Source organism: Heteronotia binoei, chromosome 4 (assembly GCF_032191835.1).
Source record: "Heteronotia binoei isolate CCM8104 ecotype False Entrance Well chromosome 4, APGP_CSIRO_Hbin_v1, whole genome shotgun sequence".
Taxonomy (NCBI): domain Eukaryota; kingdom Metazoa; phylum Chordata; class Lepidosauria; order Squamata; family Gekkonidae; genus Heteronotia; species Heteronotia binoei.
Window position 1 is genome coordinate 13,603,748 of NC_083226.1, and position 71,820 is coordinate 13,675,567.

A 71,820-nucleotide genomic window follows, 5' to 3' on the forward strand; every position below is an offset into this window, starting at 1 on the left:
GCCCCACCCATCTCACAGGGTGACTGTTGTGGGGGAGGAAAGTAAAGGAGATTGTGAGCCGTTCTGAGACTCTTCGGAGTGGAGGGTGGGATATAAATCCAACATCATCATCATCATCATCATCATCATCATCATCATCATCATCATCATCATCATCATCATCATCATCATCATCATCATCATCATCATCATCATCATCATCATCATCTTCTTCTTCTTCTTCTTCTTCTTCTTCTTCTTCTTCTTCTTCTTCTTCTTCTTCTTCTTCTTCTTCTTCTTCTTCTTCTTCTTCTTCTTCTTCTTCTTCTTCTTCTTCTTCTTCTTCTTCTTCTTCTGTTGTTGTCTCTATGTAACACTTAAAACGTTCCTTTCTGCCTGGTCTCGAGAGTTACGAATAGGGTTGCCAGGTCCAATTCAAGAAATATCTGGGGACTTTGGGGTGGAGCCAGGAGAAAGGTTGTGACAAGCATCATTGAACTCCAAAGGGAGTTCTGGCCATCACATCTAAAGGGACTGCACACCTTTTAAAGGCCTTCCCTCCATTGGAAAGAATGAAGGATAGGGGCACCTTCTTTTGGGGCTCCTAGAATTGGACCACCTGGTCCAAACCTTTTGAAACTTGGAGGGTCTTTTGAGGGGAGGTGTTGGATGCTCTGCTGCAGATGTGGTGCCTCTACCTCGAAAAACAGCCTCCCCTCAGAGCCTCAGATCAATTCTCCATTATTCCCTATGGGAATCGGTCTCCATAGGGATTAATGAGTGAATTACAGCAGACCCCCCCCCCCCACTTTCTGATGACCCTGAAGTGGGGGGAGGGTCTCCAAACTGGGGGATCCCCTGCCCCCACCTGGGGATTGGCAACCCTAGTTACCATGGTTGTTCTTGCCTGATTATGTGCACACCTACGAAAGGGCCTGGGAAAGGGACTGCTTGCTTCCTGCTTTCCTTTGAATCTGTAGTGGTTTGGGTCAGGACTACAAGAGAAGGGCAAAAGCCTGCCAAAGTCAGTTTTCGCAAGGTCCGTCTTGCTGATCTATCATTTCAGCTGCACACATGTGAATGAACATGGCAATTGTTCTGTTTATTCTCTGTTGCATAACTGCTGCTGCACAATAAAAATATTAATTTCTTTTCAAGAAAATATTTTTGTCGTGTATATACGATGCAAATTGTATATATTTACTTATTTTTTTTCCAGAATTTGTTTTATACGAGGGAGGGGCACAGGCTATATAAGGAGTGTTACCTGCTGGTTTAAAATATTTATTAATTTAAAACTGCTTTCTGTGACAATATCATTGTGGCTCATTACCACTGAAGCCTGCATAGCTTCTCACTTTGGGATTTGAGATTTCCTCATATATTTTCAAGGGTTCAAGGCTCTCCTTCCTTGGAGGTTTTGAAGCAGAGGCTAGATGGTCATGTGACAGCAATGAAGATCCTGTGAATTTAGGGGGAGGCATTTGTGAGTTTCCTGCATTGTGCAGGGGGTTGGACTAGATGACCCTGGAGGTCCCTTCCAACTCTGCAATTCTATGATTCTATGTATCAATAAATAGCCATTCTTAGAATGGACCATTTCTGATAATTGAACTGCCGGGGTCTTGATGCATTGTTTATTGCATCCTGTCGATCGCATTGACTGCCTCTGTGGAATCCGCCTTCAGTCCCAACGTGAGGAAGGCAGAAACATTTTGTTAGAAACCTGAACACACGTGAAATTAATAATTTCATCTACAAGATCAATAGGGGATGGCGGCAGAACCGCGTTAATAAACTCAGGCTTTGAGCATATTGCTTCCTGCGGATGTTTTTTCGCCGTTGTTGTTAAGTCAAAACTGCGGATATATTTTAAAGACAAAACGGAACAGTTTCATGAGAGAGGTGGATGGAAGACATAGGAACTGGGAGATAGATCTCCACGCCGGATATTTATGCGTCTCATGGCTCATCTGAACTTGAAGGCTCTCTGAACATTTAGCGAGATTACCTCCCGGCAATCTTTTAAGATTCAAGGACAAACGCCGCTTTTGCTTTCTGTATTGGGGTTGCGTTCGTAAGTTATAGTACTGGACTAATTTTGTAATCGGGGAATTATTTGAAAATATTTATTTGTGGCACTGGTGTGGGAAAGTGGAAAAGGAAAAGCGTGGGGTGCAGGCGACTTTATTCATGAACTGAGCTGCAGGGCTTAAAAAGGAAAATGATTACCTCAGCAGGAAAGCTTCCAGTGAAAGCCCCAAACAGAAATGTCCAGACTGACTTGCTGAGAAACTGCTGGTTCAAATAAACTCTCCGGGATTATTGACAGGGGGTGTGTTAGTTTGTCACAGAAAAGTAAAACAGAAGTCCAACGGTGCCTTAAGCACTACCGACGTTTATTTTGAGATGAGCTTTCGTGAATCACAGCTCACTTTATCAGACAGATATGTGTAGAAAAAACGTGCAAGTCACCCACTTGATCTGGTATTTTGGGGGTTTTTTTTGGGGGGGTAGGGCCGTCAAGCCCCCACATTGGGCTGGCGGGGGAGGGACCTCCCCTGACGTCGCCAGCACGATGACATCACCTGGGAATGACATCATCGCGCCGGCAATGTTGCGCGCCGACCACTCTAGGCGTTTCTGGGAAAACTCTATGGTTTCCCCGGATGCTCTAGCATTTGGGGAGGGAAAACTCTATGGCTGCGGGGGACTTGGCAACCCTAGGGGGTGGGGAGGAATGAGATCTGAGGGTGAAGGAACTGATGATAGTTCTTTTGTCAAGGATGGATCTGGGGCTTTTTTTGGTAGCAGGATCCCCTTTGCATATTAGGCCACACCCCCCCTGATGCAGCCAATCCTCCAAGAGCTTACAGGGCTCTTACAGGGCCTACTGCAAGCTCTTTGGAGGATTGGCTACATCAGGGGTGTGTGGCCTAATATGCAAAGGAGTTCCTGCTACAAAAAAAGCCCCGGATGGATCGTTATTTGCCCAAATTTAGACTCACGGAGACATCAAGACTCTGCAGAGGAGGGGAATCTATTAAAAAGATCCGGCCCAGAAACTAGATGGATCAAAATGGCTTTCTGACAATTCTAGGGGCACTTCTTTTCAGATATGGCTGGTGCTCTTGTCAATGCCCATCGATCTCTAGAATGAAGAAACGAACGGGGTGGTTGACACGATCGCTCCCAAGCACCCTCTCGCAAGTGTTAGAGGCTGAGCCCAGGTGAATGGCTAGAGCGACATTAGAGGAAGACTCCGGTCAAATCCGATAAGATGCAGGCGAAAGCTGAATTCAAAGCATACTCCAGCTGTTATAAGAGCCCTGTGGCGCAGAAAGCTGCAGTACTGCAGTCCTAAGCTCTGCTCACGACCCGAGTTCGATCCCCGGCGGAAGCTGGGTTTTCAGGTAGCCAGCTCGAGGTTGACTCAGCCTTCCATCCTTCCGAGGTTGGTAAAACGAGTACCCAGCTTGCTGGGGGGGGGGGGAGGTGTTGATGACTGGGGAAGGCAATGGCAAACCACCCCGTAAAAAGTCTGCTGTGAAAACGTTGTGAAAGCAACGTCACCCCAAAGTTGGAAAAGACTGGTGCTTGCACAGGGGACCTTTCCTTTCCCTCCGGCTGTTATATCTAGGTTAGACTGCTGTCCTTGAAATCTGCAGTGGCAGTCCGTCCTTGAAATCTTTTTGGAAACTTCAGCTGGTCCGGAACGCTGCAACCAGGATGTTGACTGGAAGAAGTCCTAGGTGCTGGGAAATTTTGTGAGGGAAACTGTTTAACCTTTCCCAGACAGTTCAACAGTTCACAGGGCGACTAGAATGCTTCAAGGGTTGGAACCCTTTCCCTATGAAGAAAGGTTAAAACGCTTGGGGCTCTTTAGCTTGGAGAAACGTCGACTGCGGGGTGACATGATGGAGGTTTACATGGGATAGAGAAGGTAGAGAAAGAAGTCCTTTTCTCCCTTTCTCACAATACAAGAACTCGTGGGCATTCGATGAAATTGCTGAGCAGTCGGGTTAAAACGGATAAAAGGAAGTCCTTCTTCACCCAAAGGGTGATTAACATGTGGAATTCACTGCCACAGGAGGTGGCGGCGGCTACAAGCATAGCCAGCTTCAAGAAGGGATTGGATAAAATATGGAGCAGAGGTCCATCAGTGGCTATTAGACACAGCATATTGTTGGAACTCTCTGTCTGGGGCAGTGATGCTCTGTCTTCTTGGTGCCTGGGGTGGGGGTGGGGGGCGGCACTGTGTGCCACAGAGCGTTGGACTAGATGGGCCATTGGCCTCATCCAACATGGCATCTCTTATGTTCTTATCCTTACTCTATTGTTAACGTGCTCGGGACTCCCATCAGCTCCCCACAGATCCGAAACTGCCGACAGTCGTTTCCAACCTTCTCCTTAACATTCCATCAGCTCTCATCTCATTGGCAGTGAGCCGGAGATCCCTTCCTGAGTCAGCTCAACAACATGAACTGTTAAACATATTTAACCCTCTCATGACTGAACATTGCCTAGACATGCAATAGAAATACTCAGAATTCCAACACTAGGGACCCTACCACCCCGGTCTCATTACTTGAGGGATCTTCCTTGGGATCGGAACCCTTTTTTTTGGGCCAGGCTGTGCCTATTTTGTGGAGGTTTCCTCTGCCAAGCGAGCTATGGGAGCTGTCGGGGCGTGTGTGTGTCTCATTACACATTACACAATCTGTGTGGGTTTTGTCTGCTCCTTTTGCGGCCCTGTAAGGTAGGTGGAGAGGACAGAGGAACGGCATGTGCTTCCTTCCCTGCGTATCGTTGTGTGTTCCTTCACACACAGCCCCACCTACCTCACAAGGTGTTTGTTATGGGGAGGGGAAGGGAAAGGAGATTATAAACAGCTCTGAGTAGGGTTGCCAAGTCCAATTCAAGAAATATCTGGGGGCTTTGGGGGTGGAGCCAGGAGACTTTGGGGGTGGAGCCAGGAGACATTAGGGGTGGAGCCAAGATCAAGGCTGTGACAAGCATCATTGAACTCCAAAGTGAGTTCTGGCCATCACATTGAAAGGGACGACACACCTTTTCAATGCCTTCCTTCCATGGGAAATAATGAAGGATAGGGGCACCTTCTTTTGGGGCTCATAGAATTGGACCCCCTGGTCCAATCTTTTTGAAACGGGGGGTATTTTGGGGAGAGGCACTAGATGCTATGCTAAAAATTTGGTGCCTCTACCCCAAAAAACAGCCCCTCCAGAGCCCCAGATACCCGTGGATCAATTCTCCATGATTTTCTATGGGAATAAAACTCTATAGGGAATAATAGAGTTCCCAGCAGACATTTCCCTCCCCTCCCCCTGCTTTCTGATGACCCTGGAGCGGGGGGGAGGGCCTCCAAACCGGGGGATCCCCTGCCCCCACCTGGGGATTGGCAACCCTAGATCTGAGGTTCCTTCAGGTAGTTAAGGGTGGAGTATAAATCCACTCTCCTTCTTCTCTTGCTCTTGGCCTCCAGTGACACACCCTTGCCTTCAAAGCTTTCCGAGTACCATCAGTCTACCCTTCCCAGTCTCAGACTCCACTCATAACAGGGTACCAAATAACTATGCTGCCTAGGGTTGCCAAGTCCAATTCAAGAAATATCTGGGGACTTTGGGGGTGGAGCCAGGAGACATTGGGGGCGGAGCCAGGAGCAAGGGTGTGATAAGCAGAATTGAACGCCAAGGGAGTTCTGGCCATCACATTTAAAGGGACAGGCTCTTTCTGATGCCCCAAGCGCGGGAACCCGTCCCCACCTGGGGATTGGCAACCCTAGGCCGGCATCGGCCGACCTCGCAGGGCTGTGGAGAGGATGTGAAAACGCCGCGCGTCCCTTTGCCTTGCGCGAGGCTGCGAAAGACAGGGTCGGCTCCCCCCCGCCACCACCACGAGAAAGGGGGCTCCCCTCACCCTCGCCGCTCCCGCCGGCCGTCCAGCTTCGTTGCCGCGGGGAGACAGAGGCGAAAGAACCTCGCGCGCCCCTTTACCGGCTTCCCGCCGGCCGCAAGAGTTCGAAGGGAGAAGAGCCTTGCGGCGGCGGCAGGGAGAGCAAACAATCCGCGTCTCCTTGGCAGCGGAATGCTCTCCTCTCTCCCCCCCCTTTCCTTCCTCGCACCCCAGTAGCTGAGAGGAGGCGGCGCCGGGCTGCCGCTGCCCCTGTAATGGTCAATGGCCTTTCCCTCACCAAGTTGAAGTCTTAGGAGAGGGGGAAAGGAGGTCTTAGGAGAGGGGAAAGGAGGGCACCCCGGCGCCGTTTCCCCCCTCCCCCCGCTTGGGTATTTTTGGGGAGCGGGAGAAGAGGGTGGAAATCCTGGTTTCCCCCGCCAGGGCGGGAGGGTTGGGAAGCCTAATGCTGCCGCTATACTAAGCTTTGAGAATGGGCTGTCTGAATGTTAAACACAGAGACAGGACACATTGACTGTGCCATCCTCAACAGATTTATGCTCTTCTACAACCCGCAGCTTGTCACATTTCGAACAAAGCAAAACAAATGGGGGAATGGCGATTTATGAACTGAAGTAAACATTTGTGCTGTGCCCAAAATGTGAACGTAAGATGAAAATGGCAGATATAAATGTCAGCGTGTGATGCCATTTAATTTGAATCTACGAGTGCACATCAAAACCGAGGAGGGTTTGATCAACTGCGGTGGGAGAATCCGGAGAAATTTGCCATTGGGAATGTTTTGGGAGAAGATTTGAATAGAGTTCTTGCCCGAAAGTTGGGGAGATCACGAGGGAAGACTTCTAAATCATTTCCAGATTCTCCCCTATCATTTAACAGATGCAGAAAAAAAAATCATTTATCCTGATGATGCGGGACTCCATTTTCTCATATTCCAGCCTAGCCTAGTCCTATTTGCACAAAAGCAACCTGCGTGGTTCATGAATAAATGGCAAAAAGTCATGAATTATAGAAGTGTCAGAAAGATGCTTATAATGTGGGACACATAAACAAGCAGTGCATAAACTTAAGCAAATAAGGTAGGATTCCACAGCAGCGTTTTAAACCAGTCCCCAGCAGAGAGTCCGCTACAAAGTGGAGAGATTAACCATAAACCCACTAAGCATTGCAAATACACTTGAAGCAAAAGGTTGCGTAATTGGAGAGCAAGCATAATGTGCGTTGGCCACTCTGAATGCTAAAAGGCTATTGATTGATTGATTCGGAATATTTCTCTGCCGCTTCTTCAGAGTTCTGTGCAAGATGGCTTGAAATTAAAAACTGCAATATTTTTATAAAGCCATTAGACACAAGCAGTTATGTTACCAGGGTGGTCCCCATTGCTTAAGGGCTGAGAAAGAGGTGTGGACATGTAACTTGCCCCGGATTTGTTGTTAACTTTGATACCCAGGGGAATGGAAAGCCAGTTTGGTGTAGTGGTTTAGCGCATGGACTCTTATCTGGGAGAACTGGGTTTGATTCCCCACTCCTCCACTTGCAGCTGCTGGAATGGGCTTCATAAAATCATAGAGTCGGAAGGGACCTCTAGGGTCATCTAGTCCAACCCCCTCCACAATGCAGGAGACTCATAAACACCTCCCCCTAAATTCACAGGATCTTCATTGCTGTCAGGTGGCCATCTAGCCTCTGCTTAAAAACCTCCAAGGAAGGAGAGCCCACCACCTCCCGAGGAAGGCTGTTCCACTGAGGAACCATTCTAATGGTCAGGAAGTTCTTCCTAATGTTGAGCCGGAAACTCTTTTGATTTAATTTCAACCCATTGGTTCTGGTCCTACCTTCCGGGGTCACAGAAAACAATTCCACACCATCCTCTAGATGACAGCCCTTCAAGTACTTGAAGATGGTGATCATATCTCCTCTCAGTCACCTCTTCTCCAGGCTAAACATCCCCAGCTCCTTCAACCTTTCCTCATAGGACTTGGTCTCCAGACCCCTCACCATCTTCGTTGCCCTCCTCTGGACCCGTTCCAGCTTGTCTATATCCTTCTTAAAATGCGGTGCCCAAAACTGAACACAATACTCCAGGCGAGGTCTTACCAGAGCAGAATAAAGCGATACCATCACATCACGTGATCTGGACACTATACTTCTGTTGATACAGCCCAAAATTGCATTTGCCTTTTTAGCCACCTTGGGTCAGCCATAGCTAGGGTTGCCAATCACCAGGTGGGGGCAGGATATCCCCTGGTTTGGAGGCCCTCCCCCTGCTTCAGGGTCATTAGAAAGCTGGGAGAGGGGAGGGAAATGTCTACTGGGAACTCTATTATTCCCTATGGACACTTATTCCCATAGGAAATAATGGAGAATTGATCTGCGGGTATCTGGGGCTCTGGGGGGGGGGAGGATGTTTGAGGTAGAGGCACCAAATTTTCAGTATAGCATTCAGTGCATCTCCTCAAAATGCCCTCCAAGTTTCAAAAATATTGGACCAGGGGGTCCAATTCTATGAGCCCCAAAAGAAGGTGCCCCTATCCTTCATTGTTTCCTATGGAAGGAAGGCATTTTAAAAAGTGTGCGGTCCCTTTAAATGTGATGGCCAGAACTCCCTTGGAGTTCAATTATGCTTGTCGCACCCTTGCTCCTGGCTCCACCCCCAAAGTCTCCTGGCTCCATCCTCAAATCCTATCCATAGTTCTCTCCCAGAGATGTCATTGAAAGGACAGCTGTAAAAAGATCTCTCAGCCCCACCCACATCACAGGATGTCTGTTGTGGGCGATGAAGATAAAGGAGATGAAGTCCTATGAAGCAAGGCTGAAGGAGCTGGGCATACTTAGCCTGGAGAGGAGGCGGCTGAGAGGTGATAGGATCACCATCTTCAAGTACTTGAAGGGCTGCCGTCGAGAGGATGGCGTAGAATTGTTTTCTGTGGCCCCGGAAGGTAGGACCAGAACCAATGGGTTGAAATGAAATCAAAAGAGTTTCCGGCTCAACATCAGGAAAAACTTCCTGACCGTTAAGTGGATCCTCAGAGGAACAGGCTTCCTCGGGAGGTGTCTGTGGGTGGGCTCTCCTTCCTTGGAGGTTTTTAAACGGAGGTTAGATGGCCATCTGACAGCAATGAAGATCCTGTGAATTTCGGGGGTGGTGTTTGTGAGTTTCCTGCATTGTGCAAGGGGTTGGACTGGATGACCCTGGAGGTTCCTTCCAACTCTATGATTCTATGAAACCTGTTCCATCTGTTGCATTCACGGAGGATCCCTATAGAAACTATCTGTTATAATATAGCACAGAATCTTGAGTGGGCATGTATGAAAAAACTCTGTGGACTATTTTCCTCCACTCATAGTTTTTTTTTGATAAATAAACCATCCCACTATACAAGTTCCTCTGTAAACGTTCGATTTATTGTAGCAATATTTTGTGCTTCAGTTTGTCTCTTCCCTAGGCTGCTTCTTTATTATTATTATTATTAATAATAGTAATTTTTAAGGAAAGATGAACCATCATTAGAACATAGAAAAAAAGCATACAAGAAGGGGCCTTATCTTGGAATTTATCATTCCGATACGTGACAAACAATATCCACTCGCATAAGCGCGCTCGCTGGCGAAAACCAGACCCAAAATAAATAAATTAATTTTGACATAACATGGATGCCACAGTCCAAATTTGTCTAAAACATTCCGTTATTGATGTTACCTCAGGGCTGTTTCCCGCCCGCCTCCGATAAGAAGCGACCCGCATTTTTGCTTCTGTAAGTAGATTCGCCACAAATTCTACATCATTATTGTCAATAACCGCCTTCAACCAGGGTAATAAAACTGTCTTCATGTCAAATGGAATTGTGTGGCCAGTTACTTCGCTGATTTGTCTGAGGGTTTCTCTTCGGTTTTTCCATATAAGCAGACATCCGCAGCACACGATAAAAAAAAAAATCAGCGAGGCCCGCCTGACGTCTTTGACAATCATCTTGGATTAGATGCCACTAAAACTGAATTTTGAAAAAACCCCAATTCCTTTCAGATTTGCTGCTTTTTATGAGAAACGGCCCTCTTAAGGTTTAATGATGACAGCAGGGAAACTTTCACGCCTAAGGTGTTCACGGCTTATTGGGGAGCTAGTTCAAAAAATGCTCACTAAATGTAAAGAGGTGAAAGATTGTACAGGAACATTTGATGTATGAGCTCAAGAGTTCTTTCAATGGCTTTTTAAAACTAAACATTTGGCATCTAGCTGGAATTGTTCAACAGTTCATTTAACAGAGGGAAGGAATTCATTTTTTTTTTTGCTACTTTTCCCCTAAAACAAGACTAATGTTTCCCAAGTCAGGTCCCCCCCCGCCCGTGAGTAGAGGAGGATAGGGGGAAGGGGTTTGAGTTGCCTGATAGGGTTGCCAATCTCCAGGTGGGGCAGTAATCAACAATGGGATTACAGTGGAGATAAATTACAAAAAACCAACTGTGATGTGAATAGGCTTCCATACTTTTTAATATAATTACTTCTTGATATACGTACTTTAAAAATATACAACCGTTTCTAGATTGACAAATGTCTTAGATACAAAAATCCGCAATAACAACCATAAAAGACTTTTAAACCAATTTCGACAGAGCCCGTAGCGATTTTAAAGTGGTACAACATGCAAGTAACTAGTTACAACAAACGCGTTTCGTGTTACACTTCATCAGTATTACAAAAGTCCTTGTCTTGTTGTGTTGTATACGATAAAGGAGTAAGCCAGCTTCCTTCACTCAAAGCAAGTGTAAAATTTTCCAATTTATTGCTGGCCAAAACGCTTCCCATACAAGCGCTAAGGCTTCCTGTAGAACCACCTTAAAAACACAAATAACAAAATACTTATAAAGGTTGTTATTGAACTATTACGGTGCATTTTTGGGACCCAGGGATGAAATCATAACGCAGTCTCCAGATTATTCAATTTAACCATTACGGGGAACATATACTCTTAAAACTCACCCATTGTTGCAATGTGCTTACCTATTCATTTGGTCCCAGCCTTCGATTTAATATTGGCATAACGCTCTCAAGTTGTAAGCTAGGCAGCAATGAGGTAATTCTATATAAATTTCTTGAGAAAGCCGTTCTTCATACTGAGCATCAAGGTCAGTATTGTCTACTCAGACTGGCAGCAGCTCTCCAGGGTCTCAGACAGAGGCCTTTCGAATCCCCTACCACGAGATCTTTTCAATGGAGATACCGGGGATCGAACCTGGGGCCTTCTGTCTGCCAAGCAGATGCTCTACCGCCAAGAGATACTGACAATTAGAACTCACCTATATCTTAGGTATAGTACTCATTTTGAGCGTAACAAAATGGCCGCAAAATAATTGCCACAGCTTCCTCCAGCGACAGTGAAGAGTTGGGTTGCCGATTCCCAGGTGGGGCAGAGGATCCCCCAGTTTGGAGGCCTTCCTCCCACTTCAGGGTCATCAGAAAGCAGGGTGGGGGGAGGAGGGAAACGTCTGCTAGGCACTTCATTCTTCCCTATGGAGACATTCCCATAGGCATAGGGTATAATGGGGAATTGATCTGTGGGTATCTGGGGCTCTACGGGAGCTATGTTTTGAGATAGATGCACCACATTTGCAGCATAGCATCCAGCGCGTCTCCCCAAAATACCCTCCAAGTTTCAAAAAGATTGGACCAGGGGGTCCAGTTCTAGGAACCCCAAAAGAAGGTGCCCCTATTTCCTTCATTACTTCCAATGGAGGGAAGGCATTTAAAAGATGTGCAGTCCCTTTAAATGTGACGGCCAGAACTCTCTTTGGAGTTCAATTATGCTTATCACAACCTTGCTAGTGGCTCCACCCCAAAGTCTCCTGGTACCACCCCCAAAGTCCCCAGATATTTCTTGAATTGGACTTGGCAACCCTACTGCCTGATCCAGATTGGGAAACTCACAGATCTGGGAATAGAGCCTGGGGGGAGGACAGGGACCTCAGAGGAAGGCGCGGCGTGTGGGAGTAGGCCAAGTAGGCAGCCGCCTCGGGGGCCACGTGGCCTAGGAGTGCCATGAGGCATCCCCTCTCCCTGTGCCCACTACCGCCCCCTCCCCGCAGCTGCCTGCCTGCTGCCGTTTGCCTCCTCACGCCCATCGCTGCCCCTGCCAGCTGCCATGCCATTCTCTCCCCGCCGTCCCCTCCCCACAGCTGCCGTCCGCCTCCCCTGCCTGCTGCCACCGTCCCCTCCCCCCACGCCAGCTGTCATCCCCTGCCTGCTGCCACCATCCCTCCCCATAGTCGCCGTCCGCCTCCCCACCCCCTGCCTGCTGCCACCGTCGCTTCCCCCCACGCCTGCCGCCATCCCCTGCCTGCTGCCACCATCCCCTCCCCTCACGCCTGCCGCCATCCCCTGCCTACTGCTGCTGTCCCCTCCCCACAGCCGCCGTCCACCTCCCCGCCCCCTGCCTGCTGCCACCGTCCCCTCCCAACAGCTGCCATCTGCTTCTCCGCCCCCTGCCTGCTGCCACCGTCCCCTCCCCAAAGCCGCTGTTTGCCTCCCTGCCCCCCCGCTGCCCGCTGTAGTGCGGTCCCCTCCCTGCCCTCCCTGTGCCCGCAGCCGGCTCGGCAGTTGTGGGGGGGGCAGCGCGTGGCAGTGACATCATCATTACGTCATTTGGGCGTGCACAAAAAAGCCACTAGAAAGGGGCACAGGTAAGAAGATCGGCCTGGGGACGCAGACACCCCTAGCCCCGGGCCTGCTCCGAGGGATACAGTGCCATAGAGTCTGCCCTCCGAAACATCCATTTTCTCCAGAGGAACTGATCTCTGTAGTCTGGAGATGAATACAGAGGCATTTCTGCAGCTCATCAAATGTACTGAAATATATATAAAAAAATTTACAAAGTTGTTCAGTTCTGGCCATCAGGAGACAAAAATGGAAAAACTTGGTAGATATCAGCAGAAGGTTACAAGTAAACATTTACAACATAGTAAAACACCTCCAACACTTTCACTGCCACAGGAGGTGGTGGCAGCTACAAGCATAGATGGCTTCGAGGGGATTGGATAAACATACGGAGTAGAGGTCCATCAGTGGCTATTAGCCACACAGTATAGATGGAACTCTCTGTCTGGGGCAAGTGATGCTCTGTATTCTTGGTGCTTGGGGGGGGGGCAACAGTGGGAGGGCTTCTAGTGTCCTGGCCTCACTGGTGGGCCTCCTGATGGCACCTGGGGTTTTGGGGCCACTGTGTGACAGAGTGTTGGACTGGATGGGCCATTGGCCTGATCCAAGATGGCTTCTTTTATGTTCTTATGTCGGGGGCAGTGATGCTCTGTATTTTTGGTGCTTTGAGGGGGGCAACAGTGGGAGGGCTTCTAGTGTCCTGGCCCTACTGGTGGACCTCCTGATGGCACCTGGGGTTTTTGGGCCACTGTGTGACAGAGTGTTGGACTGGATGGGCCATTGGCCTGATCCAAGATGACTTCTCTTATGTTCTTAAGGGGAAAACTGAACAGAAGAAGTAGTGATGCCAGGCTCTAGGTGGGGCCTGGGGATCCCCTGGAATTGCAGCTCATCTCCAGACTGTAGAGATCCATTCCTCTGCAGAAAATGGATAGTTTGGATGGTTGGAGCCCCACTGAGATCCCTGACCTCCCAAGCTCCATCCAGGAGTTTCCCAACCTTAACCCCCCTGATATCTTGAAGAGACCTGGCAACCACATCAATATCAGGGGACGACAAAGCATCTTGGAACAACATCCACGATATCCGTCACTAGGGGTCGTTTTGTAGAAAAATAGGTGGTGGAGCTCATTAGCATAATTTATTAGCATATGCTACCCCCCACCAGCCAAAAGCAACCCAATGCAAGAAAGGAGAGAGATCCAGCCAGCCCAAGCAGGCCTCGCTCGCCTGGGGCTCTCCTTGGCCACTCCCACCTCCATAGTCAAAAGGCCAGCAAGCCACCTGCTGCCCAAAATCCCATAAGACGTGGAGACAGGGTAGTGCGGGGTTCTCCAGGGATTAATGAGGGCTGCTGGGAGTGGTTGGCTGGCTGCCCACTCTCCTAATCCAGGGATTGTTATGCAGCTGCAGCTATTATTCAATGGACAAGGTCGGGGTGGGGGGGGGAGGAAGAGGGGGAAGCCTCAGAAAGGTTTGGGAGCTGCCCTCCTGTGAGCTCCTGCTGAATTCGAGGCCTGTCCGTCACACAAGGCGAGAAATTAGATGCCATTTGTGGAAATATTTTTCTACAACCAGTCTGACTCCTGCTTCCAAGAAACCTCTTCGATGCCAGGAAGTGGTTTCGATCAAATGCTATCTTCCCCTCTACACAATAGCCCTAAATGCAATTTGGGCTATTTTTTTTTTTAAAAAAAACCCCCAACCCTGTTGGATGTCGATTAAACTGCTCCTTCCGCACCGTGGGCAGCTGAAGGAAAGCAACGGATTTAGGGCCGGGCTTATCTTTTGAGAAGCATCTCGGCTCTGTGGCTTTACTCTTCCCTTTTTCCCCGCAACGTTCAGCTTACTGCTGGGTTGCGACCGGTTCTGTGTCTCCGTCAGGCCTTAAAGTGCTTTTTGCTATTATTATTATGCTTCTGCTCCTTCTAGATTAGATTAGTCCCAATTCCTTTCTGCCGCCCGGCCTGATAAAGCACTGCACAACCGACATACGGAGTGGTTGCCAGACACTTTGTTCAATCAAAGATGATTTTAACATGTTTTCACCTGCTCCAAAATTCTCGCTTTGGCCGCCGGTTAGAGAAGCCACCCACCGGCTTTTGCCACAGCCTGCCCTGTTAATTGGAGATCCTTTTCAGAAGCTTTTTTTCAAATAACCTTTCCACTTTTTGGGGTGTTTCCTGGTAAATCGGAACCAGGGGAGCAAATCCATCAGAAGTTGGATAATTGTGGCCAGGGCTTTTTTCATAGCAGTAACTCCTTTGCATATTAGGTCACACCCCCCTGATGTAGCCAATCCTCCAAGAATTTACAGTAGGCCAAGTCCAATTTAAGAAATATCTGGGGACTTTGGGGGTGGAGCCAGGAGACATTAGGGGTGGAGCCAAGATCAAGGCTGTGACAAGCATAATCGAACTCCAAAGGGAGTTCTGGCCCTCACATTTAAAGGGACGGCACACCTTTTCAATCCCTTCCTTCCATAGGAAATAATGGATAGGGGCACCTTCTTTTGGGGCTCATAGAATTGGACCCCCTGGTCCAATCTTTTTGAAACTTGGGGGGTATTTTGGGGAGAGGCACTAGATGCTATACTGAAAATTTTTGCCTCTATCCCAAAAAACAGGCCCCTTAGAGCCCCAGATACCTGCAGATCAATTCTCTATTATTTTCTATGGGAATAAATCTCTATAGGGAATAACAGAGTTCCCAGCAGACATTTCCTTCCCCTCCCCCCCGCTTTCTGACAACCCTGAAGCAGGGGGAGGGCCTCCAAACCGGGGGATCCCCTGCTCCCACCTGGGGATTGGCAACCCTAGCCCTGGACGAAGAGCCCTGTAAGCTCTTGGAGGATTGGCTACAACAGGGGGTGTGGCCTAATATGCAAAGGCCTGCCTGCTACAAAAAAAGCCCTTGTCATGGTTTATGGTTGCCTACTGGAAGCTCCAGGAGGATTGGCTACATCAGGGGGTGTGGCCTAATATGCAAAGGAGTTCCTGCTACATAAAAAAAGCCCTGATAAGGATACATCTTGGCTTGCTACCTCTGTTAGTCAAGATTTGTGGGCCTCTGGAGAACCAGCATACGTGATTTCACACAGGGCCGCTAAATTAGAAGTGCAGGTGAGGACGGGGCTTCAACCAGCCCCTTCAGCTTCTCCCCAGAGGGAGGCATCGTCTTGAATAAGCACATTCATTTCCACAAGGATTTCTCCACAGAAAAGACAGAACGTTTTTCAAGTCAAGATGTGCTTTAATCTCCGCATAAATGTGGCCCATTTGTTGAAAGTAACGCTTAGTCCATTTAGAAACTTCTTTTAAAAGAACGAGCGTACTTTTTTTTTGTTTTGTTTCCTGTTCAAAGAAAGAGCTTTCAGGTTACCGTCTGCAAATTGCCATTTCCCTCCTTTTATTTTTTATTTTTTATAAATCACAGATTTCTGTCTCTCAAATGGCCCTCACCCCATCTTTATGCCCCTTTACGTCTAAGATTGAAAACATTCTGCTGACAAAGACGTTAAATGTGGGGAGGGTATTGTTTAAGAATCAATAGAGAAGAGCTCAAAAGGATTTTTTTTTTTTAAAAAAAGGACTTTGGCTTTAAATCTCTTAAGATATTGCCTGCTTGACTCCATCGTCCCTACAATTAGCAGATGGGCTTTTGACTTCTTTCATTCCCCCTCACCCCCTTGTCATTAATAATAGTTCCATCTCCATTAAATCAGTCTAGCGGTGACATTCATACTGGCTGCCTGTCTATAAAGATGTCTGATTGGATGAGTGAAGCTTCACCTTTTCCGCCAGTCTGTTCCAGCAACTGCTGGATGGAGGCCTCAGGGAAGAGCCCAAAAATGCAAGGAAAGACTGAGGGAATTTTGTACCTCACAAGAGTGAGAGCCAGCGTGGTACGGTGACGAGGGCTGCTTAGTGTCAAGCATTGTCTATTCTTCTTGATTATAGTTGCCAGATTATAGAAATGTTACTAACCCTGGATTTAGCTTGGGCACATCAAAGTAGTAAACCCCCTTCCTGCTCCTTTCGCTTTTACTAACAAATGCAGGAATGAACTCTTTGAAGATAAAACCTCCTGGGACTAATTCCCATGCCAGCAAGGCTGGAACCCAGGAAGCGCCCGACCGCAGTTGAGATAAGGAAGTCACAGTGAGAAATTTCACACGTGAATATAGAATTGTTTAGAGAATGTAGGATTGTTTATAGAACTTTTGATGCGCCATCTTTAAGTACGCATTTTACTGTTACACTGTATCAGTTCCAATTTTTAGCTCGGCTGAGCCACATGGATTATCAATAAACCAAACTTTGTTTCACAACTCAAGGACTGGTTACTTTGAAATCTAATGCTTGACATTTAGTCCGACTCAAGAAATCTCTGGGGACTTTGGGGGTGGAGTCAGAAGGCTTTCGGGTGGAGCCAGGAGCAAGGGCATGGCAAGCACAATTGAACTCCTAAGGGAGTACTGACCATCACATTCAAAGGGACTGTGTACCTTTTCAATGCCTTCCCTCCACTGGGAATAATGAAGGAGAGGGGCACCTTCTTTTGGGGTTCATAAAATTTGACCCCCTGGTCCAATATTTTTGAAACTTGGGGGGTATTTTGAGGAGAGTCATCAGATGCTATGCTGAAAATATGGTGCCTCTACCTAACCCCCCCCCAAAAAAAACAGCCCCCCAGAGCCCCAGATACCCATAGATCAATTTTCCATTATACCCTATGGGAATCGGTCTCCATAGGGAATAATGGAGTGCCCAGCAGACATTTCCTCCCCTCCTACTTTCTGATAACCCTGAAGTGGGGGGAGGGCCTCCATACTGGCCAGTAAATTCTAAGAGGTTTTGAATTCAGGATAGGCACAGTACTGGCATGTTTGAAACCATACACTTAAGTGTTTTGAGCTAAAATTGCTGCAAAAAAGAAGGGCCTGCTCGACGTTAAAATTAATTACAAAGAAAATAAGAGCAAATGGCCATCTAAAGAACAGCTTACCTAATATATTCATAGAGGGCTACAGGCCAGCAAACTCCAGAAGGCTTGAGCATCTGGTTAAATGAATCAGGTTGAACTGGCTCTAGCTCCTACATGAAAAATGTACACACTTCACGGTCTTGGAGTGATTGAGAGAAAAGATGCGGTAAGAAGAATCATGAACATTGGTCAGTACTAGCGGCTGTCAAGCATAGATATTTCTCAATCATCAGTCTTTTGTTATTAAATCAAAAGTTGCTTTATTGTAAAAACCGCATAGCTTTACCAAGGACAGAAGCCTTGGAAGTAATGACGTGTACAGACCCACATAGTTACATAGCTTCAAACATACAGATCCAATTCGAGTCACGAGTTCAAAGGTTACCACTACATATCTCTTTTATGTTGAATGCAAATAATAGAAACATCTCCCTTTCTCACACTTTCTCTGCAAGTAGATAAGACCTGGCTGTGTGAATCTGGGGGAGAGGCGTATCACACTGTTACCAGCTGTTAACCTAAACATAGGGTTGCCAATCCCCAGGTGGGGGCAGGGGATCCTCCAGTTTGGAGCCCCCCCCCGCTTTAGGGTCATCAGAAAGCGGGGGGAGGGGAGGGGAATGTCTGCTGGGAACTCTTATTATTCCCTATGGAGATTTATTCCCATAGAAAATAATGGAGATTGATCCGCGGGCTCTGGGGGGGCTGTTTTGTGAGGTAAAGGCACCAGATTTTCAGTGTAGCATCCAGTGCCTCTCCCCAAAATACTCCCCAAGTTTCAAAACGATTGGACCATGGGGTCCAATTCTATGAGCCCCAAAAGAAGGTGCCCCTATCCTTCATTATTTCCTATGGAAGGAAGGCATTGAAAAGGTGTGCCGTCCCTTTAAATGTGATGGCCAGAACTCCCTTAGGAGTTCAATTATGCTTGTCACAGCCTTGATCTTGGCTCCAGGCCTAATGTCTCCTGGCTCCACCCCCAAAGTCTCCTGTCTCCACCCCCAAAGTCCCCAGATATTTCTTAAATTGGACTTGGCAACCCTACGTAAACATCCTTATTATTGCCCTTAGGTTGTAAAGTAGGGGGGGGGGCAGGAGAGCTTGGTGTCCTGTTCTTTGCCTGAGGAACTACAATGGCACTCAGAAATATGCATGCTTGACAGTGGCTGTTACACCTGGAAAAAACATAGAAAGGCATTACTCCCGAGGAAGTCTACTGATGAAATGGGCCTCTATCCGGGGGCTCGTAGACTTTTTTTTGCAATATGGCAATGTTAACATTGGACCTCTATTACAACATGAAGTATGCACAATTTACAATATGAAATATATGAATGGATATTTAAATTAGATTTTTATTATAACATGAAGTATGCAAAATTTAAAATGTGGAGCATTAAAATATATGAAGGTTTTAAAATGGTTACTATATTTTATCATCGCAGTCATTGTTTAACTTCCATTGTCTGTCCCCCATCTGGGGACTGGCAGCCCGAATGGTGACTAAGAGTGGTAAATTCTAATCTGGAGAACTGGGGTTGATTCCCCACTCCTCCTATATGCAGCCAGCTGGGTGACCTCGGGCCAGTCTCAGAACTCTCTCAGTCCCGCCTACCTCACGAGGTGCCTGATATGTGGCAAGGAAGGGAAGGAGAAGGTAAGCTTCGAGAAATCTTAAGGTAGAGAAAAGCAGGGTATAAAAACCTGCTATTCTTCTACAGGGCTTTTTTTGTAGCAGGGGCTCCTTTGCATATTAGGCCACACCCCTCTGATGTAGCCAATCCTCCAAGAGCTTACAGGGCTCTAAGTGCAGGGCCCAGAGATAGAATTCTAGCAGGGGCTCCTTTGCATATTAGGCCACACACCCCTGATGGAGCCAATCCTCCAAGAGCTTACAGGGCTCTTAGCGCAGGGCCCAGAGATAGAATTCTAGCAGGGGCTCCTTTGCATATTAGGCCACACCCCTCTGATGGAGCCAATCCTCCAAGAGCTTACAGGGCTCTTAGTGCAGGGCCCAGAGATAGAATTCTAGCAGGGGCTCCTTTGCATATTAGGCCACACCCCTCTGATGTAGCCAATCCTCTAAGCGCTTACAGGGCTCTTCGTCCAGGGCCTACTGTAAGCTCCAGGAGGATTGGCTACATCGGGGGTGGGGTGGCCTAATATGCCAAGGAGTCCCTGTTACAAAAAAAAAAAAGCCCTATGTGAACAAGGGCAGGGGAAGGAGAAAAGCACTTTTCAGAGATCCAGCCATCTTTATTGATTCAGGCAATCTTTAGGCCATCTCTTCTGGGTCCTTCTTGAGGCAGCTTGCAACTCAACCTATAACGTCTCAACATGAAGCCTTACCAAGCCGTTACAAAAGAGACTAGTGACATAAGATATTATAGTCATAAAACACCAAGGCTATGGACATGCTACAGGCTTGGCATGATCTGGGCGCGCCTCTAATCACACTGAGTTTCTTTTGTAACAGGACATTTTGATCAGACATCCCACCCTAAACTGGCTTCACCATGCGCTTGCCCCATGGTCAATTGTTCAGATTTGTGTGGTATCTTTTTAAGAACGTAAGAACATAAGAGAAGCCGTGTTGGATCAGGCCAATGGCCCATCCAGTCCAACACTCTGTGTCACACAGTGGCCACACACACATACATATATACTGTGGCTAATAGCCACTGATGGACCTCTGCTCTGATTTGATCCAGTAGGGCTCTTCTTAGGTTCTTATTTGCGGATGGCATCAGCAAATACTGAGCAAGTGGATACCTGTGAAAAAAAAATTGCCCTTTGGTTATGTCACACTTTCCTCTTTGCTTATTTGTTATAATCCTCTTTTAATGCTAAGGAGAACTTCTAAACATCAATTAGGTTAGCGCAGATCATTTATAGTATCAAGGTTTGTTATGACATGCTGTTCTCTGCATTTCAAAAATGTTTCTTATTAAAGTAAACAAATTCCAATAGTCAACAGAAAATCGTTTCTCATACTATAAAGGGAGTGTTTCCAAATCGTTCCTTCAGGCATCCAGCTTTTATTTCTCAGCTAGCAAATCAGACAGTAATTTTTGCACGCTTTCCCTAGTGTGAATCTAAGTCTCCGGGCCTCTTCTTCCAGTAATTGCAAAGTATTTTGACAACTGGATGATGGACAATTCCACGGCAATCTTATGTGAAGTTAGGGTTGCCAGCCAGAGCCAGATTAACAATTAGGCCATGTAGGCACTGGCCCAGGGGAGAGGAACAGTGGCTCTCCAGATGTTTTTTTGCCTACAACTCCCATCAGCCTCAGCAAAGCATGGCCAATGGCTGGGGCTGATGGGAGTTGTAGGCAAAAAAAATCTGGAGAGCCACTGTTCCCCACCCCTGCACTGGCCTATGGGCCCCCACGACTTTAGGGGGCCTGGGCTGGATCCCGATTCCTCCCCCCCCCCCTTGCTTGCAAACCTCCCAGCCTGCACGAGCAGCCGGCAATGGAGCCACTCTTTGTCCAACCTGCTTGGTGCGTCTGCTGCTGGCATCGTTGCCAAGTTTGCCTCTCTCTGCCTCTCCCCCGCCGCTTTGTCAAAGGGGCTTTTGAGAAGGGGCCTGCAGGCTGCAGCCGGGGCCATGGGCGGTGGGGCGGACACTCAGCCTCTGAGATAATTGGCGAGGGGTCCCCCAAGATTTCGACTGCCTAGGGGCCTCCACAGGGTTTAATCCGGTACTGTTACCAGCTCCGGATTGGGAGATTCCTAGAGATTTGCTGGTTGAGTTTGGGGACGGCAGGATTTGGGGAGGGGAGGGACCTCAGTTGAGTAGGGTCCACCTTCCAAATTTTCCTAGGGAACACATCTCTGTAGTCTGGAGATAGGTTGCAATTCCAGGAGATCGCCAAGCCCCACCTCAATTTTGACATCTAGACTTGCCAAGACTGGAGTGTCAACTAGAAGATTGGAGTTTGGGAAGGGGGTTCAACGGGGATGTGATCCCATAGAGACCACCCTTGGAAGCTGCTCCTTTCTCCGTGGGAACCGATCTCTGAAGTCTGCAGAACAGCTGTAATACTGGGAGAACCGCAGGCCCCACCAGGAAGTTGGCAACCCTAGAAGAGGTATCATTCCATGCAAGTGGGTAGCTTCCAATGGCATCAGACACTTTCAAGGTGCATGCATGAAAATTCCAAATAGAAGACTTATGAAGCTGCTTTCTACTGAATCAGACCCTGGGTCCATCAAAGTCAGTATTGTCTACTCAGACTGACAGCGGCTCTCCAGGGTCTCAAGCTGAGGTTTTTCACACCTACTTCCCTGGACCTTTTTTGGTTGGAGATGCTGGGGATTGAATCTGGGACCTTCTGCTTACCAAGCAGATGCTCTACCACTGAGCCACCATCCCTCCCTACCATATGAAGCTGCCTTACACTGAATCAGACCCTCAGTCCATCAAAGTCAGTATTGTCTACTCAGATTGGCAGCAGCCCTCCAGGGTCTCAGGCTGAGGTTTTTCACACCTACTTGCCTGGACCTTTTTTGGTTGGAGATGCTGGGGATTGAATCTGGGACCTTCTGCTTACCAAGCAGGTGCTCTGCCACTGAGCCACCATCCCTCCCCAACGACAAACTCCAGGAGCACAGAAAATTAACCCCTTAAGGGTTCATTGGTGAACCAAGCTGAGATTAGCCCCCGCTCCAGTTTCTAGGTGCTCTTAGTCCTTTTGTAGACCCCCCAATCTACAAAATTAATTTCCAGTACCAGAAAATGATTTCTGGCTGCCCCATCACGTTTTTTTTTGGTTACTAGATTTTGCTGTGGATAATTGTTGCGACGCTCGAAATAAATAATGAAAGCTCTCCTCATAAAAGTTACATGTCAAGTTATTGCTGCAAAGTTGGCTAGATTTGCGCGAGTTAATTATTCAGCGTGCTTACAAATGTAAACGCCATTTTAAAGTATTAATGATACTGATGTGACCATGTATTGTGGAAAGCCAGAAGACTTTGTTCTCTATATACAAGAACGTTCCGTTGGTAAAAATACATATTTAGGAGGGAAGGGACCGGGCAACAGAAGGATACAACAGAAATACAGATTAGCCAGAAGAATGCATTTTAATGGGCTGTTCCTCTTAGGATGTAATTGGGTTTAATGATGCTGAAATATCGTCTGAAAATCAAATTGTCCTGTACTGCAGAGAAGAAGGCTGGGTGGTTGGGAGTGAGTAAAAGAAAATGAAAATGAGTCCAACTTGGTAGGTTAATGATTCTTTTTCTGTGCTAACCGTTCCTTTTCAAGAGGATGTGATGCGTATTGTCCATGCGACTAGAGGGGAATCTTAGCGCTACGCACTGCTTGTAATGGGAAGGTAATTTGGATTGCCCAATATAACGCAACAAGGCCTTTTTGTCGCTTGATATTTTAGGCGTAACAAAATGGGAGTAGATTAAAGACACAGTAGATACAGTCAGATCACTGAAAAGAAGAAGATATTGAATTTATACCCTGCCCTATACTCTGAATCTCAGAGTCTCAGAGCGGTCACAATCTCCTTTACCTTCCCCTTAGCAGACACCCTGTGAGGTAGGAGGGGCTGAGAGAGCTCTCCCAGAAGCTGCCCTTTCAAGGACAACTCCTACAAGAGCTATGGCTGACCCAAGGCTGTTCCAGCAGCTGAAAGTGGAGGAGTAGGGAATCAAACCCGGTTCTCCCGTATAAGAGTCCGTGCACATGACCACTACACCAAACTGGCTTCCCTTACTTCAGGATCGCTACCCTCAAGGTGGTGGGTGGAGATCTCCCAGAATTGCAGTCGTTCTCCAGAGTACAGAGATCTGTTTCCTTGGAGAAAATGGCTGCTTTGGAAGGCGGACTCTATGGCATTAAAACCCGCTGAGCTGCTTCCCCCTCCCCGAACCCTGTCATGCCCAAGATCCACCCTGAAATTTCTAGGAATTTCCGAACCCTATTGGCAACTCCATTCTTTTTCTTTTTTTGCTGCCAAGCCACAGTTGAGTTATGGTGACACCATGGGGGTTGTGGGGGAGGAAGGGAAAGGAGACTGTAGTCCATTCTGAGACTCTGTCCTTGAAAGGGCAGCTGCTGTGAGAGCCCTCTCAGCCCTGCCCACCTCACAGGGTGTCTGTTGTGGGGGAGGAAGGGAAAGGAGATTGTGAGCCGTTCTGAGACTCTGTCCTTGAAAGGGCAGCTGCTGTGCGAGCCCTCTCAGCCCCACCCACCTCACAGGGTGTCTGTTGTGGGGGAGGAAGGGAAAGGAGACTGTAGGCCTCTCTGAGACTCTGTCCTTGAAAGGGCAGCTGCTGTGAGAGCCCTCTCAGCCCCACCCACCTCACAGGGTGTCTGTTGTGGGGGAGGAAGGGAAAGGAGATTGTAGGCCATTCTGAGACTCTGTCCTTGAAAGGGCAGCTGCTGTGAGAGCCCTCTCAGCCCCACCCACCTCACAGGGTGTCTGTTGTGGGGGAGGAAGGGAAAGGAGATTGTAGGCCGCTCTGAGACTCTGTCCTTGAAAGGGCAGCTGCTGTGCGAGCCCTCTCAGCCCCACCCACCTCACAGGGTGTCTGTTGTGGGGGAGGAAGGGAAAGGAGATTGTAGGCCGCTCTGAGACTCTGTCCTTGAAAGGGCAGCTGCTGTGCGAGCCCTCTCAGCCCCACCCACCTCACAGGGTGTCTGTTGTGGGCAGTGGCAGACTGTGTCTAAAAATATTGGTTGCCAGGAGACAATGGGGGCCCACCCACAACTATAAGGCTATCATTTAATTTTTATAAGAAATAAATAACATTTTCAAAAAATACGTAAGTGGAAAAGAGGTACAATTGAAACTTTTGCAAAATAAATGTGTATATTATATATATATATTAGTGATTACAGTGTACATATATTGTACATTTCACTCGCAGTCTGAAGTAGATATTAAATGTGAATACAGACTGCATTTTCTCCAGGGCAGCTGGAGATCAGTTGTAAAAGCGGGAGATTCCCCAGGCTGTACCTGGAGGCCGGCAACCCTAAATATAATGTAAATTTTAGTTGCATTACAGTTATAATATTGGAACTTCTATTATATCTTCAATCTACTAAAAGGATATTAACATTTTTAACAAATTGTCTAATGTTTAAGGGGGCCATCGGGCAAGCTGACACCCTGGCCAATCCTCTACTGGTTGTGGAGGGAGAAGATACAGGAGATTGTAAGCCACTCTGAGTCTCTGATTCAGAGAGAAGGGCAGGGTATAAATCTGCAGTCTTCTTCTTCTTCGTCGTCGTGAATTTCTAAGTTGTAACAGGAGCCGACCTCCTCAGTATTAGAAGGAGCGATGTTGGCGTGGGGGGGGGGGAGTTTTTCTGTATTTTCCGACTTTTCATCTTAATGAATAGGAACATTGGCATAAGAACAGTTGATCGGCGCTCACCATTGATTCCCTTCATGCAGTTATCATTTTGCTTTGTGGGTTTCCAGTCAGTTGCCGTGGCAACAGGGACAGTGTTACCGATAAAAAAAAGTTTTATCCTTTCAGGTAAGCAATTCAGCAGGGTAGAGGGACTGGAAAAAAAATAAATATATTCCGTACAAAAAAAGAAAAGAAAAAAAAGAGGGGCATCTGAGAGAAAGTATCCACGAGTTGAAAAAAGCATTTATGAGATCCATAAAACTGTGAGGGATTCAAAAGATGATGGTTTCCTGTTCCTTGACAGGTTGATAATGAAAACTAAATGGAACAGAAATTTAAATCCCCTGATTTCCCAAGTTAGGGTCAAGGGTAACTGTCATAACGTAATGTGATAATTGTCTTTCTTTAACTTCCTGCTAAATGTATGATGAATTGAATTGTCAAAGGTTTGATTAATTCTCACTCCTGCTGTCTCTAGCAGTCCTCAGCTGTATTACCTCAAAGCACCGTTTAATTACATTTTTGGCATATATAAATAATGGGTATTAAAGTTCAGGTCACAAAAAAAGGAGAACTATCAACTTTCCTTAATATGTAGCATAAACGCTCGTATGTCACATTTTATTCTGCCGCAAATAACAATCACGAATGAGGTGGGAAGGCAATAATGATGGGCATAAAATGGGACAGAAATCGCTCAAGATTTGTGGGTGGAGTCTGGGGAGGGGGGAGTTTAGAGAGAAGGAACTTAGAATGGAGAAAAAGACCCCAGGAGAAAAAAGTGATGGGGGAAAAGTGGATAAGAATGAATCTGACCAGAAAGAGGTTCACTATCGCGTACCTTTGCTTCCCCCCTTCCTTCCCAGGCAAGTGGGAGAAAAATTGCTTGCATATTTCCCCTTATATCCCCAGAACAAAAAAGGGTAGGAACTTTAAAAAATAAAAATTAGGAATTGAGAAAGGGGGCATGTGACATATTTCTGAGAGGGCACGGCCCCCATATGTCCCACCTGTCACTGAGCAAACAAAACCTGCACTGAGAAACAAACCTTACCTGCATGAGAGCCAGTTTGGTGTAGTGGTTAAGCGAGCGGACTCTTATCTGGGAGAACTGGGTTTGATTCCCCACTCCTCCACTTGCACCTGCTGGAATGGCCTTAGGTCAGCCATAGCTCTCACAGAGCTGTCCTTGAAAGGGCAGCTTCTGGAAGAGTTCTCTCAGTCACACCCACCTCACAGGGTATGTGGGGGAGGAAGATAAAGGAGATTATGAGCCAAACTGAGACTCTGAGATTCAGAGTGGAGGGCGGGTTATAAATCCATTATCACCTTCGATGCTCCCCATTGGTAGAACCAATTGCCTGAGAAGGTCAGAGTCTGAGTTCTACAAGGCCTGCAAGACAATATTATTTCAGTTAGCTTTCAACTGAAATTGCCGAGATATTAGCTCTAAAGGATGCCAAGAATACTGAAGGACATGTGCAACTAAATGGTAATTAGCAATAAATTGTTTAAATTCAGGGGTGGCCAACGGTAGCTCTCCAGATGTTTTTTGCCTACAACTCCCATCAGCCCCAGCCAGCATGGCTGATGGCTGGGGCTGGTGGGAGTTGTAGGCAAAAAACATCTGGAGAGCTACCATTGGCCACCCCTGGTTTATATTGTTTTAACTTTTTAAATTTAATGTTTAATTTAACTGTTTTATGGTGACTTTACGTTGTATTGTGAGCCACCCTGAGCCTGCTTTGGCAGGGAGGACGGGATACAAATAAATTAAATCATCATCATCTTCTTCTTCTTTCTCCTCACATTCTATGCAGCAGTTGCAGAACTGTGACTTACTTTCTTTCTTTCTTTCTTTCTTTCTTTCTTTCTTTCTTTCTTTCTTTCTTTCTTTCTTTCTTTCTTTCTTTCTTTCTTTCTTTCTTTCTTTCTTTCTTTCTTTCTTTCTTTCTTTCTTTCTTTCTTTCTTTCTTTCTTTCTATCAGAGCTGTGCAGTCCTTTGGGGCCCTGTGTCTCTAGTGCACCTCTATCCACAATGTGCCTTTCACAGCTTTTCTCCATTACCAATTTCTTCTCCGTTTTCCTCCTTGTGTATTTGGAGCGACTTGACAGAGATCTTTGTTGCTCTCTTTGCAACTTATGCAGGCCAGTAACACTTCCATTACAACAAGGGATGTATCCGTTAAAACTCATTAAGGGAACAATCAAAGAGAGAGTGTTTGAGCCCAGTAAAAAAAAGAGATTCAATCATTAGAAACCAATAATTAGACCAAGTTTAAGTTTAATGGCTTAATTAAAAGTGCTTGGCTGTGTCACCGTTTTCAGTAGGCTCAGAGACAGAACGGCTAAGATACGAAAGAAGAAAGTTCAGATGCAAAGTCCTCGGGGAAATGGGTTCTTCTTCGACTTGGGCATTTCGCTTCAAGAGCTGAATCTCAAAGGGTGGCCTGTAGATAGATAGTTGAATCAATGCGTGGATGGATTATTAGCCTTATTAATTTTTTACAATTTGGTTTTATTGTGTTTGATGATAAATGTTGTAAATTGCCCCGAGCGCCTTCAATCAAAAGGCAGCCGGCAAACAGATATCTCTGTTTACTTTAAATATGCTCATTTCCCCATCAGCATTATTCCGCATTACCAAGGATGGGCAGAAGGCAAAGAGAGGTGGTGAGTTAACAAGAACAGAAGAAGAAGAAGATATTGGATGTAGGGCCTACTGTATATCCTGCCCTATACTCTGAATCTCAGAGAGATCATAATTTCCTTTGCCTCCCCCCGCCCCACAAGAGACACCCTGTGAGGTAGGTGGGGCTGAGAGAGCTCCCCCAGAAGCTGCCTTTTCAAGGACAACTCTGCGAGAGCTATCGCTGAGCCAAGGCCATTCCAGCAGCTGCAAGTGGAGGAGTGGGGAATCAAACCAAGATCTCCCAGATAAAGAGTCCGCTCACTTAACCACTACACTAAACTGTTTTCTTCTGGATCATCTGGAGCAATTTTCTGTTCACACAGTGGCCAACCAACTGTCTTTAGCAAACTCACAAGCAGGAAGACTGATAGTCAATATTGACTGACAGGGCTTTTTTTGTAGCAGGAACTCCTTTGCATATTAAGCCACATCTCCCTGATGTAGCCAATCTTCCAGGAGCTTACAGTAGGCCCTACAATAAGAGCCCTGTAAGCTCTTGAAGGATTGGCTACATAAGAGGGGTGTGGCCTAATATGCAAATGAATTCCTGCTACAGAAAAAGCCCTGAGGCAGTGTACTGTTTCAGTATAAGACTGATAGTGTAATTCAGTATAAGGCAGTTTCATTTAGGAAGAGGCAGTGGCTCAGTGGTAGAGCATCTGCTTGTCACGCAAAAGGTCCCAGGTTCAATCCCCGGCATCTCCAGTTAGAAGAATCCGGTAGCAGGTGATGGGGAAGACCTCTGCCCGAGGCCCCAGAAAGCTGCTTTCAGTCTGAGTAGACAATACTGGATGGACCGAGGGTATGGGTCAGAATGAGGCAGGTTGATGCGTTCTGAAGGATATGAAATGCTATACAAAAGCCATGTGTTATTAACCTCTGCTGATGAGGGGGTATCACATGTCAGGTGGAATTCGTTTTGTGCCTTTTTCATTCTGATGCTATTTTCAGGGTATCAAACATGAGGCCTGGGGGACAAATCAGCCCCCAGAAGCAACTGGCTGTCATCTGCTTCCTTCTCCCACTCTCTTGCTTCCTTCTGCATCACTTCTTGCTTTGCCAGGCTTGCTCAATTGCACAGGAGCTCCAGAACAAAGCCTCTGCTTTCTCCACTGGCTGAGGCTCCTCCCTTGGGGAGGAAGTGGGGGAGGGAGAACTTGCTTTGCCAGGCTCTCTCAGTTGCACAGCAGGGCTACTGGGCCAAGCCTCTCCCCCTTTTATTGGCTGAGTCTCCTCCCCCTCCCGGTCCCCTGGGGAAGAAAGGAAAGAGTCAGAGCTTAGAATAATAGAATCATAGAGTTGGAAGGGATCCCCAGGGTCCTCTAGTCCAACCCCCTGCACAATGCAGGAACTTCACAAATACCTCTCCCTAAATTCACAGAATCTTCATTGCTGTCAGATGGCCATCTAGCCTCTGTTTAAAAACCTCCAAGAAAGGAGAGCCCACCACCTCCCGAAGGAGCCTGTTCCACTGAGGAACCGCTCTAACGGTCAGGAAGATCTTCCTAACGTTGAGCTGGAAACTCTTTTGATTTAATTTCAACCCATCGGTTCTGGTTCTACCTTCTAGGGCCACAGAAAACAATTCTGCACCATCCTCTATATGACAGCCCTTCAAGTACTGGAAGATGGTGATCATATTACCTCTCAGCCGCCTCCTCTCCAGGCTAAACATCCTCAGCTCCTTCAACCTTTCCTCATAGGACTTGGTCTCCAGATCCCTCACCATCTTCATCGCCCTCCTCTGGACCCGTTCCAGCTTCTCTATATCCTTCTTAAAATGCGGTGCCCAAAACTGAACACAATACTCCAAGTGAGGTCTTCCTTTGTCCGGTTCTCTGGATCGCACAGGAGAGATACAAAGAAAAGCTCCTTTAAGAGCGAGTGCTAATGTTTTAAGTATTTTTTTTAAAAAAATCTTTAATTGTTTTAGTCTTGCATGCTTTATAAGAGCCCCGTGGCACAGAGTGTTAAAGCCGCAGTACTGCAGTCCTAAGCTCTGTTTACGACCTGAGTTCGATCCCCAGAGGCAGCTGGGTTTTCAGGTAGCCGGCTGAAGGTTGACTCAGCCTTCCATCCTTCCGAGGTCGGTAAAAGGAGTACCCAGCTTGCTGAGGGGGGCAGTGTAGATGACTGGGGAAGGCAATGGCAAACCACCCAGTAAAAAGACTGCCGTGCAAACGTTGTGAAAGCAACGTCACCCCAGAGTGGGAAACGACTGGTGTTGGCACAGGGGACCTTTCCTTTCCTTTCCTTGCTGGGGGGAAAGCGTAGATGACTGGGGAAGGCAATGGCAAACCACCCCGTCAAAAGTCTGCCGTGAAAACGTCGTGAAAGCAACGTCACCCCAGAGTCGGAAACGACTGGTGCTTGCACAGGGGACCGTTCCTTTCCTTTTCCTGTGTGCTTTATAAAGTTTATATCTCTGCTACCTGGCATTACATTTCATGACACACATGGTCTCATTTACGTCAGATCTGGCCCACATAACAAATGAATTTGATGCCACCGCTGTCTTACATGTACCTGCAATGTATCCTCCTTCTCTTCCCTCATTCACCTCTGCACTTTGCTTTGCCGTGATCAAGCCTCCCTCCGTAAGTGATACATTTAGTAATAACACCCTAATACACTGAATCATAGAGTGAGGAATGAGAAAAAAGAAGAGAGAGAGCCGGCGGCTATCGATCACGGGGCCCGTTTGCTGTCTCTTCCATCATTAGGAAACAGATTTCCTTTTTGCAGAAGCTCCGTGCCTTTCGGTAATAAAGCAACACTCTCGGAAGCTTGCGCGGATGAAAATGAGCAAGCACAGCGGTTATAACAGAAAAATCACGATCAATAGAACGAAACCCTCGTGAAAAACAGCGAAGCGGCAGATAAAACTAGAACGAGCCAAACGGCAGTTGAGGATGTAATTGTAAAGGGGATTAAAATGATGCAGGAGGGTAAAAACACCGAATGTTTTCTGGAACGAAGTGGCTTCCCAAAGTTTTCTGACCGTTAGCTAGGGTTGCCAAGTCCAATTCAAGAAATATCTGGGGACTTTGGGGGTGGAGCCAGGAGACTTTGGGGGTGGAGCCAGGAGACGTTAGGGGTGGAGCCAAGATCAAGGCTGTGACAAGCTTCATTGAACTCCAAAGGGAGTTCTGGCCATCACATTTAAAGGGACCGCACACCTTTTCAATGCCTTCCTTCCATAGGAAATAATGAAGGATAGGGGCACCTTCTTTTGAGGCTCATAGAATTGGACCCCCTGGTCCAATCTTTTTGAAACTTGGGGGGTATTTTGGGGAGAGGCACTAGATGCTATACTGAAAATTTGGTGCCTCTACCCCAAAAAACAGCCTTCCCCCCCAGAGCCTCAGATACCCGCAGATCAATTCTCCATGATTTTCTATGGGAATAAATCTCCATAGGGAATAACAGAGTTCCCAGCAGACATTTCCCTCCCCTCCCCACCACTTTCTGACGACCCTGAAGCGGGGGGAGGGTCTCCAAACCAGGGGATCCCCTGCCCTCACCTGGGGATTGGCAACCCTACGGTTAGCGGTGCGGGGGATCTCCTGGGGCGAGTTGTGGGCCAGAACTGAAAAAAGCTCTGTTCCACATAGCTGCCATCCTCACGCATGCAGAATATGCCCATTTCTTTTCTTTTGTAAATAGCTAATCTCAGATCAGGAGGGAAGGCAGCATGGTATATAGACTGATCTCATCGGATACCAGAAGCTAAGCGACATCGGTGGTTGGATGGGAGACCATCAAAGAAGGTTCTGGTGAGGCAGGCAATGGCAAACCCTTGGTGGGAGACCACCAAGGAAGCCTCTGCAGGGGAAGGCACTGGCAAAACCACCTCTGCTTCTTGCTTGGCACAAAAGCCCCTTGCTGGGTCACCATAAGTCTTGGATGGGAGACCACCAAGGAAGACTCTGCAGAGGAAGGCATTGGAAACCACCCCTGCTTCTCACCTTGAAAGCCCCTTGCTGGGGTCACCATAAATCTTCGGAGGAGAGCACCAAGGAAGACCCTGCAGAGGAATGCACTGGCCAGCCACCTCTGCTTCTCCCTTGCCTTGAAAGCCCCTTGCTGGGGTCACCATAAGCCTTGGATGGGAGACCACCAAGGAAGACCCTGCAGAGGAACGCATTGGCCAACCATCTCTGCTTCTCACTTGCCTTGAGAGCCCCTTGGCTGGGGTCACCATAAGCCTTGGATGGGAGACCACCAAGGAAGACCCTGCAGAGGAACGCATTGGCCAACCATCTCTGCTTCTCACTTGCCTTGAAAGCCCCTTGGCTGGGGTCACCATAAGCCTTGGATGGGAGACCACCAAGGAAGACCCTGCAGAGGAATGCATTGGCCAACCATCTCTGCTTCTCACTTGCCTTGAAAGCCCCTTGCTGGGGTCACCATAAGCCTTGGATGGGAGACCACCAAGGAAGACCCTGCAGAGGAACGCATTGGCCAACCATCTCTGCTTCTCACTTGCCTTGAAAGCCCCTTGATGGGGTCACCATAAGCCTTGGATGGGAGACCACCAAGGAAGACCCTGAAGAGGAACGCATTGGCCAACCATCTCTGCTTCTCCCTTGCCTTGAAAGCCCCTTGGCTGGGGTCACCATAAGCTTTGGATGGGAGACCACCAAGGAAGACCCTGCAGAGGAACGCACTGGCCAACCATCTCTGCTTCTCCCTTGCCTTGAAAGCCCCTTGGCTGGGGTCACCATAAGCCTTGGATGGGAGACCACCAAGGAAGACCCTGCAGAGGAACGCATTGGCCAACCATCTCTGCTTCTCACTTACCTTGAAAGCCCCTTGATGGGGTCATCGTAAGTCTGGGATGGGAGACCACCAAGGGAGACCCTGCAGAGGAACGCACTGGCCAACCATCTCTGCTTCTCCCTTGCCTTGAAAGCCCCTTGGCTGGGGTCACCATAAGCTTTGGATGGGAGACCACCAAGGAAGACCCTGCAGAGGAACGCACTGGCCAACCATCTCTGCTTCTCCCTTGCCTTGAAAGCCCCTTGGCTGGGGTCACCATAAGCCTTGGATGGGAGACCACCAAGGAAGACCCTGCAGAGGAACGCATTGGCCAACCATCTCTGCTTCTCACTTGCCTTGAAAGCCCCTTGATGGGGTCATCGTAAGTCTGGGATGGGAGACCACCAAGGGAGACCCTGCAGAGGAAGGCATTAGAACACCACCTCTGCTTCTCCCTTGCCTTGAAAGCCCCTTGAGGTAAGTCAGGTGAGACTTGACGGCATTCTACACCCACAATCTCAGTTCACAGGGCAGGAGTTAGCCCTTTTAGTACAGAGATACTGACAATTGGAATATTGCGTGTGCATGTTGTGTGCTACTAAGTTGCTTCCAATTTATGGTGACCCTATGCATGAATGACCTCCAAAATATCCTTTCATTAACAAACGTGCTTAGCTCTTGCAAAGTGAGAGCCATGGCTTCCATTTCATAGAATCATAGAATCCCAGAGTTGGAAGGCACCTCCAGGGTCATCTAGTCCAACCCCCTGCACAATGCAGGAAACTCACAAACATCTCCCCCTAAATTCACAGGATCTCCATTGCTGTCAGATGGCCATCTCGCCTCTTTTTAAAAACCTCCAAGGAAGGAGAGCCCACCACCTCCTGAGGAAGCCTGTTCCACTGAGGAATCGCTCTAATGGTCAGGAAGTTCTTCCACATGTTGAGCCCGAAACTCTTGATTTAATTTCAACCCATTGTTCTGGTCCTACCTCCTGGGGCCACAGAAAACAATTCCACACCATCCTCTTTATGACAGCCCTTCAAGTACTTAGAGATGGTGATCATATCACCTCTCAGCCGCCGCCTCTCCAGGCTAAACATGCCCAGCTCATTCAGCCTTTGCTCATAGCACTTGATCTCCAGACCCCTCACCATCTTCGTCCTCCTCTGGAACCGTTCCAGCTTGTCTATATCCTTCTTAAAATGTGGTGCCCAAAACTGAACACAATACTCCAGGTGAGGTCTTACCAGAGCAGAGTGAAGCGATACTATCACATCACGTGATCTGGACGCTATACTTAGAATCATAGAGTCATAGAGTTGGAAGGGACGTCTAAGGTCATCTAGTCCAACCCCCTGCACAATGCAGGAAACTCACAAACACCTCCCCCTAAATTCACAGGATCTTCATTGCTGTCACATGACCATCTAGCCTCTGTTTAAAACCTCCAAGGAAGGAGAGCCCACCACCTCCCAATGAAGCCCGTTCCACTGAGGAATCAGAATCATAGAGTTGGAAGGGATCTCCAGGGTCATCTAGTCCAACCCCCTGCACAATGCAGGAAACTCACAAATACCTCCCCCTAAATTCACAGGATCCTCATTGCTGCCAGATGGCCATCTTGCCTCTGTTGTAAAATCTCCAAGGAAGGAGAGCCCAGGAAACTCACAAATACCTCCCCCTAAATTCACAGGATCTTCATTGCTGTCAGATGGCCATCTAGCCTCTGTTTAAAAACCTCCAAGGAAGGAGAGCCCACCACCTCCCGAGGAAGCCTGTTCCACTGAGGAACTGCTCTAAACTCACAAACACCTCCCCCTAAATTCACAGGATCTTCATTGCTGTCAGATGGCCATCTAGCCTCTGCTTCAAAACCTCCAAGGAGGGAGAGCCCACCACCTCCCGGGGAAGCCCGTTCCACTGAGGAATCAGAATCATAGAGTTGGAAGGGACGTCTAAGGTCATCTAGTCCAACCCCCTGCACAATGCAGGAAACTCACAAACACCTCCCCCTAAATTCGCAGGATCTCCATTGCTGTCAGATGGCCATCTCGCCTCTGTTGAAAAACCTCCAAAGAAGGAGAGCCCACCACCTCCCGAGAAAGCCAAGCCCAGGTTAGCCTGATCTTGTCAGATCTCAGAAGCTAACCAGGGTAGGGCCTGACTAGTATTTGAACGGGAGACCTCCAAGGAATACCAGGGTCAGGACGCAGAGGCGGACGATTGCAAACCACCTCTGAAATGTCTCTTGCCTTGAAAAAACCCTCAAGACCGATTTCCGACTAGCCTCACACTGGCTCTCAGTCACTCGCTCTCATTCCGTCCGATTTGGCACAAGGCCGCGGCTCGCTCTGCCTCTTTCGTGCAGCAAGCAAGATCCTCTAAAAACCGGTTTCTGCTTGCTGCGCGAAAGAAGCGAAGCTAGTTGCAGCCCCGGGGCAGATGGTGTGAAATCCGACGGAAGCCCCGCAGAGAAGAGGAGAGTGAGCTCAGGGTAAGGCTAATGGGAAATCAGTCCAAGTTTAGCTCGCCACTCCAGTGGAGCATAATGCTAAAAGAGTTAGAACTCCCGGCTGCCAGACGATCTTAGGATCTCCTGGCTATACTACACACGCTGCCATATGATATTCCATCTCATGTTGGGTCTTCCTCTTTTCAACTTTATTGTTATTTTCAGTTTGGTCATTTTAGCTTCTAGGGAGAGGTCAGGCTTGATCTAGAACCCACTGATTTGTCTTTTGGGCAGTCCGTGGAGTCTGTAGAACTCTCCTCCGACACCACATTTCAAAGGAATCAGCTCTCTTCCTGTCAGTTTCCTTCACTGTCCAACTTTCACATTCATACATAGTAAGGGGGAATATTATCGTTTGAGCTGTCTTAATCTTGGTTGCCAGCGGGCCTCAGATTCCGCAGGAGTGCAGCTCCTGAACCTTTCTGAGGGTTCCCCCTCCTCCTCCCCACCTTCCATGTCCATTGAATAGCAGGTGCAGCTGCATAGCAATTCCTGGATTAGGAGAGCGGGCAGCCAGCCAGCCCCCAGGGGCTTTGCCACGCCCCCAGCAGCCTTCATCAACCCCTGGAGAAGCCCGCACTACCCTTTCTCCACTTCTTATGGGATTTTCAAGTTTCAAGTTTATTTACGTTTATATCCCGCCCTTCCCACCGAGGTGGCTCAGGGCGGCTCACAACACATAAAAATCTAACATAATTTGAGTTTAAAACATCTAACACAGTTAAAACAATAAAATAATAAAACATATAGCGGCGGTCCTTCACCCCCGACTCCATTTTGCTTAACCTTTGGAAAAATGAGGAAATGCCTAAGCATAAACATGAATTGGCTTCAATGCTTATTTTAGCTGCAAAATTATTAATAGCTCACCATTGGAAAGCCCCTGTCTTGCCTTCTAAACGTAATTGGTTTCTAAAAATTTGGGACCTAGTAGTAATGGATAAGCTGGCTACTACCATAAAAAATTCTGAAGCATCCGATAAAGGTCTAGATAAAAACATGTTTGTAGAGAAATGGTTTCACTTTTTTGCTTATATACAATCTGAACAAAAAACATTGTGTAAATTACCGGATAAGTATTTAACTTTTGCTTTATATTAGAAATACACTCTGCATATTGTATTCATAACAGGATGGCTTGTAAGGTAGATTCTATGGTTATTAGTATTATAGTTGATGTTTGTTGGAATGTATTTTTGTTTTTAATTAATAAAAAGTTTAAACTCCAAAAAAAAAACAAAAAACTACACTCAGCTTCCAGTGCCAGTTAATTATAAGCCAGCCGGAAGAGGGCTGCCTTACAGGCCCTGCGGAACTGGGCAAGGTCCCGCAGGGCCCTCACCTCTTCCGGCAGTTGGTTCCACCAGAAAGGAGCCGTTACAGAGAAGGCCCTGTCCCTGGTGGATTGCAGGCGGGCCTCCTTTGGCTCGGGGATAACAAGCAGATTTGGAGATGCCGATCTCAGTACTCTCTGGGGAACATGTGGGGAGAGACGGTCCCTAAGGTAGGCAGGTCCTAGGCCATATAGGGCTTTAAAGGTAATGACCAGCACCTTGTACCGAACTCGGTACATCACTGGAAGCCAGTGCAGGGTCCAAAGACCCGCCCGAATGTGTCCCCATTTTGGGAAACCCAATAACAGCCGGGCCACGGCATTCTGCACTAACTAATTTTGGGCGGCAGGTGGCTTGCTGGCTTTTTGATTGCGTGTGTGTGTGGGGGGGCAGCCAAAGAGAGCCCCAGGTGAGCGAGGCCTGCTTGGGCTGGCTGGATCTCTAGCCAGCCCAAGCAGGCCTCGCTCGCCCGGGGCTCTCCTTTCTCGCACCAGGTTGCTTTTGGCTGGAGGGGGGAGCACGGCATATGCTAATAAGTTATGCTAATGAGCCCCGCGACCTATATATATATATTTTTTTTACAAAACGACCCCTGGTTGCTAGCAACACTTCCTTACACTTAGGGATTCGAAAACGACAAAAATATTATTTATGAAAAAAGAATTAAGAACATCTACAGAGAATTAAAAAAAAAAAGGCAGAATGCATTCAATTGGCATATGGAAGGCGCCATGACTTAGCGGTAGAGCATCTGCTTGGCATGCAGAAGGTCCCAGGTTCAATCCCCAACATCTCCAGTTAAAAGGATAAGGAAGCAGGTGATGGGAAGGGGCTTAGGTTCTGGAGAGCCACTGCCAGTTTGAGCAGACATGACAGGCCTATATAGACCAATGGGCTGATTCATTATGACAACTTCATGGCATCATGTGAACCCTCCAAATCTCCAGAGATTTCCCAGTCTGGAGTTGGGTCAGCCTTCTTCAGATCTCAGGTCTTTGGCATGAAAAGCCAGTTTGGTGTAGTGGTTAAGTGCGTGGACTCTTATCTGGGAGAACCGGGTTTGATTCCCCACTCCTCCACTTGCAGCTGCTGGAATGGCCTTGGGTCAGGCATAGCTCTCACCGAGTTGTCCTTGAAAGGGCAGCTGCTGTGAAAGCTCTCTCAGCCTCACCAACCTCACAGGGTGTCTGTTGTGGGGGAAGAAGATACAGGAGATTGTAAGCCGCTGTGAGTCTCTGATTCAGAAAGAAGAGCGGGGTATAAATCTGCAGTCGTCTTCTTCTTCTTCCAAGCGATTCTGACCACGTAAACTATCAGGAGCACATGAACACCTTAAGGCAGGGGTGGCCAACAGTAGATCTCCAGATGTTTTTTTGCCTACAACTCCCATCAGCCCTAGCCATCAGCCATGCTGGCTGGGGCTGATGGGAGTTGTAGGCAAAAAACATCTGGAGAGCTACCATTGGCCACCCTTGCCTTAAGGCAACTTCTACTGAATCAGAACCTCAGACCATCAAGGTCGGTATTGTCTACTCAGACTGGCAGCAGCTCTCCTGGGTCTCAGGCAGAAGTCTTTCAAATCACCTGCCACCAGATCTTTTCCATGGAGATACCAGGGATTGAACCTGGGACCTTCTGTATGCCCAGCAGATGCTCTACCACCAAGGGATGCTGACAATTAGAACTTACCTAAATCTCAGGTATAATATTCATTTTAAGCGTAACAAAATGGCCCCCAAATAATTGCCACAGCTTACTTCAGTGACAGTGAAGAGCAGGGGTGGCCAAAGTGTGGCTCTATTGTGTGGCTCTTGAAGCCCCCCCCCCCCCCACATCTTGGAAAAGGCATTTCTGTCTTTAAATCACTTCTCCAAACCAGCCAGCAGCTTGGAAAATGCACTTGAAGTTAAAGTTCGTCCCTCCCTCCCTCCAACATCTGATGTCCATGTCTTGTGGCTCTCAAACATCTGATGTTTATTCTGTGCGGCTCTAAGTTATGCAAGTTTGGCCACCCCGGTGAAGAGCCTTGTGGGCTGAGCAACATTTTGTGGGGTAAAATCCCTACCTGGCTGCATTCAGATCCCAAGACCCCTCAATGAGCACCAGAAAAGGTGCCTATGGCCACCAAGGCACCCAAGGGCGCCCTGTTGAAGACCTTTTGCTAATCTGCAATATTTTCTTCCTTAGAAAAGGTCATACGAATTCCTGCGGCCCCGCCCCGTTTAAAACCACGGAGGACCGACTTTGACCCAGCGCAGAGACTGAGGGGGCGGAGCCGCGGGAGAAGGCGATTGGCTGCCCGGGCGGCCGTATGCAAACGAGACGCGAGCGGAGGCTGCCGGGAGTTCAGGTTCTAGCCTTCTTTTGCTGGGAAAGGCGCTGTCTGAACGCGGCTCTGCCCAGAATGGTGCGCGGGGTGCGTGTGAAAGACGGCGAGGGGTGGGAGGGGGCAGGCGGCGGTGGGGCTGGGGGGCCGCTGTGAGTGGAGAGGGCAGCGGGGCGCGGGTAGGTGGGGCGGCGGGCGGGGAGGAAGCCAAGACGATACTTTCAGGGATCATTTCTATAGTTCCTAACTAGAGAAGTGCATTCGAAAGTGATCGGGCGAGCCAACCGCGGGGAAGAGTCGAGGCGCTCTCTCCTGAGCGGGAAGTTGGCAGGGGGCGCTCCTTTGCGGGGAGCTGCTTCTCTGGCCTTGATGATCGTTCCGCCTCCTCCGTCGGGGGAGGTTGGAGGGAGAGAGCGCGATCTGAGCGGTTGGCTGCCCACCTTTTTTTGGTTCGGTTCAAAAAATAGTCCCACCGCCGACTTGGAGAATGCCTTTTAAATTAAAGCTGCTTTCTTTCCACCTCTTCTCTCTGACTCCTCTTCCTCCCTTTCTGTCTTTGTGGCTCTCAAACATCTGACATTTATTCCAGATGTGGCTCTTAGGCGAAACAAGTTTGGCCACCCTTGATTTGGAGCTAAATCTAATGTTTGTGGTTCTCTTTCCTTTCCATCTCTTTGAACAAAGCAGGAGTCAAGTGACACCTTTAAGACCAATCAAGTTTTATTCAGAACGTAAGCTTTCGTGTGCTCTTAAGCACACTTCATCCCACGAGGAATCCGGCACAGTGAGCAGAGCCGTACATATTTTGCCGTGGTGCGCTCAGTCGAGGTTCCTTTTCCCTTTAGAAATTATGCTTCAATCTGCTAAACCGGAGTGGCCAAACTTGCTTAATGTAAGAGCCACATAGAATAAATGGCAGATGCTTGAGAGCCGTGAGGGATGAAGGTCAGAAGGAAGACAATTAGATAGGGGAGGGAGGTGGAAAACAACTTTAAATGCATTCTCCAAGCCACTGGTTGGCTTGGGTTGGAGAAGTGATTTAAAGAGAGAAGTGCCTTCTCCAAGGCAGCTGACGGGGTGCGGGGTGGGTGGGGGCTTTGAGAACCGCACAATATGTTTGAAAGAGCCACAAGTGGTTCCTGAGCCACAGATTGGCCCCCCCCCCTCCCGTGCTAAATAATTTCATTGCTTGTTTTCAGGGGGTCAGGGAAAGCTCACGGATTCTTCTTTACACTAAATGCTGTATAACCAGGGCGTTTTTTTGTCGAAAAAGCCCAGCAGGAACTAATTAGCATATTAGGCCCCACCCCCTGACATCACCATTGTTTCACACGGGGCTTTTTAAAAAGGAAAAGCCCAACAGGAACTCATTTGCATATTAAGCCACCTGCCTTGACATCACAGTAGTTTCACACAGGGCTTTTTAAATAGAAAAAGCCCAGCAGGAATTAGTATGCAAAACAGTGAAAATATTATTCCTTTAATCTGTTAAAACATTTTCGCTATTTTGTATACTAATTCACTGCTCATTCTCTCTCTATGTAGGACTGCTAATTCCATCTCATACTATTGTGTGATGAAGTGTGCTTTTAGCCACGGCTTTTTTTGTAGAAAAAAAGGCCAACAGAAACTCATTAGCATATTAAGCCCCACCCCTGACATCACCATTGTTTCGCACAGGGCTTTTTTCCCGTAGAAAAGCCCAGCAAGAACTCATTTGCATATTAGGCCACACCCTTGACATCACAATTGTTTCACACTGGTTTTTTTTGGTAGAAAAAGCTCAGCAGGAACTCATTTGCATATTAGGCCACACCCCTGACATCACCATTGTTCCCCCCGGGGTTTTTTTTGCAGAAGACGCTCAGCAGGAACTCATTTGCATATTAGGCCACACCCCTGACATTGCCATTGTTTCACACAGGGCTTTTTTTGGTAGAAAAAGCCCAGCAGGGAATCATTTGCATATTAGGCTCCACCCCCCTGTTCCCAAGCCAGCCGGAACTGCATCCCTGCGCCAAAAAAGCCCTGGTAAAACATTTTAAAATGGTTCTCTGCAACACTGGTACTGGGAGAGGATCCTGGGTCGAAAGTAACAAATTCATTTCCAAGGGAGGTATTTGCATGAGCAGCGTCTCCCCCCCCCCTTTGTCTGGGAGGCATTATCCAACATTTGAAAGAAACTATTTATTTGCTCCGGAGAGAAAACCTTCCCCGCATATTAAAACCCAGAGCATTACATCTGATAATCCTGAATGGCTGTTATTTACATTTGTTATAATTTCTTACCTGAAAGTGCCGGAAGGTGGGAATTATCGCAATTTTTATTCCAAGAAGACGCTCACAAGTGCAGACCTAGATGTCATTCACGCCCAAAGAACTATTGGGGCGACTGCACAGCCTGGATCCTGCCACCTTCCCGAATGCAGAGTTAAATATTTTGAGGTTCACGTTTTGCACATCGCCCAAATCTGTTGCTAATCCTTAATACCTTCAAAACGGTTCCTGAGTCCAAAATAATAAGCCACCTTTTTGCTTATTACAAAACGTACAGTTTTTTTTTTATCTCCCCCTCCCCATAATCCTCATCTCCCCCCACCCCCCACAGGCACCGCTGGAGTGGGGAAAAGGTTTCTGAATTGTAAATGAACTTCTTGCACATGGAGGGAATTGCCAAAAGAACAACCAGAATGGGCAGGAGCTCTGGGAAGGACACAGACCCCGCCCCCTGGAGTTCCCATAAAGCCTCTTTGGGCTGCCCATAGATGAGAGATCCCTTTAGGTGCCTTCAGGCCTTGGATTCAGCAGGAGCTCACAGGAGCACAGCTCCTGAACCTTCTGGAGGGTTCCCCCTCCTCCTCCCCACCTACCTTGTCCATTGACTAGGAGGTGCAGCTGCATAACAATCCCTGGATGAGCTCCACCACCTATTTTTCTACAAAGCGACCCCTGAGCGCCTGTATGGTTTCAGGACAAATGGCAAAACCAGAGAGCCAGTGTGGTGTAGTGCTTAAGAGCGGAGGACTCTAATCTGGAAGAACCGGGTTTGATTCCCCACTCCTCCTCCACATGCAGCCAGCTGAGTGGCCTTGGGTCAGTCACAAGTTCTCTCAGCGCTCTCTCAGCCCCACCTACCTCACTGGGTGTGTGTTGTGGAGAGAGGAAGAGAAGGAGATTGAGAAAGCGGTGAAGGGCAGGGTATAAATCCAACTCCTCCTTCTCACCTTTTGGCTTTGAATACAAATTCTGGCGGGCTCACAGAATTCCTGCGGGATCCTCCATTTGCCTTAATGCTGGCTCGAAGCGACCACTCTCTGCATCAGGAAAGGATTGAGTTTTACCATAGAGTTTTACCGTGAATCCTAGAGTGTCCCCGGAGTGACGTACTCGGTGCAATGACATCACTTCTAGGTGATGTCATTGTGCTGGAGCAGCAGAAGGACTTGGAAACCCTAGCATATCGCAGATAGCATCTCGTCACTGCCTTGGCAAATGTCAGGAGCTTTTGAGAGCAGTGCCTGGGAAGAGTGGGGTTTGGGGAGGATGCAATGTCACTTTGAGGCGACCCTCTAGATTTTCTTTTTTTCTCTATGGTAAAGGCTGTAGAGACATGGGGAGATTCCCTAGAGTGTTCCTATGGAACCCATTTCCTGTCCATTTTTTCCTCCTACTTCTCAGTTTTTCAAGTGCAGGGAATTGGAGTCAAAGGGCTCCTCTTAGCGAACTTAGCCCACCTGTAGAAGTATCTCTGGCAACTGCCATTTTTGCAGACGTGCCATGTGAAACCAAGGGCCTAATCGGCTGGCAAAAACTTCAGATGTCGGCATGTTTGTTTTCTGTACAGTAATAATTTTCGGCACTCTGTTAGGTGCGCAGCAGTAAGAGGGCCAATCAATATTGCTTCTCAGAATGTTCATCTATTGCTGTCAACAAACTGTGCTTTTTATGGTCCCCCCCCCTCCATTTCAGACAGGACTCGAAAACTATTTGTGTCTAATGATATACTTGCGATGCTGTCTTCGTGCACAGCCAGGCCAATATTATCTCTGCTGATGGTGCGGGGCTCTCGAAAGTCCCTGACTGGAGCTTTCTCACTCCTGCTGTCTAGGATCTTGCTGTTGCCAGGAATGGAAACTTTGTGAACTTGAGTTCACAAAGATGTCCTCTGCCGGGGTGGTCAAACATTCAATGGGAGCGACCAATCACTCTTCAAGCTGCTGAAAAGAGTTCTCCACCCCTCCTCCCGTGCTCCTGCCATCACTTTCTTTTTGACCAGGCCTGGCTCTCAGCCTCAGTTTAGCCTCCGGCCTCCAACCGGGCAAGCTGCAAACAGCTCAGTACCTGGTGAATTCTTGCCAAGTCCAATTCAAGAAATATCTGGGGACCTTGGGGGTGGAGCCAGGAGACTTTGGGGCTGGAGCCAGGAGCAAGGTTGTGAAAAGCACAATTGAACTCCAGAGGGAGTTCTGGCCATTGCATGTAAAGGGACCGTGCACCTTTTCAGTGCCTTCCCTCCGTTGGAAATAACGGAGGACAGGGGCACCTTCTAGGGTTGCCAAGCTTCCGCCTGGAGCTGGGGATCCCCCAGTTTGGAGGGGCCCAACCTGCCAGCACAGAGCAGGCCACTGGGGGGATCCCTGCCCCCCAAAAGCCCCATTGTTGCACAATGTGTCCCGTGTGGTGACACCACCCGGAAGTGACATTATCGAGCCAGGTGCATAGCTCCAGGGATGCTCTAGGATGCGTGGTAAAACTCTATGGTACCATAGAGTTTTACCGTGTATCCTAGAGCGTCCCTGGAGCTATGCACCTGGCTCGATAATGTCACTTCCAGGTGATGCCATTGTGCTGGGGCGGCGGAGGGACTTGGCAACCCTAACACCTTATTTGGGAGCTCATAGGGTGGTCCAATCTTTTTGACACTTGGGGAGGGTTTTGAGGAGAGGCCTCAGATGCTATGATGAAATTTTGGTGCCTCTCCTCAAAAGACACACTTCAAAAGACAGCCCCTCCAGAGCCCCAGATACCCATGGACTGATTCTGCATTATTCTCCATAGGGAATAATGGAGTGCCTGACAGACATTCAACCCTCCCCCCCCCTTTTGATAACCTTGAAGTGGGGAGAGGGCCTCTAAACCAGGGGGTCCCCTGCCTGCAACTGGGGATTCTCCACAAAAAAAAAAAAAAAAAAAAAAACTGTGGAAAAATAACGAAAAAAAAACCGACAACGCAATCTTTCAAAGTGTCAAAAAATTCTCAGTATCCTTTCTCAGTATCGGAAAATACATGTCATAAACAGGAAAGCATCACATCAATACAAAATTTATACCTATTACAAAAGAGAAATGGGAAATGTTCCTCTACGGTGGGTTCGACTGGTTAAACGCGAAGCATCGTAGTATGCGTTTGGAAACTTGTGAAAAAGCTTCCGAAGACGGCTGGAATTTCTGCGTAAGGAATTTCTCCAAGCCCTAGCACTTTAATTTACCCACGGGTGCGGGTGGAGGGTTATTCAAGCTTCAAAGTCAGAAATGGACATGCTTATGAACTTTTCCCATCTCTAGCAGTAGTTCTGGGAAGGGCCAGCATCCAAGGGAAGGGCCAACATCAAAAGGAGAGGAGGACCATGCTCGGGAGAGAAGTCTGGAGACGGGAGCCTTGTCAGCCTGCAGTAGGGTTGTCAATCTCCAGGTGGGGGAAGGGGATCCCCCAGGCCCTGTCCCCACTTCTGGGTCCTCCGAAAGATGGCATCCTTTCCGGGTCATGTGGACAGTGACATAGAAAAGTTGCCGTACATCAGATGGGCCGCCCTGCTGCACCTAGTAAATTTGCTCCATCCCCTGGCAATCCTAACTTCTGGCTATGTAATCATAGCTTTTGGTATGTAACTTCTGGCAATGTAAGTGATGTCACTGTGTCATTAGATGCTCTAGGATTCACCTGAAACTCTGTGGTTTTTCCCACAGAGTTCCAGCAGAATTCAAGAGTCTCAGTGATGTCAATTCCAGCTCTGCAGGTGGAAGTCCTGCTCCTGCCAGTTTCCGTGACAACCCTCCTCTTTCCCCCTGCATCGAAGGTGCTAATCGCTTCTTCCAAAGAAAACATTGAGGTTAACAGTATATTTTCCTCTGTGATGCAAGTTGTAATTTGGGGCATTGTTCTTTTTTAAACAGCAGAGGAAACTTTTCCTCACTTGAATGCTGCAGACCACTTCTGAAGTGTCATAATTTTTGTACAAGCTGCCATTTTGTGACTGGCTTCACCTATTGAGCCACCATTTTGTCTCTTAAGTCCCTTCGGGAAAAAATAAATTAAGCAGCTTCCAGAAACATGAAATCTGACCTCTCCTCTATCCTGAGCTCTGGGTCTTCCCCTATACATTGCATTTTTTTTTTACTATTACGGTTTCTCAGCTTTTTTGAGCCAGTGACCCTCTCTGGAGTTAAAAATCAAGAATTCATTTTACATGATCCCAGATGCACTTCAAGATCTGCTAAATGTTACCTTGTACAAACAAGCGAAAACGGTGGCTGTGGGGATCTGCCTATTGGATCTATTCTGAGTTTCCGGAGGCTCTGGCAAAGTTTTATGCCTAGCACTGAATATCTGTTAACAGCACATAGGAGGATTTGAACTGGGCATCTTCTTCACATGAATCACATTTTGTTCCACTGAGCCAAAGTGAGAGAGGATCTCTCTTTGCTGCTACAGAGCTCCGCCTTTCTTGACGTGTGTGGCGACAGTGTCCCAGAGTGCTTTTGGGCACTGCCCATCTGTTTCAAAAACCCCTTTTCATTCTGACTGTGGTAGCAGCAGCTGGACTTAGCGTCACTCCTTATTTGTTGTTCACGTTCCCCCGGGGGTCACATTTCCTGTTCTCACCTCAGTTGAGGATCAAAACTGCGATGTCTAGATAAGAGATTAAATTATATAACATTGCCATCCCTTCCCCAGGCAGCTGTTATCGTACTGTATGGAATTTTAAAGCCTCTTAGGCCTGAGGTTGGAGGAGCCGTAGTGGAGGTCAGCGTCCCTGAGAGGATAGCGGCCTCACAGCTTGTGCACAAAATGGTGGCAGCGCTTGTAGCTGAAGGGAGAGTCTTGTGGAGAGGTGACCCTTATGGGTTTGGGAGCCAACCTATCTACTCAGGGCAGGAACTCCTTTGCATCTTAGGCCGCATTCCTCTGAGGCAGCCAATCCTCCAAGGGCCCTTAGTACAGGGCCTGCTGTAAGCTCCAAGAGGATTGGCTACATCAGGGGGGGGGGGTGGCCTAATATGCAAAGGAGTTCTTGATACAAATAAAAGTCCTGACTGCCGGGTTAGGAGGCAGACTGTAGGGCCCTTTCTCTCCTGTCACCAGCTCACCAGGACAGTCAGTGTGGTGTATAGGGCTGCCAATCCCCAGGTGGGGGCAGGGGATCCCCCGGTTTGGGGGCCCTCCCCCCGCTTCAGGGTCGTCAGAAAGCAGGGGGAGGGAAATGTCTGCTGGGAACTCTATTATTCCCTATGGAGATTTATTCCCGTAGAAAATCAAGGGGCTCTGGGGGGACTGTTGCTTGAGGTAGAGGCACCAAATTTTCAGTACAGCATCTAGTGCCTCTCCCCAAAATACCCCCCAAGTTTCAAAACGATTGGACCAGGGGGTCCAATTCTATGAGCCCCAAAAGAAGGTGCCCCTATCCTTCATTATTTCCTATGGAGGGAAGGCATTGAAAAGGTGTGCCGTCCCTTTAAATGTGATGACCAGAACTCCCTTTGGAGTTCAATGATGCTTGTCACAGTCTTGATTTTGGCTCCACCCCTAATGTCTCCTGGATCCACCCCCAAAGTCTCCTGGCTCCACCCCCAAAGCCCCCAGATATTTCTTGAATTGGACTTTTCAACCCTAATGAGACCCTTGGTCCCTCAAAATCAATACTGTCTCCTCGGACTGGCAGAGGCTCTCCCTGGGTGTCAGGCTGAGGTCTTTCACGTCATGTACTGCCTGGACCTTTTGAGCTGGAGGTGCTGGGGATTGAACCTGGGACTGTCAGGCTCTGTTCATTTATGATATCAAGTACTGTTGTTACTAACCAATGTTCGATGCTGCATAGAAATGCGAACTAACATAGAAGCTGGGAACAACCAGGGGGGGGCGGGGGGGAAGAGTAGAGGCCGCTTCCCAAGAATATCAAAGGTTGCCAAGATCCCTTTGAAGCCTACAGTATGTGCCAAATTCTCACCTCCGCTCCGGAGGCCCAAGGACATTGCCGCTGGGAATCATAACCACCAACAGACGAGATAATGGGGGGGGGGGGAGGCGTTGGAGAAAATCTCACATGCAAAGCAACCTTTTGTTTTGGGAATCAGGGGTTAGAAACCATTGCTTTGAAGTAGAAAGATAAATGCCAATAGTTTGAGCTGATCTCCATCAGTTCCAATAGTCGCCATGCTGGAGTAACACTGAAGTATGCAATAAAGACAACTTTGTTTAAGAATATCAAAGTCTGCTTGCTTGTGGGCTTCAAGGAACCTACGCCTTACTGGCCAAGCAGATGCTCTGCCACTGAGCCACAGCCCCTCCCTTGAAACCAGTTGGTTGACCTTTGGCCCGTCACACACTCACATCCTAACCTAACTCGCAGAGTTGCTGTGAGGATAAAACGGAGGAGAGAAAGACAATGTAAGTTGCTTTGGGTTCCCACTGAGGAGAAAGGTAGGAAATAAATGAAGGAAATAAATAAGATCTGGCTTTTATATCTTCTGAATGCTGATTCAAGGGGTAGAAAGTCCAAGTGGTGGACACATGGTCTGCTGGCAGACCTGGTCTAGGAGTTCTGTTCTAGGAGATTGATTCCCAGAAATGTGTGTGTGTGTGTGTGTGTGCATACCTTTAGTAAGGATCCAATCAGGGCAAATGGCAGTTCTTTGTGGCATTCCAGGTCTGGAACTGGGTTGCCAACTCCCTGGTCTGGCCTGCCCTCCTCCCCCAGTTTGGGGAGCTCCAATCTACCCCCCCCCCCACGCATCAAGAATATAGAACATCACTGCCCCAGACATAAGAACTTAAGAGAAGCTATGCTGGATCACGCCAACGGCCCATCTAGTCCAACACTCTGTGTCACACAGTGGCCAAAACCCAGGGGCCATCAGGAGGTCCAGTAGTGGGGCACAGAACTACAGAAGCCCTCCCACTGTCCCCCCCCCCCCACAAGCACCAAGAATACAGTGCACCATTGCTCCAGAAATAAGAACATAAGAGAACGTATGAACATAAGAGAAGCCATATTGGATCAGGCCAATGACCCATCCAGTCCAACACTCTGTGTCACATAAGAGAAGCCATGTTGGGTCAGGCCAATGGCCCATCCAGTCCAACACTCTGTGTCACATAAGAACATAAGTGAAGCCATGTTGGATCAGGCCAATGGCCCATCCAGTCCAACACTCTGTGTCACATAAGAACATAAGAGAAGCCGTTTTGGATCAGGCCAGTGGCCCCTCCAGTCCAACACTCTGTGTCACATAAGAACATAAGAGAAGCCATGTTGGACCAGACCAGTGGCCCCTCCAGTCCAACACTCTGTGTCACATAAGAACATAAGTGAAGCCATGTTGGATCAGGCCAGTGGCCCCTCCAGTCCAACACTCTGTGTCACATAAGAACATAAGTGAAGCCATGTTGGATCAGGCCAATGGCCCATCCAGTCCAACACTCTGTGTCACATAAGAACATAAGAGAAGCCATTTTGGATCAGGCCAGTGGCCCCTCCAGTCCAACACTCTGTGTCACATAAGAACATAAGTGAAGCCATGTTGGATCAGGCCAGTGGCCCCTCCAGTCCAACACTCTGTGTCACATAAGAACATAAGTGAAGCCATGTTGGATCAGGCCAATGGCCCATCCAGTCCAACACTCTGTGTCACACAGTGGCCAATATGTTTGTGTGTGTGTATACACATACATACATACACACACACAAACATATATACACACACACACACACACACACACACTGTGGTTAATAGCTAATGATGGACCTCTGCTCCATATTTTTATCCAATCCCCTCTTAAAGCTGGCTGTGCTTGTAGCCGCCGCCACCTCCTGTGGCAGTGAATTCCACATGTTAATCACCCTTTGGGTGAAGAAGTACATAAGAACATTGAAGAAGTACATACGAACATGCTGGACCAGCCAACGGCCCATCCAGTCCAACACTCTGTCACATAGTGGCCATAAAACCAGGTGCCATCAGGAGATCCACTAGTGGGGCCAGGACACTAGAAGCCCCTCCACTGTTGCCTCCCCAGGCACAAGCTTGTAAAAACATACAACGTGTAGATTTTTTCCTTAGCCACTTATCTTAATGTTTACATCATTCTAACCAGAGTGGCGCGCTGTGGCTGAAGAAGGACAGGCGACGTCTGTGATAATTATTTGCGTTGTGTAAGAAGGTGAGGGGAACCATTCTTGAAAGGCTCGTTTCTCAGTAACCTCCTTCACGATCATAGCCAATGTGTGTCATACACAAATGAAGGACAATTGGAAGGTGAGGACTTTTTAATTTCAATTGCATTTGCGGGAGAGCATGAACAATGCCCTCTGACCTTATTACAATTACGGCTGGTGCAGAGGAAAAAGGTAATTGTCGTGCAAGGGGAGAACAACTGGGCTCTGTCTAAATGGCAGGATTTGCATTTAAATGGAAATTTCCCATGAAAACATGTAAATACTTGATAGGTGTAATATTTGATTTACAGTTTAACCAGGCAATCCAAAACGGCTTCCGGTGGTTATGACACAAAGTTTGTTTTGTCCAAGGAGGCTTGTGAAGAATTAAACGTCGCTTTTGAGCCGTAAAGCTCCGAAAAGCCTTTTCGTTTCAGAAATTATGAAACCGGTTTTGCCGTTGCTAGTCAGGTAATCTTTTTTTATAGCATTCCAGAGAAACTTGTGTGTACGTGATTGTGGCTGTGACTTGCGTGTGGTTGGATGCCACCAAATTTTCAAAAGGCAAAAAAAAGGGAGAAGGGAATCCCTTTGGCCACCCAAAATGGGACCTGCATGGTTGAAAACCGCGTGAGATGGGGGCTGCAGGAAAATTGGGGCGGACTGAATGAAAAAGGAGGTTGGGTCAAGCCATTATCTCTCTTCTCTGCAGTACTACAGCTTTAACACACTGTGCCACGGGGCTCTTTCAGAGTATAGGGCAAGACATAAATTCAATATCACCACCACCATCATCACCATCTTCTCCTCCTCCTCCTCCTCCAGCATTAGTCCCTATTTTCTAGCCTCTGGCTCTCACAAGCCACAGTTTCCTACTTTGCCTTTGGAAGCTGGGTTGTCGAACAGCAGAAAGGCTGTGGGGAGATTGGGGGGGGGGGGAGGAGAAGCTGCGACTCCAGCTGCGGTGTCACATCCATTGATGTCAAATAAGGTAGCTCATGGAATTTCCAGAAACTCTATGATAAAAATCATAGAACTTGACTTGAATGGCAAGGGAGATGCAAAATAACCTGAATTCCTTAGCAGTAAAAGAGATAGTATGTAGTAACCTTTGAACCCGTGACTCGAGCAACATCTGTATGGTGCCCTTTGAAGTTATCCTATATAGCAGCTGTGTAACTCTGTATGTCATCGCTTCCAAGGCTTGTGTCCTTGGTAAAGCTTCTGAGTTTCTTAAATAAAGCGACTTTTGATTCAACAACAAAAGACTGGTTATTGGGAAATTATCGATGCTCTCATATCTACAACTTTGGGGGAGTAAGGAAACAGGAAATTTTGGCTTGCAAAATGAGTGACTTTCTCTGCCTGGATAAATAACCCAAGAAATAGTGTTAAATGTGACAACTGCCAGCAGGAGTTTTGAACATTCCCCCCACCGAAATGTGTCTTCTCATTAAGACTGGTTTGCTATGCTAAATTTTTCTGAAGTCTGAATTCTTTTTCTTGTCGCTCTATTGGATTAATATTTTGCACTCTTCTTAGGTGCAGATCTGAGCTCTCTATAATGGAGATCGCTTTGGATCAGTCAGTATTGTCTCCTCTTGCTATAGGAAGGACTCTTGGGCTCCAGGGGTGGAATTCTAGCAGGAGCTCCTTTGCGTATCAGGCCACACACCCCTGATGTAGCCAATCCTCCTGGAGCTTCAAAAAAGAGTCTTGTAAGCTTCTGGAGGATTGGCTACATTAGGCGTGTGTGCCTGATATGCAAAAGAGCTCCTGCTAGAATTCCACCCCTGCTTGGCTCCATTTTATATATCTGACTGGAGATCTTGAGATTTTTAGGGGCTTTTCCACATTTTCATTTCCTTCACTTGTGTGTTCCTGGTGCTTCACCCCCCCTCCCCCGGTCCATATGTGTTTTGTTCCCTCTAGTGGTCGATTCTATATTACATCTCTGTATGTCCCCATAAAAACTTGCAATTTAAATCTGCAGGGAAATACGCTGGACATAAAGCCATGTAATATCAAATCGACCAGTAGAGGGAGCAAAACACAAAGAAAGGCCAAAGGAGTGTGGCTCTGAATTTATATCCTTTTACTGTATAGTTCTATTATGCTTGACATTAAAAGGGCCTCCTGACTTCAATCTGACTTAAGCTATTAGTTTTCCAGCCTGGTTTGCTGCTCTCTGGTCTATTTCAATCAACATTTATTTAAAGTGGAGTTTGCATCTGGCAGAAAATACTTCCCTCTCTTACTGGAGATGGATTATTCTAGTTGTTTGGGCAACCCCCCCCCCCCTTGCTATACTGCACGGGGGTAATGGAACTACTGACTCAGAAACAGAGATAGTTCTTGGGAAACTACCAGACTTAGATATTGCTGCTACTGGTAAGGGGAAGGGTTGTATCAGCAATTGAAGAGCTGTGTCATTTCAAAGTGGTTTGGTTGCCATGGGGTGGTGCACATTTTTGTTGTTGTTCAGCAACGTTTGCTATTAAGGTTGTGCACTCAATTCCAAACTAATGAGAAAGTGAATATGTTAAGGTAATAAAAACAAAGGGGAAAAAACAAAGAGAGGCCGGGAAATAATGGAAACTGATACCAGAGCTCCGCAGTCATCACAGTCCAATGGTCTTGCTGTCCGGAGGGCTTGCCGCACGGCCCGCCTCCGTCCTCTTGCCCGCCGCCGCCGTCGATGGAGGAACCACCGGGAGACGCCCCTCCGACCTCCACCCTGCTTGCCACCGGTTCCAGTGCCGGAAGGATCTCCAGCCAGGAAGCCCTCAGACGCCACCTGGCGACGTGGCCACCGGCAGGGACCAACCTCACGCAGCTGGGCTCAATAAAAGTGGGGGAGACAAGCTCGGAGGGGGCAGGGACTGATAGGGACAGGATTTAAAGGGAGACGGGGATACACGCCCAGGGGGGGGGGGAAGAGCTCGGTGTTGTTGTTTCGGCCGATTCAGAGAGTGAGAAGGGAGTGAACGACGAGAGCCGACGGGGGTGTCTAGGTGATGTTAACCTACCCCTCTGCTCAGTCTGAGGTGTGTCTGGTCCCCGGTTTAATCCATTCCGGAGTGGCCGCCCGGACCCTCCCAGGGTCCAACAGGGGAAGAGCCTGACACTTGCGACAGAAAAGAATTGTGCTGGTGGAGCTTTGTGTCCACTGAATTTCCACCAGTCACTGCTGGCTCACTGTCTTGGGGTGGACTGCATTGATTCTCTATTGGCAATAGTAGTTCGGGGCTTTTTTAAAGCAGGAATGCTGGCTTGATATGCAAATTAGTTCCTGCTGGGCTTTTTCTACAAAAAAAAACCCCTGGGCACAACATTTGTCATGTTTTGAATCTCTAGGACAGGGGTGTCAAACATGTGGTTTTGGGGTTGAATCAGGCCCTTGGAGGGCTCCTATCAGGCCCCAAGCAACTGACTGTCATCTGCTTCCTTCTCCCTACATCTTGCTTCTTTCTGCATAACAGCTGGCTTTGCAACGCTTGCTCAATTTCACAGGAGCTACAGAGCAAAACCATTTCTCCATTGGGTGAGGCTCCTCTCTTGGGGGGGAAGGAGGGGAGGCAGAGCTTGTTTTTTTCAGCCAGTTTGGTGTAGTGGTTAAGTGTGCGGACTCTTATCTGGGAGAACCGGGTTTGATTCCCCACTCCTCCACTTGCACCTGCTGGAATGGCCTTGGGTATTGCCGAGGGTCTAGCTGCAGGCGGTTGTGGGGCTCTTCTCGGGTCAGTCGTCCTCAGAATACAGTCGACTTGCCTGTTGAATTCTCCGGCCATCATGGTGGTCATCGCTTGCATCTCATTCCGCAACCCCTTGGTGACCTCTTTGACTTCCTTTCTTACCATCGACCAGAATTCTTGAGCAATCTCGTCTTCCTCATCCCCTGGGCCCGTTATTTCATGGGTCCCAGTTGCTTCCACCTCAGCCACCCGGTTACGAAGTTGCCAGGGCTGTTAAACTTCTTATAGGATCACTCAAAATGTCAAGCATGTGGTTTCAATGACGAGTCAGGTTTGATACAAAACTACGTTTATTGATAGACCGATACTTTCAGTGTAACAGATTCTTGAGAGTGATGCTAAAGATACATTGTTACAATACTTTTAAGGCATACTTCAAAAGGATTCCAAAAGGGGGGGGGGCGAGGGATGTGCTCTCACACATAAACTATCATAAATGTCTACATTCTCATAGCGTTATCAGGACTCCGTCCTTGCTTTCCCCAGATGTGCCACACTCCCTAATAGGAATGTATGGGAAGGTACTGATTACTCTTTCTCAAGTTAGTTTCGTTTCTCTCTACTTCTACTTTGCAAGCAATAAAGTAAGAAGGGGGAGGGGGAAAGAATAACAGAGTTAATAGATCTTGGTCCTCCATGATATTTCACAGGCCAGCTTTATGGAGGACCCTAAAACAATCAATTACCAATGGAATCCTACCTTGCTTGACAGCACCTTCTTTTGGGGCTCATAGAATTGGCCCCCCTGGTCCAAAATTTTTGAAACATGGGAGGTATTTTGGGGAGAGGCACTAGATGCTATACTGAAAATTTGGTGCATCTACCCCAAAAAACAGCCCCCCCCCAGAGCCCCAGATACCTGTGGATCAATTCTCCATAATATTCTATGGGAATAAATCTCCATAGGGAATAACAGAGTTCCTAGCAGACATTTCCCTCCCCTCCCCCCGCTTTCTGATGACCCTGAAGCGGGGGGAGGGCCTCCAAACCGGGAGATCTCCTGCCCCCACCTGGGGATTGGCAACCCTAGGTCTCATTCAGTATAAGGCAGCTTGCCTGGGTTCCAATGGCAAAGCAGGGTTTCAAACCTTGGCCTAATCCAGGTACCTAGTCTGACATTCTAACCACTACACCACACTGACTGTCCTGGTGAGCTGGTGACAGGAGAGAAAGGGCCCTACCAGTCTGCCTCCTAACCCTGCAGTCAGGGCTTTTATTTGTAGCAAGAACTCCTTTGCATATTAGGCCACCCCCCCTGATGTAGCCAATCCTCTTGGAGCTTACAGCAGGCCCTGTACTAAGGGCCCTTGGAGGATTGGCTACCTCAGAGGAATGCGGCCTAAGATGCAAAGGAGTTCCTGCCCTGAGTAGATAGGTTGGCTCCCAGACCCATAAGGGTCACCTCTCCACAAGAATCCCCCTTCAGCTACAAGCGCTGCCACCATTTTGTGCACAAGCTGTGAGGCCGCTATCCTCTCAGGGACGCTGACCTCCACTACGGCTCCTCCAACCTCAGGCCTAAGAGGCTTTAAAATTCCATACAGTACGATAACAGCTGCCTGGGGAAGGGATGGCAATATTATATAATTTAATCTCTTATCTAGACATCGCAGTTTTGATCCTCAACTGAGGTGAGAACAGGAAATGTGACCCCCGGGGGAACGTGAACAACAAATAAGGAGTGACGCTAAGTCCAGCTGCTACTACCACAGTCAGAATGAAAAGGGGTTTTTGAAACAGATGGGCAGTGCCCAAAAGCACTCTGGGACTCTGTCGCCTCACACGTCAAGAAAGGGGGAGCTCTGTAACAGCAAAGAGAGATCCTCTCTCACTGTGGCTCAGTGGAACAGAATACGATTCATGTGAAGAAGATGCCCAGTTCAAATCCTCCTATGTGCTGTTAACAGATATTCAGTGCTAGGCATAAAACTTTGCCAGAGCCTCCGGAAACTCAGAATAGATCCAATAGGCTGATCCCCCACAGCCACCGTTTTCGCTTGTTTGTACAAGGTAACACTTAGCAGATCTTGAAGTGCATCTGGGATCATGTAAAATGAATTCTTGATTTTTAACTCCAGAGAGGGTCACTGGCTCAAAAAAGCTGAGAAACCGTAATAGTAAAAAAAAAAATGCAATGTATAGGGGAAGACCCAGAGCTCAGGATAGAGGAGAGGTCAGATTTCATGTTTCTGGAAGCTGCTTAATTTATTTTTCCCGAAGAGACTTAGAGACAAAATGGTGGCTCAGTAGGTGAAACCAGTCACAAAATGGCAGCTTGTACAAAAATTATGACACTTCAGAAGTGGTCTGCAGCACTCAAGTGAGTAAAAGTTTCCTCTGCTGTTTAAAAAAGAACAATGCCCCAAATTACAACTTGCACCACAGAGGAAAATATACTGTTAACCTCAATGTTTTCTTTGGAAGAAGCGATTAGCACCTTCGATGCAGGGGGAAAGAGGAGGGTTGTCACGGAAACTGGCAGGAGCAGGACTTCTTTCACCATGAAATCACTTCCACCTGCAGAGCTGGAATTGACATCACTGAGACTCTTGAATTCTGCTGGAACTCTGTGGGAAAAACCACAGAGTTTCAGGTGAATCCTAGAGCATCTAATGACACAGTGACATCACTTACATTGCCAGAAGTTACATACCAAAAGCTATGATTACATAGCCAGAAGTTAGGATTGCCAGGGGATGGAGCAAATTTACTAGGTGCAGCAGGGCGGCCCATCTGATGTACGGCAACTTTTCTATGTCACTGTCCACGTGACCCAGAAAGGAGGCCATCTTTCTGAGGACCTAGAAGTGGGGACAGGGCCTGGGGGATCCCCTTCCCCCACCTGGAGATTGACAACCCTACTGCAGGCTGACAATGCTTTTGTCTCCAGACTTCTCTCTCTAGCATGGTCCTCCTCTCCTTTTGATGTTGGCCCTTCCCTTGGATGCTGGCCCTTCCCAGAACTACTGCTAGAAATGGGAAACGTTCATAAGCATGTCAATTTCTGACTTCGAAGCTTGAATAACCATCCACCCGTGGGTAAATATCTGGGGACTTTGGGGATGGAGCCAGGAGACTTTGGGGGTGGAGCCAGGAACAAGGGTGTGACAAGCATAATTGAACTCCAAGGGAGTTCTGGCCATCACATTTAAAGGGACAGCACACCTTTTTAAATGTCTTCCTTCCATAGGAAATAATGAAGGATAGGGGCACCTTCTTTTGGGGCTCATAGAATTGGACCCCCTGATCCAATCGTTTTGAAATTTGAGGGGTACTTTGGGGAGAGGCACTAGATACTATACTGCAAATTTGGTACCTCTACCTCAAACAACAGCTCCCCCAGAGCCCCCGAAACATCCAGATCAATTCCCCATTACGCCGTATGAGAGTCGATCTCCACATAGGGAATAATGAAGTGCTCAGCAGACGTTTTCCTCCCCCTCCCATTTCTGGTGACTCTGAAGCCAGGGGTTGGGCTCTCTACTCACAATTTGCTGCCAACTTCTTCAAAGTAACACAGACACACCATCCAAAGAGGAAGCCTTTCAATCAGAGACTGAAGCCTCTGGAGGTGGAAAGGCACATGGTCCTCTGGGGGCGGGGCTTCCCCCCATTGGCCAGCTGACTGGGGGTGGGAAGGAGGCTGGGAAAGCGGAAGAATCCCCTTTGGGACCTGGGGATTGGCAAGCCTAAACTCAGGTCGTGAGCAGAGGGCTCCAACTGCAGTACTGCAGCTTTACCACTCTGCGCCACGAGGCTCTTAACTATGACCGTTTCCCCACACAGCTAACCTCGCAGTCACAATCCTGTTCCCTCCACAGCGTCCGGTTGGATTTCGCACCATCTGCGCCGGAGTTCCAGGAAGTGCCGCGGCTTTTGCGTAGCAAACGTAAACCGCTAAAACCCAGTTTACATTTGCAACGCAAAAGCCGCGGCACTTCCTGTAACTCCGGCGCAGATGGTGGGAAATCCGACCGGACGCTGCGGAGGGAACAGGATTGTGACTGCGAGGTAAGCTGTGTGCGAAAACGGTATATATCTCTGCTACCTAATCTTAAATAGGTACACACACGGACTGGCCAGACCTGGCCCAGCCCCAAAACGGCCTGGCTGAACCCGACATGGCCTGGCCCAACAAAGTCTCATTTATGTCAGATCTGGCCCTCAAAGAAATGAGTTCGACACCACTCTGGATCTTATGGGTCTCCTTGAATATGTGTTTTAATACAATGCACTGATTCTGCCCCCCCACCCTCATTAGCGTACAACGTCTGAGAACATTCATAAAAAAGAAAAGGAAAACCCCCTCCACAACAGCTCAGTAATTCACCTTCAAAAATCAGAAGAAGAACAGAGGTTAAACAAAGAAGCCCAGGGAAAGCTCTCCGGAGCCTTCTGCAGATAATAGAGGTTAAGTGGCAGCACAATATTTTTAGAGGAAACTTTGCCCGGGGCCAGAAACCAAACAGAAGTCATGCTAAACAATCTGTACCGGCAGCCTCACACAGCTGTTAAAACTATTACAAGAGGGGAAAAGCTTGCTTCCAGTGGCCTCTTGCCACGGCGCTGGGAAACATCGCTTCCCTCTCGCAAAGGAGGACGGAGGCCGCACATCATGGCCGCAGTCCAACGGAAAGCGAAGTGTGCTGAAAGCCGCCATGGGGGTCACGTTGACATATTGTCTCTTGTGTGGTACATTCTACAGCATTTGGGCTTCGAAGCGGTGTGAGGACGCCGCATTATCAGGCTAAAAGGGAAGAAACTCAGAAATGATGGTGGCTATGATACAATTTCAGCCGTTATTTTGCAAGAGACCAGAGGTCATTTTGTAGAAAAAGAGGTGCTGGAGGTCATTAGTATAACTCATTTGCATATGCCACACATCCCTGGCAGTTTGGTGTCGTGGCTAAGTGTGCAGGCTCTTATCTGGGAGAACCGGGTTTGATTCCCCACTCCTCCACTTATAGCTGCTGGAATGGCCTTGGGTCAGCCATAGCTCTCTTATCTGGGAGAACTGGGTTTGATTCCCCACTCCTCCACTTGCACCTGCTGGAATGGCCTCGGGTCAGCCATAGCTTTTGTAGGAGTTGTCCTTGAAAGGGCAGCTGCTGTGAGGGCCCTCTCAGCCCCACCCACCTCACAGGGTATCTGTTGTGGGAGGAGAAGATATAGGAGATTGCAAGCCGCCCCGAGTCTCTGATTCAGAAAGAAGGGCAGGGTATAAATCTGCAGTCTTCTTCTTCTTCTGAAATGAGAGAATAAGAACTGTTGTCTGCCCCCTTTTTGTTTGGATTGGTTCCTAACTGTGCAAATACCTGTTGGTTGTACGAGACAAGAAAACAAATGCGGGAATATATTTTTCTTAGAGATTAATGTGCTTCTCCGCTCCTGCGTCATTTCTCCCCTGCCTTATCTAGCATCAATCCTTTCCTTTATTTTGTTCACTGATGAGATTATGGTGTTGATCTCCTCCTATTAAACCTGCATATGTTATTTGAAATGGGAAGTATAATTTCATTTGTGCTGCTAAAGCATATCCTATCTCATCACTTTACGGGAGTACAAATGCTCTTTCTGACGGCAGCGTTGTTAACACTGACAAACTGAATGCCAGCACACGCTGGATGGCGAAGGAGGAAGCTGATGCCATGAGAATTGGTAAAGAAGGACTGACCATTCCTTCAGTCAGTCATCTGTTGCTATAGCAGCACAGAGCACCACAGTATGCTTTTCAAAAGAGCAGATCCAGGTGGGTAGCCATGTTTGTGAATCTCCTACATTGTGCAGGGGGCTGGACTAGATGAAGCAGAGGTCCATCAGTGGCTATTAGCCACAAGGTATAGATGGAACTCTCTGTCTGAGGCGAGTGATGCTCTGTATCCTTGGTGCTGGGAGGGGGGCAACAATGGGAGGGCTTCTATTGTCCTGGCCCCACAGATGGACCTCCTGATGGCACCTGGTTTTTTGGCCACTGTGTGACACAGAGCGTTGGACTGGATGGGCCATTGGCCTGATCCAACATGGCTTCTCTTATGTTCTTATGAGCGTTGTTGGTCCCTTCCAACTCTATGATTCTATGTTGGTCTGAAGAAGAAGAACAAAGTTTGAGTCAAGATGTACCAATGAAGAACGACCAACCAGCCAGCCAGCCACCCAACCAACCAACCAACCAACCAACCAACCAACCAACCAACCAACCAACCATCCGTTTGTTTGTTTGTTTTTATCAAATTTCTATCGCGCCCTCCCCTAATGGGGTCAGGGTGGCTAACAACAAAACCAGTAAAGCAGTAAAAACCAAGATTTATTCAAGGTATGAGCTTCCATGCGCGTACATTCGCCAGATACAGTGAAATGGAAATAGAAATAACAGTCATACATTCAGAAGATTGGCAGTAAATTAGCATACCAAATAATGAAAGTGTTTTTAACAGATTAAAAGAATAATAAGCTTGGTGTATATGACTATCTTGGATGAAGCAGAAGCCAGAATTAAGATTACCGGGAAAAACATCAACGACCTCAGATATGCAGATGACACCACTCTAATGGCAGAAAGTGAGGAGGACCTAAAGAACCTCTTGTTGAGGGTGAAAGAGGAGAGCACAAAAATAGGCTTTAAACTCAACATCAAAAAACACTAAGATCATGGCATCCGGCCCCATCACACCTTGGCAAATAGAAGGGGAAGACATGGAAGTAGTGACAGACTTCACATTTCTGGGATCCAAGATCACTGCAGATGGCGACTGTAGCCATGAAATTAAAAGACGTTTGCTCCTTGGGAGGACAGCTATGGCAAACCTGGGCAGGATAATAAAAAGTAGAGACATCACCCTGCCAACAATAGTCCGTATAGTCAAAGCGAAGGTATTCCCAGTAGTAATGTATGGCTGTGAGAGCTGGACCATAAGGAAGGCCGAGCGCAGAAGAACAGATGCTTTTGAGATGTAGTGCTGGAGAAGAATCTGGAGAGTCCCTTGGACTGCAAGAAGATCCAATCAGTCAGTCCTATGGGAAATCAACCCAGACTGTTCCTGAAAGGTCAGATGCTGAAGCTGAAGCTCAAAAGCTGGAGAAGATCCTGATGCTGGGAAAGACAGAAGGCAATAGAAGAAGGGGGCGGTGAAAGATGAGATGGCTGGACAGCATTACTGATGTAATAAACACGAATTTGAACAGACTTCAGAGGATGGTGGAAGACAGGAGGGCCCGGTGTGATTTTCTCCATGGGGTCGCAAAGAGTCGCACTCAACTGTGCACCCAGAAGTGACATCATCGCATTAACAACACCGCATTGTGACACTCTAGTCTTTGGGCAAAACTCTATGGTAAACAGCTACAAACCATAGAGTTTTGCCCCAAAACCAGCGCACCATAATAATGTATTATAATTGATAAAGAGGAGCTATGCAAAGGCTCAGGGTTGGGAGTTTGGGCGCTGGAAAAAATGTAACAGAAAATTTAGCTAACGTATAGAGAAATATGTAAGTTTATAGTTTTAAGTTTTGTATGTCATTTCCGCTCCCTTTTCTCCTCTTGTTAATTTTGTTATTCTAAAACTTAAATAAATTGTTAGAAGAGAGCAATCATATCCCCCTTCAACCTCCTCTTCTCCAGATCAAACATTCCAGTTTGGTGCAGTGGTTAAGTGTGCAGACTCTTATCTGGGAGAACCGGGTTTGATTCCCCACTCCTCCACTTGCACCTGCTAGCATGGCCTTGGGTCAGCCATAGCTCTGGCAGAGGTTGTCCTTGAAAGGGCAGCTGCTGTGAGAGCCCTCTCAGCCCCACCCACCTCACAGGGTGTCTGTTGTGGGGGAGGAAGGGAAAAGAGATTGTGAGCAGCTCTGAGACTCTGTCCTTGAAAGGGCAGCTGCTGGGAGAGCCCTCTCCAGCCCCACCCACCTCACAGGGTGTCTGTTGTGGGGGAGGAAGGGAAAAGAGATTGTGAGCAGCTCTGAGACTCTGTCCTTGAAAGGGCAGCTGCTGTGAGAGCCCTCTCAGCTCCACCCACATCACAGGGTGTCTGTTGTGGGGGAGGAAGGGAAAGGAGATTGTAGGCCGTTCTGAGACTCTGTCCTTGAAGGGGCAGCTGCTGTGAGAGCCCTCTCAGCCCCACCCACCTCACAGGGTGTCTGTTGTGGGGGAGGAATGGAAAGGAGATTGTAGGCCGTTCTGAGACTCTGTCCTTGAAAGGGCAGCTGCTGTGAGAGCCCTCTCCAGCCCAGCCCACCTCACAGGGTGTCTGTTGTGGGGGAGGAAGGTAAAGGAGATTGTGAGCCGCTCTGAGACTCTGTCCTTGAAGGGGCAGCTGCTGTGAGAGCCCTCTCCAGCCCAGCCCACCTCACAGGGTGTCTGCTGTGGGGGAGGAAGGGAAAGGAGATTGTAGGCCGTTCTGAGACTGTCCTTGAAAGGGCAGCTGCTCTGAGAGCCCTCCCAGCCCCACCCACCTCACAGGGTGTCTGTTGTGGGGGAGGAAGGGAAAGGAGATTGTAGGCCATTCTGAGACTGTCCTTGAAAGGGCAGCTGCTGTGAGCGCCCTCCCAGCCCCACCCACCTCACAGGGTGTCTGTTGTGGGGGAGGAAGGGAAAGGAGATTGTAGGCCGTTCTGAGACTGTCCTTGAAAGGGCAGCTGCTGTGAGTGCCCTCTCAGCCCCACCCACCTCACAGGGTGTCTGCTGTGGGGGAGGAAGGGAAAGGAGATTGTAGGCCGTTCTGAGACTCTGTCCTTGAAAGGGCAGTTGCTGTGAGCGCCCTCCCAGCCCCACCCACCTCACAGGGTGTCTGTTGTGGGGGAGGAAGGGAAAGGAGATTGTAGGCCGTTCTGAGACTGTCCTTGAAAGGGCAGCTGCTGTGAGCGCCCTCTCAGCCCCACCCACCTCACAGGGTGTCTGTTGTGGGGGAGGAAGGGAAAGGAGATTGTAGGCCGTTCTGAGACTCTGTCCTTGAAAGGGCAGCTGCTGTGAGCGCCCTCTCAGCCCCACCCACCTCACAGGGTGTCTGCTGTGGGGAGGAAGGGAAAGGAGATTGTGAGCCACTCTGAGACTCTTTGGAGTGTAGGGCGGGATATAAATCCAATCTTCTTCTTCAAAGTCCCTCAGCCTTTCCTCACAGGGTTTGATCTCCAAGCCCCTGATCATCCTAGTTGCTCTCCTCTGTGCCCACTCCATTCTGTCCACATCCTTTTTGAAGTGAGACCTTCAGAACTGCACACAATACTCCGGGGGCAGCCTGACCGGTGCAGCGTACAGTGGGACTATGACATCTTGCTATTTCAACGTTATGCCTCAGTTGATGAACCCCAAGATCCCGCCTCACACAGTGGCCACCAGTTCCTCTAGAGCAGGGGTGTCAAACATGCGTCTGGCTGACACCTGCTTCCTTCTCCCTCTCTCTTGCTTCCTTCTGCATCACAGCTTGCTTTGCAAGGCTTGCTCAAGCGCACAGGAGCTAAAGAGAAGAAGAAGAAGAAGAAGAAGAAGAATTGCAGATTTTTACCCCGCCCTTCTCTCTGAATCAGAGACTCAGAGCGGCTTACAATCTCCTGTATCTTCTCCCCCCACAACAGTCACCCTGTGAGGTGGGTGGGGCTGAGAGGGCTCTCACAGCAGCTGCCCTTTCAAGGACAACTCTGCCAGAGCTATGGCTGACCCAAGGCCATTCCAGCAGGTGCAAGTGGAGGAGTGGGGAATCAAACCCGGTTCTTCCAGATAAGAGTCCACACACTTAACCACTACACCAAAGAGAGCAAAACCTGTATTTTCTCCATTGGCTGAGGCTCCTCCCTTAGGCAGGAAGGGGGGGGGAGGGAGAGCTTGCTTTGTCAGGCGCAGCAGAGCCACTGAGCCAAGCCTCTCTTCCTTCTATTGGCTGAGGCTCCTTCCCCTCCTGGTTCCCTAGGAAAGGAAGGAAAGAACCAGAGCTTCCTTTGCCCAATCCCCTGGGCCCCATGGGAGAAATACAAAGAAAGCACCTTTAAGACTGTGCTAATATTTTAAGGATGTATTAAAAGGTGTTTTTTTAAAAGAATGGTCTTTTTCTGTGTCCTTTTTAAAGTTTATATCTCTGCTACCTAATCATAAATAAGTACACACATGGCCCGGCCCAACCCGACATGGCTCGGCCTGACAAGGTCTTAGTTATGTCAGATTCAGCCCTCATGAGCTTGACACCCCAGCTCTAGCAGGACAATGCCAGGGCATATCGACTGAGGCCTTCCCAACCCGCCGGCCCACGTTGGCGGGAACCTCCACCTATGTCGCTGCGCAATGACATCGCCCAGAAGTGACGTCAGCAAAATGGTTGCTCTAGGAAGCTTTCTACGGTTTTCCCAGATGCTCTAGCCATTTGGGAGGTAAAAACTCTATGGCCATTTTGATGACATCACTTCCGGGCGACGTCATAGCATCACGCACGCGAAAGTCTCCCGCTACAGGAAGCGGGGGACTTGGCAACCCTCCCTGATGTTGCCTCCTGGCACTACCAGGAGGTTGACTACCTCTGAACATGGACGTTCCCTTCGATCACCATGATTAGTAGCCGCTGACAGACTTCTCCTCCATGAATCTATCTAATCCCCTTTTAAAGCTGTCTATGCCTGTGGCCATGGCTTCAGTTCCTAGATGGATGTGTTGCCCAAAACTGAACACAACACTCCAGGCGAGGTCTTAACCAGAGCAGAGTAAAGCAATACCATCACATCACGTGATCTGGACACTAAACTTCTGTTGATACAGCCCAAAATTGCATTTGCCTTTTTAGCCGCCGCATCACACCGTTGACTCGTGTTCAGCGTATGATCCACTAGCCCTCTAGATCCTTTTCACACATACTACTGCTAAGACATTTTGATCATTGACACCCAACCCATTCTGATACTCTGTTCTATGGTTCTGTGACCAGATAGACCACTGGTCTGATCCAGCAAGGCTCTTCTTATGTTCTTAAGCCATAAATTAATTTTTGTTAACCACGGTTATGCTCAACAATCAGTTCATGTAATGCTTGAATGCGGATATCCCAGCTTGTTCCCATCCCAATCTCAATACAAACCAAGGCAGCAGGTATAACACATGGATAGACATCTGGAGCAGAGGTCCATCAGTGGCTATTAGCATCAGCGTATTGTTGGAACTCTGTCTGGGGCAGTGATGCTCTGTATTCTTGGTGCTTGGGGCGGGGCAGAGTGGGAGGGTTTCTAGTGCCCTGGCCCCACTGATGGACCTCCTGACGGCACCTGGGTTTTTTGACCACTGTGTGACACAGAGTGCTGGACTGGATGGGCCGTTGGCCTGATCCAACGTGGCTTCTCTTATGTTCTTCTGTTATGTTCTTATATCTCTCCAGGGAGGAGGAAGGAGAAGGAGCAGACATCCTGAAACCAATATTGGTCAAAGCAGGATTTGAGTGCTTATCTGCAAGCCAAATCCTCCTTTTTGCAAACAAACCATTGTTGAAATCAACCACGGTTCGGCATTACATCTGAACTGCAGAAGACGCTTTCCGAATCCTGCATGCATTTACAGCAGGCAACTGTCGTCCTCCCCCCTCCCCCCACCAACTCCCTGGGTTTGACTGATTGACGCTGCAAAGCCCGGCTCAAAATGTACTTCCTCGAGAACTACAAATCCCACAGGTGCAGAGAGTGCCAGGTATCAAAGGGCGACATGGGCAACAAATGATCAAACGGAAAGGGGAAAATCCTACAATAACAACGGTGACCAAGACGTAACGCATTAATAAGTCCTGTCGACAAAGCTGACAAAACAGAACAAGTACATTATGAATAGCTTTGGATTGCGCAGAGAAAAAAGCAATTAGGAGGAAATGTTCCCGCAAAGTGGTGGAGCGAGTGACTGACAAACTTACAGTGCCTGCTAATGATTGCCAATTGTCATGATAATAGGGACCCTTGCATTCCAGTACTATTGCACAGAAGAAGCATCAACAGCTGAAGCAGAGGCTAAACCCTACGGAGTTAACGGGCTTAGTCAATGGACTGAAGTTCGGGGACTTAGAATTCAGTAGGTCTGCTTAGAACCGTATTATAAATGTAGTTCATACTGGGCTTTTTTGGAGCAGGAGCTCCTTTGCATATTAGGCCACACCCCCCCGATGCAGCCAATTGTCCTGGAGCTTACAGTAGGCCCTGTACTAAGAGCCCTGTAAGCTCTTGGAGGATTGGCTCCATCAGAGGGGTGTGGCCTAATTTGCAAAGGAGCCCCTGCTAGAATTCTATCTCTGGGCCCTGAACTAAGAGCCCTGTAAGCTCTTGGAGGATTGGCTCCAGCAGGGGTGTGTGGCCTAATATGCAAAGGAGCCCCTGCTAGAATTCTATCCCTGGACCCTGTACTAAGAGCCCTGTAAGCTCTTGGAGGATTGGCTACACCAGCGGGGTGTGGCCTAATATGCAAAGGAGTTCCTGCTACCAAAAAAAGCCCTGAGTGCATAATAGGACTGCCAAGTCCCCGGGCCGGGATGGTGGTGATTCTCCAGCTCTGGAGCATCCCAACCCACCAGCCCACATTGGGCTGGTGGGGGGAACCTCCCCCAACGTCACCGGCGCAATGACGTCGCCTGCAATTAGCAACACGCTCGGTGGGGAGGGCGGGATAGAAATCGAATAAATGAAATAAAATAAAACAGGTACCATAGAGTTTCCCCCTCCCAACTTGCTAGAGTGTCCAGGAAAACCACATCGTCTCCCTGGAAACACCTAGAGCAGCCGGTGCATGACGTTGCCGGAGGATGCAGGGAACTCGGCAACCCTGGTTCGTAGATTGTTGATCATTCTTAATAATGCAGAGTGAGTAAAGTTTTGAGCTCGAAAGAAAAATTTGAGCTTGGAGCTTGGAAGTTGAGCTTGAAAGAAAAATCTGTCTTTACTGAAACAGGGGGAGGGGCATTACGTTTGGAGGAAACTAAGGAAGATATCGTTCTTAACTAACGGAATACATGTTCACAGCCAAAAAGGTAAAAAGCTTAATGGATTCTGCTTCTTCCTCCTCTGTAACAAAGAATGGAAGATCTACAATTAACATGCAAACAAATGCACACATGCTCAAAGCATATCTTCAAGCCAATGCATTGATTATCCAATAGAAATGTTACAGCTAACTTCATTTTACTAAATACTACCCAGACTTTTCCTGGGCAAACTCATCTAATTGGTTACAGCTAAGCTAGGCAACGCCCTGTTTACGCGCAACATCTGTTAACTGTATAATGACTGGAAGTCTTGTCGACTTTTAAAATATATTCCAACATATATACCTGGGGTGGCGAAACTGTGACTTGGGGGCCACATGCGGCTCTTTCACACGTATTGTGCGGCTCTTGAAACCATCATTGCCCTGTTGGCCAGCTTGGAGAAGGCATCTCTCTTTAAATCACTTCTACAAGCCAAGCCAACTGCATTCAGTTAAAGTTGCTTTCTTTCCATATCTCATTCCCTCCTCCCTCCCTCATCCACCTTCCTTCCTTCCTTCCTTCCTTCCTTCCTTCCTTCCTTCCTTCCTTCCTTCCTTCCTCCCTCTTTCCCTCCCTCCCTTCCTTTCTCCTCCCTCCCTTTCCTTCCTCCTCCCTTCCTTCCTTCCTTCCTTCCTTCCTTCCTTCCTTCCTTCCTTCCTTCCTTCCTTCCTTCCTTCCTTCCTTCCTTCCTTCTTCCTTCCTTCCTTCCTCCCTCCCTTCTCTCTCTCTCCCTCCCCTCCTTCCTCCTTCCCTCCCTCCCTCCCTCCCTTCCTTCCCTCCCTCCCTCCCTTCCTTGAGCCATTCCAAGAACGTCTGGTTATAAAGAGGGGAAACGAGCAGACCCTCTTGGAACTCAACTGGTTTCTACTGCAACTTCTCAACTGTTGGGTTGGTTCAATAACAAAGGGAGAGTTGACTGGTACCCCCAAAATTGTGTTGGTTTTTCAGGTGCTACCAGCCTTGACATATCGAGGTCTTCTACTGCAGACCAACCCAGCTGCCCTCTGAAAATACATTCGGGGCAGTGAATGTTTGAGAAGGAGAGCATCCATCCGTATTGTATTGTTCTCACTCTTAAGGCGTGAAGTAAATCACGAAGTGCCATGTGTATCAGGCCGTAAGCCGTTTTCACTCCGGTATGTGTAATGTTAACACTCCAAAGTGTTACTAGCGTGTGTTTAATTGTTTTAATTGATGCAGATGGTTCCCTGGAGTGATGTGTGTGAGGTGTGAATTTTGAAGGGTGTATGTGTGTTTTCATATAGTACATTTGCAAGCTGAGTTTGGGCACGATCCAGCAAAACGACGGCACTTTGAAGTCTAACTGATTTTGTTTAGAGAGATTTAAGCACATTTAAAATTTCATGTTCCCAATGAAATCAAGAGATGTATGCTTAACTGTGACTGGATTAGATTCAGGGCTTTTTTTTTATAGCAGGAGCTCCTTTGCATATTAGGCCACACACCCGCTGATGTAGCCAATCCTCCTGGAGCTCAGTAGGCCCTGTACTAAGAGCCCTCTAAGCTCTTGGAGGATTGACTGCATCAGGGGTGTGTGGCCTAATATGCAAAGGAGCCCCTGCTAGAATTCCACCCCTGATTAGGCCACGCCCCCTGATGTAGCCAATCTCCCGGATAGGGTTGCCAATCCCCAGGTGGGGGCAGGGGATCCCCGGTTTGGAGACCTCCCCCCCGCTTCAGGGTCGTCAGAAAGTGCGGGGAGGGAGGGAAATGTCTGCTGGGAACTCTTATTCCTAGGGAGATTTATTCCCATAGAAAATCATGGAGAATTGATCCGTGGGTATCTGGGGCTCTGGTGGGGCTGTGTTTTGAGGTAGAGGCACCAAATTTTCAGTACAGCATCTAGTGACTCTCCCCAAAATACCCCCCAAGTTTCAAAACGATTGGACCAGGGGGTCCAATTCTATGAGCCCCAAAAGAAGGTGCCCATATCCTTTATTATTTCTATTGAAGGAAGGCATTGAAAAGGTGTGCCGTCCCTTTAAATGTGATGGCCAGAACTCCCTTTGGAGTCAATTATGCTTGTCCACGGCCTTGATCTTGGCTCCACCCCTAATGTCTCCTGGCTCCACCTGCAAAGTCTCCTGGCTCCACCCCCAAGTCCCCAGATATTTCTTAAATTGGACTTGGCAACCCTACTCCCGGAGCTTCCAGTAGGCCCTGTACTAAGAGCCCTGTAAGCTCTTGGAGGATTCACTGCATCAGGGGTGTGTGGCCTAATATGCAAAGGAGCTCCTGCTAGAATTCCACCCCTGATTAGGCCATGCCCCCTGATGTAGCCAATCCTCCCGGAGCTTCCAGTAGGCCCTGTACTAAGAGCCCTGTAAGCTCTTGGAGGATTGACTGCATCAGGAGTGTGTGGCCTAGTATGCAAAGGAGTTTTTGCTACAAAAAATCCCTGATCAGGTCCTTGGTCTTGAAACAATATGGAGGTCCAAAATGCATGTTTCTAGATACTCAGGTCCCAGTACACAGAATGGATGTAACCACACAAGTCTTTGAGGTTATAATGACTCAGTGGACCTATCACAAATTTCTGGGACTAGAAAAGTGGACTCTTTTGCAATCTTTCCTCATCACTTGTGTGTCCCATCGCTTTGGGTCTTTTTTTCTGTTTCCTCTCTCTGGAACTGCTTTGATATTACATTGCTGTGTTTCCAGCGTATCTCCCTACAGATTAACTGTAGGTCTTTATGCCAGACACACAATGATGTAATATTGAACCAGTCACCAGAGGGAGCAAAACACATGCAGCAAAGGGGGAAACCCCCCCTGAATCAATAGGATTATACAAGCAATGAAAAAGAGCAGGGGTGGAATTCTAGCAGGAGCTCATTTGCATATTGGGGCCACACACCCCTGATGTAGCCAATCCTCCAAGAGCTTACAGGGCTCTTTTTTGTAAGTTCTTGGAAGATTGGCTACATCAAAGGGGTGTGGCCTAATATGCAAAGGAGCTCCTGCTAGAATTCCACCCCTGAAAAAGAGAATGTGTAAGAGATTGGTAATAGAAATGAGCATCTGGGTATTAATTAAACGGGGAAAATGTCCCATCTGTCAATACAGTTAATCTAAATATCGTTAACATAGTTTCATCTAAATTGAAAACGTGATAATATTTAAAAATGTTCTAATCATTAATTGTGGGGCATTTTGCTTAGCGTTCATGAAGATTAGGGGTTGAGTCAGCTGATAAGTGAGCAATAGGGCTGGCTTCCAGCCGGCAGGTACAGAAATCTCACCACCAAAGCGGATTGTGTTGTTTAATTCTAGAATTCCCCTTTTCAAAAAAGCACAGTCACACACAAAAGCCATCTGAAAATGTTCACAACGAGATCCTGCATTGCACCCACCCTCAACATCAAACGTCTCTTTTCAGTCTGGGTTACTGATTTTGTCGAAAAACGTTGTCGTCAAATTACCCTGGAAGTGTATCTCAATTCTCTTTTTAAAAACGTCAGCGATCAGTTGAAATGGTTTGTTTTGACTGAACTAATGCTAGATAGGAGCCTCCCGTGAACGGATACGTTTCTAGTAGATAGATACGGAGCTCAGTAGCAGCTGCGGTGCCACAGTGCGGAACTCAGTGGGTGGTGGTGGTGGTGGGGGGGTCAAAATAAACGCAGTTTGAAAATCCTGCTGTCAGTCCCTCTCAGCTTCTCTTCTAAATTCTAAGACCTTGCTTCTGTGTCTCCCACTGGTCACCTGCTGAGTGGCTTCGGGTCAGTCACGATTCTTGAAAGAGCTGATCTCTCAAGAAGAAGAAGAAGATGAAGACATTGGATTTATATCCCGCCCTCCACTCCGAAGAGTCTTAGAGCGGCTCACAATCTCCTTTACCTTCCTCCCCCACAACAGACACCCTGTGAGGAAGATGAAGATATTGGATTTATATCCCGCCCTCCACTCCGAAGAGTCTCAGAGCGGCTCACAATCTCCTTTACCTTCCTCCCCCACAACAGACACCCTGTGAGGTGGGTGGGGCTGAGAGGACTCTCACAGCAGCTGCCCTTTCAAGGACAACTCCTACCAGAGCTAGGGCTGACCCAAGGCCATGCTAGCAGGTGCAAGTGGAGGAGTGGGGAATCAAACCTGGCTCTTCCAGATAAGAGTCCGCACACTTAACCACTACACCAAACTGGCTCTCCACACCAAACTGGCTCTCCAGTAGTTCACAAAAGAGAAACCTCTGCCCTCCTACCTCATTAGGTATCTGTTGCGGGGAGGGGAAGGGAAAGGAGGTTGTAAGCCAGGCTCTGAGCGAAGGGTGGGGTATAAAGCCAATCTCCTCCTTCTCCTAGGGTTGCCAATCCCCAGGTGGGGGCAGGAGACTCCCCGGTTTGGAGACCATCCCCTTGCTTCAGGATCATCAGGAAGCAGGAGGGGGGAAGAGAGTGAAATGTCTGCGGGGCATTCCATTATACTCCACAGAATATAATGGAGAATTGATCTGAGGGTATCTGGGGCTCTGCGAGGCTGCTTTTTGAGATAGAAGCGCCAAATTTGTAGCATACTATCCGGTGCCTCTACTCAAAACACCCTCCAAGTTTCAAAAAGGTTGGAGCAGGGTGTCCAATTCTATGAGCCCCAAAAGACAGTGCCCCTAGCCATCATTATTTCCAATAGAGGGAAGGCGTTTAAAAGTGTGCTGTTCCTTGAAAGCTTGCTGGGGGTAAAGTGTAGATGACTGGGGAAGGCAATGGCAAACCACCCCGTAAAAAGTCTGCCAAAAAAAAAATGTCATGATGTGATGTCACCAGGGTTGGAATTCTAGCAGGAGCTCCTTTGTATATTAGGCCACACCCCTGATGTAGCCAATCCTCCAAGAACTTACTTCGGCTCTTTTTTGTAAGCTCCAGGAGGATCGGCTACATCAGGGGGTGTGTGGCCTAATATGCAAAGGAGCTCCTGCTAGAATTCCACCCCTGGATGTCACCCCATGGGTCAGTAATGACTTGGTGCTTGCATAGGGGACTGTTGTTGTTCAGTCACGCAGTTGAGTCCGACTCTTTGAGTCCCCACGGTCCAAGTCAGGCCAGGCCCTCCTGTCTTCCACATCCTCCGAAGTCTGCTCAGATTCGTGTTTGTTACATCACTAATGCCGCCCAGCCATCTCCTCTTTTGCCGTCCCCTTCTTCTTTTGCCTTCCGTCTTTCCCAGCATCAGCGTCTTCTCTAGCGAGTGCTCCCTTCTCATTGGGTGGCCAGAGTATTTGAGCTTGAGCATAGGGGGCTACCTTTACCTTTTAAAAAACTCAGTCCATTCAAATAAATATGCAATAGATATTTCCCGAAGATATTGTAAGCCTCTGATTCTCTTTTCCTTCAAAGATTCCCCTGAATTTCCCATTATTCGAGGAAGACGGTGGTGTTGAGGAGGGAGAGCTGTGTAAGAAATGTGACCAAGCAGTACAATGTCGCAGCCGCACCTGCGAGAGCCAAAGAACCCTGGAGCCTATTAGACACATTCACGGAGGGTAGGCATTAGCCAGCAATTAGGCATGAATGCAGTGTCCATTCCGCTGACTCAGCAGGGCTCACCTCTGCTTCTTTTCTTTTCTTATTTGTAACAAATCCTAATTGTGATGCTTGAATTCGCAGCACCTGGGCTTCCGGTAGGGTTTCCAAGTCCAATTCAAGAAATATTTTATTTTATTTTATTTTATTTTATTTTCTTTCTTTCTTTCTTTCTTTCTTTCTTTCTTTCTTTCTTTCTTTCTTTCTTTCTTTCTTTCTTTCTTTCTTTCTTTCTTTCTTTCTTTCTTTCTTTCTTTCTTTCTTTCTTTCTTTCTTTCTTTCTTTTCTTTCTTTCTTTCTTTCTTTCTTTCTTTCTTTCTTTCTTTCTTTCTTTCTTTCTTTCGATTTATATCCCACCCTACCCCACCGAAGCGGGCTCAGGGCGGCTTACAACATAAAACTCTAATAATAAATCAGCTTAAAATACATTAATGATTAATACAATAAAATACATAAAAACATTTATCAATATACCATGCTACATCTTCCCTAAAAGTCGGTTCTTCAAGTATTCCAATGTTCAGATGTTTATGAATTTGGATATTCAGATATCGGTCAGTT

General features: G+C 47.9%; 2 non-coding genes across 2 annotated transcripts; both read left to right on the forward strand.

The window, feature by feature from the left end:
- Positions 1-28,261: 28,261 nt before the first annotated feature.
- Positions 28,262-28,330, forward strand: TRNAD-GUC (transfer RNA aspartic acid (anticodon GUC)). The gene has a single exon. It is a non-coding gene; the product is annotated as a tRNA-Asp (tRNA).
- A 10,440-nt stretch (positions 28,331-38,770) lies between these two features.
- LOC132570632 (small nucleolar RNA U3) lies at positions 38,771-38,990 on the forward strand. The gene has a single exon (XR_009555340.1). It is a non-coding gene; the product is annotated as a small nucleolar RNA U3 (small nucleolar RNA).
- The last annotated feature ends 32,830 nt before the right edge of the window (positions 38,991-71,820 follow it).